This window comes from Hibiscus syriacus, unplaced genomic scaffold (genome assembly GCF_006381635.1).
Source record: "Hibiscus syriacus cultivar Baekdansim isolate YM2019G1 unplaced genomic scaffold, ASM638163v2 tig00110388_pilon, whole genome shotgun sequence".
NCBI classification, from domain to species: Eukaryota; Viridiplantae; Streptophyta; class Magnoliopsida; order Malvales; family Malvaceae; genus Hibiscus; species Hibiscus syriacus.
The window spans coordinates 584340-654035 of NW_024062718.1; the positions used below are offsets into that span (position 1 = coordinate 584340).

General features: G+C 34.8%; 6 protein-coding genes and 3 pseudogenes across 10 annotated transcripts; 6 read left to right on the forward strand and 3 right to left on the reverse strand.

The window, feature by feature from the left end:
• Window positions 1-10770: 10770 nt before the first annotated feature.
• Window positions 10771-14834, forward strand: LOC120122991 (ankyrin repeat domain-containing protein EMB506, chloroplastic-like). Of its 2 annotated transcripts, XR_005516147.1 has the most exons (9): window positions 10771-11147; window positions 11719-11899; window positions 12970-13049; window positions 13156-13254; window positions 13345-13443; window positions 13535-13633; window positions 13721-13819; window positions 14538-14722; window positions 14812-14834. XR_005516147.1 is itself a non-coding variant. In XM_039142013.1 (8 exons), exons 1-8 carry the CDS (start codon window positions 10833-10835, stop codon window positions 14640-14642), a joined length of 1077 nt encoding a protein of 358 aa, XP_038997944.1. In that variant the 5' UTR covers window positions 10771-10832; the 3' UTR covers window positions 14643-14747. The 2 variants fall into 2 exon arrangements, 1 of the variants encoding a protein (XP_038997944.1); XM_039142013.1 differs by lacking the exon at window positions 14812-14834 and having other exon boundaries at window positions 14538-14747.
• Window positions 14835-15477: 643 nt separating this feature from the next.
• On the forward strand, window positions 15478-17364 carry LOC120123110. The gene is made up of 4 exons (XM_039142095.1): window positions 15478-15882; window positions 16434-16487; window positions 16857-16916; window positions 17216-17364. The coding sequence occupies exons 1-4, from the start codon at window positions 15580-15582 to the stop codon at window positions 17342-17344; spliced, it is 546 nt and encodes a 181-aa protein (XP_038998026.1). The 5' UTR covers window positions 15478-15579; the 3' UTR covers window positions 17345-17364.
• Window positions 17365-18843: 1479 nt separating this feature from the next.
• Window positions 18844-20521, forward strand: LOC120123051 (annotated as a pseudogene).
• A 326-nt stretch (window positions 20522-20847) lies between these two features.
• LOC120123052 lies at window positions 20848-24555 on the forward strand (annotated as a pseudogene).
• A 3765-nt stretch (window positions 24556-28320) lies between these two features.
• LOC120122963 (peroxidase 31-like) lies at window positions 28321-29521 on the forward strand. Its single transcript, XM_039141988.1, has one exon. It carries the CDS (start codon window positions 28402-28404, stop codon window positions 29380-29382), a length of 981 nt encoding a protein of 326 aa, XP_038997919.1. The 5' UTR covers window positions 28321-28401; the 3' UTR covers window positions 29383-29521.
• An 8313-nt stretch (window positions 29522-37834) lies between these two features.
• Window positions 37835-38676, forward strand: LOC120122990 (zinc finger AN1 domain-containing stress-associated protein 12-like). The gene is made up of 2 exons (XM_039142012.1): window positions 37835-37989; window positions 38145-38676. The coding sequence occupies exons 1-2, from the start codon at window positions 37885-37887 to the stop codon at window positions 38595-38597; spliced, it is 558 nt and encodes a 185-aa protein (XP_038997943.1). The 5' UTR covers window positions 37835-37884; the 3' UTR covers window positions 38598-38676.
• Window positions 38677-38986: 310 nt separating this feature from the next.
• LOC120123053 (ferredoxin-thioredoxin reductase catalytic chain, chloroplastic-like) lies at window positions 38987-40412 on the reverse strand (the record flags this gene model as incomplete). The annotated part of the gene is made up of 4 exons (XM_039142060.1): window positions 38987-39099; window positions 39410-39470; window positions 40157-40228; window positions 40360-40412. Coding segments are annotated over 4 exons (231 nt in total), but the record flags the coding sequence as incomplete, so codon positions are not given.
• Window positions 40413-50936: 10524 nt separating this feature from the next.
• LOC120123010 (protein CREG2-like) lies at window positions 50937-53104 on the reverse strand. 4 transcript variants are annotated; one of them, XM_039142030.1, is made up of 6 exons: window positions 52827-53104; window positions 52380-52415; window positions 51553-51754; window positions 51407-51485; window positions 51144-51261; window positions 50937-51032 (listed from the first exon to the last, which is right to left on the reverse strand). In XM_039142030.1, exons 1-6 carry the CDS (start codon window positions 52985-52987, stop codon window positions 51008-51010), a joined length of 621 nt encoding a protein of 206 aa, XP_038997961.1. In that variant the 5' UTR covers window positions 52988-53104; the 3' UTR covers window positions 50937-51007. The 4 variants fall into 4 exon arrangements, with proteins under 4 accessions (XP_038997961.1, XP_038997962.1, XP_038997963.1 ...); XM_039142031.1 differs by having other exon boundaries at window positions 50993-51026; XM_039142032.1 differs by lacking the exon at window positions 50937-51032 and having other exon boundaries at window positions 51140-51261.
• Window positions 53105-54016: 912 nt separating this feature from the next.
• On the reverse strand, window positions 54017-55310 carry LOC120123054 (annotated as a pseudogene).
• Window positions 55311-69696: the final 14386 nt, after the last annotated feature.

The following is a 69696-nucleotide window of genomic DNA, read 5'->3' on the forward strand; positions in this document are numbered from 1 at the left end:
ATTAAACAATAAAAAAATAAGCAATAATTATTAGAGAAAATAATACTTCTACTATTGAATCAACTTTTGCAGCCATACATCATTTTCACGCAGCTCACTTCTGAGATTAACCTGCATAAACCAAACATTTGCTCAAACAACACTTTCTACACATCTAAAACCTACAAACAACAAATTATTGAATTCTAGATACTTAACCAAACATTTTCAAACCGCAAGCCTATAAACATACCAATTGTTTATGGACATTTTTATAACACGGATGCAGGTAGGCAGCGTCTCGTATATATCGATCTAGCCATATAATGTCGAAACCACAAGCCTACTGCAGCTCTATCTATATCGGTGGGAGGTAGATACTTTATACTTCCTGTGATCAAACGGTCCAACGCCAAGCATACGAGCTGTAATATTGAGCTTCTTTGGCTTCTTGTTTCCAGAACGAATCCAATAATTTATCGCATCCAAGAATTTAGCCAAATAAGAGCTCCATCCCTTAATAATATCTCTTAAATCAGCCAATGATATGTAATTTATCATGCTGTCATATACTATTGCCTTAAGGGATGGGATCTGAAGCTCGACGAGAAGCCAATGGTTACATTCTAAAACAGGGATAAACACCTGCAATCATAAGTAATAATTCATTCATTTGTGCACTTATTTATGAATACCTTTAAACTCAATCTAAAATAAACACTAACCTTATCGACCTCCCACCATGCAGGATAAAGTTTAGTTTGTCCATTGCCCAACGCAAATGATTCATCTCGTTGATTCTTCAAGTGAACGGCGTTAAAAGACATCGGCATAATTGTATATCGTGTATTTCTTTTATTTTCCTTAAGTTTCCTAATTATTAGAAGATGTGACACCCACGAATCGATATGTTGTTTTACAAAAAAAGACATATATTAGTAACTTACATAAATTTACAAAAAAATAATCAAATTAAAATATAAGAAAAATATAAGACTTACCCCTCCATCGAAATAGCCATTGTCTTCGACCCCTAATAATATGCCCCACCAAGACCGATCAAGCAACAAATAGATATCATCGTTGAGCTTGCATATGTCAGTGAAACACCCCTGGCTTCGCTCATGTAGATAAAAATCAACTGCGGTCTTAGCCCAAAGGGTGTTATCCAGAATTGTGTCCGGTAGTTGTTTCCTATCCACTTAAGATACCGGTATGGTACTAGCCGGTAACTCATACGAGAGCCAACTTGAATCCATCATGTCCGGCACGTCAGAGGGTTTCTCAAGAATCCTACATATGACGCCATGTGAATCGGGCTCTTGAATGGTGGGAGGGACCTCTTCAACGATGACAGTGGCCTCTTGAACGGTGGGAGGGAACTCTCGAGGAATGATAGGGGCCTCTTCAATGATAGGAGTGGACTCTTGAGGGATGACAGTGGCCTCTTGAACGGTGGGAGGGGACTCTCGAGGAATGATAGGGGCCTCTTCAACGATAAGAGTGGACTCTTGAGGGATGACATGCGAGTTGGGCTTCTTCTTGCAGTGTCTTCGCACTATTGGGGTATACGGAGACTTAATAGCACGTGCACGCCGTCTGATGCGTGAACTCTGTCGTGCAAGAAAAACCTGACGTAAAGCATCCACCTTATCGGTCCGCTAAATAATTAAATACAAATATCAGTAAATAAACAGACATGATATTTAAACAGTGAAAACAAGGACAAATATATTTCAAACTTTCAACCAAAAGACAAAACAAAGACAAATACTAACTTCACAGTGTTAAAGAATACACAGTTTAGTAGAATTGGCAGTAACCGAATAAATTTACTTCAACCAAAAGACAAAACAAAAAGACAAATACTAACTTCACAGTGTTAATAAATAGTTTAGCAGTATTGGCAGCAACTGAATAAATTTACTAAGCAATCTAAGTGAAATGGTTAATTTAAGTGAAATTACGAGTAAATTTGTCATCAAGTTAAATATAGAAAATCTTAAACTTACCTCGTTGCGTAGAGTATGAACCTCATTCTACAATGATACTACCATCTCACGTAGAGCGGCAACCTCACCACGTAAAGTAGACACCTCCACACGCCATGCACCATCGTTATCGAGTAGAGTACCGATCTCCTCACGCAAGGCATTGACCTCATCACGTAACTCCCTTGACTCATCCCGTGGAGGTGGAGAACAGGGAGATAGAAGTCGTGGCATCTTTGCCGGTCGCCTATCATGAGGTGATGGTGGAGAAGAGGCTCGATGATGTGACGGGATAGGTGATGGCTCTCGTTGTAGAGGTGTATAGTTTGGGTCGATCAGGTGATGGCTCTGGGTGAGGTGATGGCTCTCGAAGTGGAGGAAGTGGAGGCTGTTCATCGTTCGTGCCATCAAGAAAACGTTGACTAGCTTGCCACCAATCAGTGGCAAGCTCAGCCTCCGTGGGTGTCAGTCTAATTAATGGAATGTTGGCCCCCTAAAAATATAAAAACTCAAACAAAGTTAAACGTCTACTATTAATAACTTGTTTATATATGATAGTATTTGTGTTAACTTACATTATTTATTGTCGCATATGGTATTAAGTCTTCCCAATCCAACAGACGTTTCCTCTTCCAGGAAATAGCCCTGGGAATATCATTTGAAGTTTTTATTGCATATGTCTTCATGGCGGGAAAGGCCTCGAATATCCAAATCTACAAACAATATAATAACAAACATTAGTAATTGTTAAATAATTAATTATAATTTTGAAAACATTATATAGAAATTCTTACCTTAAAGGCCCAAACAAAGCCTGACAAAGTGTATTTCGACCCATCGCCCCGCAAACTTTTGCGGTCATCAAAGGCAGACGACAACTTAGTCCAGGTAGCTTTCCATATATACGAACCCCTCGGAAATAGATTCCATGCATTTAGTTCCTCTACCAATAATATTAGCTCTTGAGGAATAGGTTGTCTGGCCTCTCTGCCTAAAAAGTCGGCATACAAAAGTAGTAGAAGGCATACTCGGACAACATCGACGTTCATTCATCCGAGTAAAACCATCTTTCTTATTAAACAATTTCTTCATGTCGTCGACGTGTAAGTTCGGCTTCTCTATTGACTCATCAGGAAAAACCCTGGATAACCATGATGGGCGGGTGATATGACGAGTGTACCGGCCTACATCATCGTGTCCGAATCGTAGACCAGTGATTAAGCAGAACTCCTTCCGCCCAAAACAAGTATACGCCGGTGGAAAATGAAACCATATCTCTTCCTCACCACGTTGTATACTGTCGGGTAGATCGCTAGTCATGGTCTGAAGCCACAAATGGGTCAAATTAGCATCTCCACCCGGATGTTGTACTCTCAGCCATAGCCCGAAGCAGGTTTCTTCAAACAATTTTCTTTGTGCAGGTAAAAGCTTCGAAGCAATTGTAATGGCTAGATAACTTTATTCCTTAATGTCAATGAAGCCGAAAAAAATTTCTACAAAAACAATAAACATACCAAGTTATATATACCAAAAACTACACTGTCAAGATATACCAAAAACAAAGACAAATACTAACTTCACAGGCTAAACAGTTTAGCAGTATTGGCAGCAATCGAATGAATTTAATAAGAAATCTAAGTGAAATGGTTAATCTATTATTGAAATTACCAGTAAACTTATCATCAATCTCAATATGAAAAACCTAAAATAATGCAAAAATTTCAAAATAAAAAAACTAACCCTCGGAGGTTGATTTTCCATTTCTGAATGATTGTGAGGGATTTTTGACTGTGAATGGTTGTGAGGGATTTCGCCGGCGATGGGGACGGAAATCTTCGGAGATGGGGACGGATTTCGCCGTAGAGAGTGAGAGATGGAGATATGACTGAGTGTTGTGATTTTGGGTTTGAGGTTATGAGTTGCGATTACTATGGACGGTTCAGTTTCCGATTTATTAAGAAAAAATTTGTGTTTAGAATTTGAAAAAAAAAATACGCGTTAATACGAATGGCGCTATGTAAATCGCGTTGCGAAAGTCAGTATCTCGTTGCGATTTTGTATTATCGCATTGCGATAGTAAGTATCGCATTGCGATAGTCAGTATCGCATTGCGATTTACCCAATTCGCGTTGCGATTTACTTATTCGCATTGCGAATTGGGAAAATCGCAACGACACTGTAGACCATCGCAACGCGATTTCCAACTATCACAACGCGAAATGCAACGCGAATTTGCGATAATGGAGATCGCGTTGCGAATTAGCGATCGCATTGCGATTTTGTTGGTCATTTTGGCAAATCCAAAAAAGTTGGTTAAAATCGTATATTATAAGGCATTTTTGGTCACTGAGGCGATTTTCTCTTCAAATTAACTCGAACCGAGTCAATCCGAACCAGTTTGAGTACTCAAACCGGTCTGACCCGTTAATTTTAACCCGATTCGTTAATTTTGACTTGACCATTGGCCAAACATATCGACTTTGATCCGAACTGTTGACTTTGACCTAATCGTTGATCAAACCAATTGACTATGAATTTGACCAAATTTGACTGTTGACTTTGACCTAAAAAGTTAAAATTTCTGAAAATCATATTTTATGTTTTTTGACATCATGAGTCTGAATCAAAAGCTCGTTGCGTAAAATTCAAACTCAATAAGTTGTTTATAACTATTTACCTTTCTATCCGATCCGATTTTTACGTTTAAGTTCAATTTCTGACGCAAGTTGTTTTCCTATGTACCCAATATACTATGGAACGTTGAATTCAAGTTCAAGAGCGATCAAATTATGTTAAATGGTTGAGCGTTGTGGCTAAAAAATCGAGGTAATATATTACTACTTTTTGCATGTTTTATGGAACATGTTGGTATTGGTTAATGTATAGATGAATAAATGTTGTCACCTTACATGGTTAATCATCTCTAAACTCGATCCAAATATAGTAAAATGTATGTAAACTAAATAAGACTCAGATTACTATATCATAAATTAGAAGTCTAGTAATAAATAATTCCAAGTTTAGTGATTAATCAGTGCATCGATTAACCACATAAACCTTAAATTCTGATTATTCTCGTTAAAAGTTGTAATACCGAAAATACACGGATAAGAAATTACGGAATTACCCCTAAGATGTAAAAATGACATGAAATTGCTCTTGTTAGTGGGTTTGACATGAGAATTCGTTTTTGACCTGATAAAATTACTAATTCACTTGTTAATTTCATGATTTGTTCAAAAATCATTGATAATCAGTTCATAACCTCCGTAAAGACTCAAGACCTAGAATTATCGATTTATAAGCAAGTACTTAAAGACTAACACCATGAAAATACTTTTTATGTGTGATTTTTTTTGAAATGGCCGAAATAAATGAACTGATTGAATTTAATGGAAAGACTAGATTGAATGAAAAGACCAAAATACCCCTAAACTCCAAAATGATTAGAATACCCATGAACTTCAACTTGATTAAAATATTCTGAGCTCTGATATAACCGGAGTACCCTTGAGCTCCTTAATAACTAAGATACCCTTGATATTCTAAATTATTTAAATACCATCACAACTTGGAATAAGGGAGTATATTTAGATAATTCTAGAAATACTGATAAAATTAAAGGTTGTATCGTTCCTAAAGTTTGAAGCACGACCTAAGCTTATCGGCCATGCTTGTTACTGTTAAGATTCGAGAGTTAGAATAATTATCGCATGAATATATTTATGCCTCACCAGGATCTGTGAATGTTTGTGAAGGTGGATTTGTTCGGTCACATAGTGCAGTTAGTATGAAAAAATCAATATCCATAAAGTGTTCCTACCAGAGTCTTGCTAAGTATTTAAATGATGAGAATGTTTAGCTTGATTAGACTCATAAGCCGATAATTTGTTACAAATTTGGAATATTGCAAATCATCGTTTTACTTTTATTGAGTTAAATACTAAAATATTTCATAGATCTAAAATGACTAAAATGCCCTTGTGAATCTGATTAACGGAATCACCCCTGGAATATCCGAATCTTAAGTAATTCTGATACAACAATTCTTGAATACCCTTCAGATATATTTGAATACTAAATGATCCTGATGTATTGCTTTATGAATGACTGATTAATCTATTAGCTATCGAATTCTTTTTAATAGGGATCTTGTTTATGAAATTATATTAATTTATAGAAGTTTCATGATTTCTTACCTGATAAATACCAGATACCTCTGGAAAATAATTGGACCCTCTAGTGTGTTCCATATGTGCTATATGATTATTTTATTTGTTCTGAAATATGATTTTTATTGAATCTTTTAACTGTTCGATATTAATGATTTAGTGATATACTGTTTATGAGCTATGGCTACATGATATGTGTTATTTGGTTACTTGTTTTCACTGAAAAATATAATCATGCATGATTTATGGATCATGGAATCTATTGTTTATTGTATGGACCGATTTATTGGGATATTGTCTAGGTAGGATTCTGGAGTATGAAGGTTCATCTCTGATCAAGCTGGCAAATCCTTACGGACCTAAGGTGACACTTGGGTAGGCTTTGAGGTCCCAAGGTATTTCCTTAAGTAGGCTCTAAGGCCCCAAGGTACTCCCTCGGGTAGACTCTTAGGCACTAGGTAACACTCTTGGGTAGACTCTCAGGCCCCAAAATACTCTCTTAGGTTGGCTCCTACGCCCAATGAGCCTAGGGTAAGTCCTTATAGATGTAGTTATGGGGAACTGCATATCGGTGTTCGGTTGGAGAGTATTATTATAGTCTTAAAATATGCTTTAAACTGTTACTGTTTTAAAAGATCATGTAATACCCCAAAAAATTAGATAATGACCAAAATGTAAAATTTGAAAGTTTGATGGTCAAAGTAGAAAATTTGGGAAAAGTTTAAGGAATTAAGTGGTAATTTTCTCAAAAAGAATGTTATTCCATAAATGGATTTATTAAGTGATGAAATTATACTTTTGGTAAAGTTTGGTGATCAAAGTATAAACTTTGAAAAGTTCAAGGACCAAAATGTGATTTTGGAAAAATTACAAATGGGTCACGAAAATAAGAAATAAAAATATTATTTTCACATTTTTAAAATGTTGAAAAATAATATTTTATGTTTAATTTCATGTTTAAGTTGAACTGGTTGATTCAAGTGACTGAATTGTAAATTTTTGAAATTTCAACGGCAAAATGGTAAAGTGAAAAATTAATTTATTCATCTTTGAATATTGAAAGATGACAAGGCTGATATTTATGTGATTTTGAAGATGATAAGGATATGTATCTTGGTTTAATGGTGATTATAAAGTTTTATTAAGGGTAAATTGGTATTTTCTAAGTTAATGATTAAATATTTTTTCTTAAAGGATGATAAGCATGATATCAATCAAACATATCATGCCAAAGTGTTCTTCTCTTCTCCATGGACGTGAGAAAGCTTTCAAGGTAAGAAAATATTTTATTTTCCATTTTTGAGCTAATTCCTTTGGAATTGGAGTTATGTTGTGAGATAGGAAAGTGATCTAAGTGAAAAATGCTATCATTTGGTACAATATTGCTTTCTAATCTTGTTGAAATTCAAAGATCCCAAATCTAAGGGTTTATGTTCATGATAGGATTCATGAAATTGATGATAAATCTTGATGACTTATATGTTGTAGATTCATATTCAAGTATTCTACAAGCTTTACAAAATTTGGTGACTATTTAGTATTTTTTGAAAAATTGGAGATCAATTCGTAAATTCTAGAAATTGAGGGGTTTTTGTATAAGTGTTGTATAATCGATGTACTATGCTGGAAATTGTTGAATGGGAATTTAATTGAATGTATATGATAAAATGGTGAAGGACCATTTTAGGTAATTGGAAAAGTTAGTTCAAATGTTAAAAGAAATTATTAAGTGTTTAAATACTGGTAGAAAATGAGTTCCAAGTATATTATGGAATTTTTTGGGATGTGTTTATGTTAGTACAATACTAACATAAGAATTGATATGAATTTGTAATTTAATACAGATTGTGATTGATTTGTGATCAAAGCAAGTCAAATAGAAAAGGAATTATTGTGGACAATTAGTGAGGATCATATTGTGGACTATATAAAGTGTCAAGGTGAGTGCAATACATGCATAAAATTATACATGGATGTTTTATACATCATCAGGAAGACTTGCGATAAGTCGACCTTATTTATATCGGCATGATTTTATATCATTTTTATAAATTGACATTGATATGTGAGAGTATGAAATTAAAATGCATTGATCATGAAAATGAGATATTTTTACCATGAATGTTATTTCGGGTATGAACTGCCCCATTGTTAAATATTGATAATATACTTTGCCATAGATTGATCAAATAAAATAGACTGTATGCCCAAGTAAGTCATTGAGGGACATGGTATAGTTGGCATGCCATAGAGTCCAGCAGAAGGCTGCATACGTGATACACTAAAGGATACCTAGTGTATATGGTGGGTACGACCTTATGTGCCATACGAGACTGTACTTAAGGATACCTAGTACATATGGTGGACACGACCTTATGTGTCATACGGGATAACACTACGGTGCTTATAGTTGACTCGTGTACCCATGGTCCTCGGGGTTTTATACTGGGCTATTGTCTACGATTTATGGTTTATTAGTTAATAAATGGTAATTTATGAAAATAAGCTTACGAGTTTATGGAATGAATGGCAAGTATATTGGAAAGAATATTTTTATATTCAATTATGATATTTTGATCATGGTAAAATATTTGATATGCTATTAGCATGGTTTTATGGCATTTGATTTGAAATTGAAATTCATACAAGAATGATATTGCACTGTTTATTGTTATAATTGCCTCACTAAGTATATACTTAGCGTGTGATGATTTTCACGCGTAGGTAAAAAGCCAGTAGTTAAATAAGGAGTACAAAGCGAAATCAAGTATCAAGAAATATATTTCTATATCAGTAAGACATCCTAAGATGTAATGTAACTTAATTAGTGGCATGTAATTATTATGTTTTATTTGTTTTGTTGAACAAAATTGGAAACAAAATGGAATTTTATAAATTTATATGTATTTTCGAAAATACTGTAGCAGTTATTGTAGCTCACGGTAGCAGTTACTGTAGCAATGAACAATAACCACGAATTAGCAAAAAACTTTCAGTATGTAAAAAGGGAACCGATTCCCCCACTGTTCATTGTTCACGGGTACTGTTCACTATTCATAAAAAAATCTTTTGAATTGAATTGGTTACAACAAAACATGATTTATATTATGTGATATTTTTTTTATAATATCATTTACCATTTTAAGAAAATAAATTGCAAATTGCTTTTGAATTGGAAAATGCTTTTAAAAAAATCGTATAACATCTATAATCTGTATAGGTATAATTATACGGGTTATGGGTGTTACAGATCAATACACTTTCTTTGGTTTTGTTGGAACACATTAGACTCATCCTCTTAGTCTCCTGAATATGTTTCTTTAAACGTTCCCTTCACACTATAAATTTCTCGACTGTTACCTAGAAAACTAATTAATGAATTTGAACTCACCGCTAGAACCTGATGATGTTTGTATCGTTAAGAAAATTTATGAGTTACCTTATACCCGATGGCCTATTGCATTCATCTGGTAGTTCTGTATTACTGAACTTCCAAAGCTCACTTTGTTACTTATCATTTCAGGTTAAAGAGATTGATCATGTGCTTTTATCGACATCAGTAAAGGAGTTCCACCGGTGTTCCTTGCGGAGTACGTTGCATGCGAAGTACGTTGCATATAATTAGGGGGCATATAGGTTGTATTCTGTTTTTATATTCGAGTCTGAAACTTGTTTTATTATTAGATATTATTGAATTATATTTTCAATATATAAATAATTTTTTGAATTTGTATTTTATTTGTAAATTATTTTACAGTTTTAAATGAATTAACAAAAAATTTAAAATTTTTAGGATTTTCAGTCAGGGTCGCTCCGATGGCCCTAATGTGATACCTTAGATCGGATCAGATCGCCCGTATCGATATGAGGGTGTTACATGATATTTATTGTATTATTTATTGATAACATTTTTTCATTTCTTAGAATTGTGTAAGTTCATCCATTCCTAAAATTTTGAAAGTCTGTCCTCCTAATATAAAATAATATACCCATATTTGTTTGAACTTTAAAGTAGATATTATTTGAAAGAAAAAAATTAGAACATAAATTCTAATTTTATATAGTTAGATAAACATTATATTTCATTAATTAAAGTTGTGAGTTAGAGTATATTGAAAATCACATTATCATTTAATTTATAAAAGAATATAAATCTAAATAATTATATATACATTGTATTTTAAAACATGTATTCTATTAATAGTTTATAGAGCATGTAGTTAAAAGTTTTTAGTTGAAACATCATTTATCTTCTAGTTCAATACTCATTAATATTTTTGTTATGGAACCAAATTAAAATCTAAACTAATCGTTAAATATGATTTAAAAAAAATAAATACTAAAAAAATTGTGTAGATACTAAACATATAATTTACCTTAATATTAATAGCGAACAACGATGTATGATACTTAAATCCTTCTTATACAAATGCATCAAAAATATTATCTAACGGTTTATAAAGAAAGAACGGCGCTTGTCCAATTCATACCGAAAGTCTAGTCCAAACATGGACATAATAAACCCCTTTCTCAAATGGATACGGAAGAAGAGGGAGCCCAACAAAGAAAGAAACATAACCTAAAGAAGAACCCATCTTCTTCAAAACTCGGATTCGGATAATACAATAAACTGTCCTTCCTGTTCCACTTCACAGTGCTTCTCATCCAAAAGCAGAAATTTGAAGAACAAATGAAAGAAATGGCAACAGTCTCTGCACTTTCAACTCCTTTACGTTTAATCTCCAAAACCCATTTTAAATCTCCCGAATATCTCTCCTTTTATCCTAATTCCATTCTTTTTCAGACGAAAGTTTGCTCCTTTTCTTCCAACAGCTTATCGTTATCATCCATAAAGACCAAAACTCTTTATGGGGCTTGGAAACTCAAGTCTGCTGAAGAAGGAGAAACGGTTGTTTCCGAACAAGAGGAACCTGCTGTTGCTGAGCAACAAGACTCGGTTTCTGTTCCTCTCTCTCATTCAGACACTCACATAACGTACTTCCAGGTATCGGTTTTCCTTTTATATATATATCATTTCTGTATTTTTATGCTATTTTGGTCTGCGAAAAAGGAAATTGAACTATGGTGATTCAGAGCTGGCTTCTTTTATATGTGAACTATCAAAGTCCTTCTGTTCATGCAATGGAATTTTATCGGTTGAGTGAATTAAGTTGAGGTTCTAAGTTTTAATTTGTTAATCATGTAAAAGTTCACTTTTGTTTTTTAGTTTTTTGTCAAGTAATTGGGAGTTGTTATTATATTTGTCAAAAGGTTGATTTAGATAATGCTAGATTTTGAACTTCTTTCTCAGTTATGCTTAAATGTTTAACTAGTTATTACTGAATTCTGGAAAAAATGTATAATGTTTTGTGATATATAAAGAATCTCTAATAGGGGAGCATCTTTCTATTACTTAATGCATAGAGTTTGAATTCTTGAAATTAAGAAGAAATTGGTTTCATTGACTAGTCTTGCTTGAAATTGTCTATATGGTTATATGTATAGTTCTCTGCAAATTTCTTCCCTTGGAACTATTCATTCATAGGTCACTATTAATCAGTCTTGATTGTTTGAAGGCAGATGGAATGTGGGAAGACCCAGATGATGGAAGTGCAAGTGAATATGAAGATGATGACGATAATTATGTAGAAGAAGAAATGGAGAAAGAGGATTATGGGTCTGGTTTTCAACAAGGAAATCCTGTTGGGGTTATTGATAACTATACAACGAATCAGTATGAGGAAGATCTGATCAAAGGTGGGTTTATTTCCTCTATTGGAAATGAACATACTTCTGTAAACAATTGTTTTGTTTTATTAGACCTTATATTGGAATTTTGTTTGTTTTTATTATTTAATTTGGTATTCTGAGCAGTTGTTTAGTAACTACCTAGATTCCATGATGATTCCCTAAGTAATTTGGGTTCTCTAACCAGGCTTGAGGTCATATTTAGTGATTCTGCACGTTATATTCGATCCTTGTGTAAAAGATATGTACATACCTTGTTATTTCATATGCCCCCAAAATCTGAAATTAGAATGTGGCGATTTGAGCGAGACTTGACAACGATTCTTGTGGTGATAGTCATTAAAATTCCAGTTTAAATGAGTGGCCATGAAGGGGATTCATTGAATTGTAATCTACATTGCTTTTACTCTTTTCTTTTTTTTTTGCCCTCATCTGACATCGGTGTCCAATGCATATTTGGACCTATATCAGAAAGTGATCTTCTGAAATTCTCCAAATAAATGGAAAACTTAGAAAAATAATTTAACTTTCTTGTGTCAGATTCATACACCTATTTGATACTTATAGTCGAGTCCAAATAAAATAGGTAAAGATGTTGCTTTTATTGATTCAAAACCTCTTATGATTTAATTCTTTTCGAGTAAATCACGAGGAAAAAAAATTCCTATCCTTTTTGTGTTGGGTAGGGAGATTTACAGTTTTATCATCTTTTACGAATCTGAAAACAACTGGTGCAAAATTATATATTTATTCTGATCCATAATATAATTTCCTCTTTGTGTATGAAGATGTAATCTTTGTTTAATTAATAGTCTCCATTTAGACCCAGCTGGTATCTAGTTGGTTGATGACTGATATTGCAGCGTGATTCTTAATCCTTCAAACTATTATAATTGACCATAATCCGATTTCTGGTTTTTTCCGGGAAAGCTTGGAGTTGTATCTTTAATTCATTTGCACTGGTTGACTTCTTCGATGTACTTGTCAGATATCCTTGTGATATAACTACTTTTTATGTGTTCTCCTATATATCATCTTTACCAAATATGAACTGTATAAGGATGTTTGATCATTTGCAGAGGTTGAGCAGCTTTTGGGACCTGAAGAAAAAGCAATTCTTCAGCAGAATGCCTCTCCTAACCTGAGGAAAATATTGACCGTAATTTTGAATACTTTCTTGTTTCTTTATATAACAGTTTTATTTTCAAGTCTCCATAACATTTTTATGGACTGATCATTTAATTTCTTGTGACCCGAATTTGCAGGCCAAATGGAAGCCACTTCAAACTCTTGCACTATCATTGCAGATACATTCTATGGATAAGCTACTTGAAGATGGGCTAAACATAGATGAGGTGGATAAGGTAGATCTTATTCATACCAAAATTTAATATCTAAACTCTCGGTTAGCCAGTTTCTAGCATACAACACCTAATTGCGGTATGATGAGACAGGATGGTCACACTGCTCTTCATAAGGCAATTATTGGTAAAAAGGAGGCTGTGATCAGTCATCTTTTACGAAAAGGTGCAAATCCGCATGTCAAAGATAAGGTGAGGTAACATTTTGTTATAATAAACTCGTTGCTGCTTCTTGTTCTGTTCTTACAAATATTAAACTTGAATCTCTTTATCCCAATAACAGGATGGTGCTACCCCACTTCATTATGCAGTTCATGTTGGTGCTTTGCAAACTGTGAAATTATTGCTGAAATACGATGTTGATGTCAATGTTGCCGATAGAGTGAGTTGCTCATAAACTTTCTTGACACTTATATTGTATCTTGCTTGTCGCTTTGCTTCTAAGTTCTTTAGCAACCCCTTCTTACAGGATGGATGGACACCATTGCACATTGCTGTGCAAAGTAGAAATAGAGATATAGCAAAAGTTTTGTTGATCAATGGTGCAGATAAGACCAGAAAAAACAAGGTAACCAATATAGTGACAATCTCATGTATTTTTTCTCTTCCGTGTTCAATGTTGTTGAATATTTGTTCGAGGATGTAGGGAGCTCCTATGTTCTTCCAACTTCTCATTTTGTTTTTTAATGCCCATGTCTGTCTGACACATATTTGGTAAAAAGTAAGTGGAAATAACCTTCTAAAGAACTCTCAAATACATTGAAAATACCCATGTTGGGCACATGCGCATATCAGATACACCTAAGTCCAAATAACATTGAGAAGCCCTATTCGGATATATAATGCCTAGTTTTCTTTATAACTAGTAGCTATAAACTCCGTACAAGGGGCTGCTTAGTTCTAAACTTTTCCTTACGGTTCACATTTATGTTAATTTCTGATTTGTATAATGAATAAATGTTCTTACTTTGTTTTCTGTTTTCTTGTATATCTCAGCACTATTTTTTTCCACTTGTTGATAAATAATGTATCATTGTCCTGCTATTTTGCCATCAAATGGTGATGGTCATGGCAATGAAACATGAATCATGCAGTTTTCCTTTATACCTTTGTTACCCCGACTCTTTGTTTTTCTAGAAGTATTTATGCTTGAAACTCATGATGCATTCTCTAAAAAAAAATGAAAGCATATTCGTCTCGAACACCGATGTACTGAACCTGAGTAACATATAGCTTTCTTCTATTGATGAATGTAAATTTGATGGTCTAGAGTTGCCGCATTTCAGGATGGGAAAACTGCCTTGGATATAAGCTTGTGCTATGGGAAGGACTTCAAGTCTTATGACCTTGCCAAGTTACTGAAGATATTGCCAGCGGAGAGTTATCTATGACGACTAAAAAGCATGCCTAAACTTTGAGACGAAACTTACAATCAGAAACGATTATTTTACAACATCTAGAGGACTTATTGGTGGGCTAATTCATCTTAAAATTTTTATCTAACCAAAAATTCTTGAATGTTTTAGTTTAATATCGCGTACATAACTCTAGTTTATTCAGAAATTGCAGTGATGAGATGCAATGGTTTTACATGGAGAATAGGAGCTGTTGGAGACTCAAAATTCCTCGTACTGCATGCTTGCTTTCAAGGATGATCATTGTGTGATAAAGACATACAATTGGATCCATCGCTTATTGTTGCATTAACTGATAATAGAAGATAATTGCTTAGAAGTTTCCCTTTTGATTGATGTGCGTGTCGATACGTTCCACTGTTCTCTACATTATTGTTATTGGGAGTTCTTTCTTTATGTTTCGCTCGAAGCACACGTATTTCCAAATACCCTCAATTACACGAGGAAAAATAGCCCTCAACATTTTAATGGCCAATATATATTTTAATTTGACAGTCATATTCAAGTTGAAATAACTTGGTTATCTTTTTATATTGTGTTTGTATGGTTGGTTTATTTTCATCCAAACATCAATATGAGTTGAGAAATAAACAAATAAAGATAATAATAATAAATATGAAAAATATCAAAATTTATATCGATTTGTATGAATGCATCTAAAACATCTAAGGTTCTATAAAGAAAGAATGGCCCTTGTCCAATTCATACCGAAAGTCTGGGCCAAACATGGACAGAATAATAAACCCTTTTCCCGATGGATATGGAAGAGAAGAGAGAGCCCAAAACATAACCAAAAGAAGAGCTACTCTTCTTCAGTACTCGGATTCGGATAAAAAAACTCAATCCTTTCTGTTCCACGTCACAGTTCTTACATCTCATCCAAAAGCAGAAATTTGAAGAACAAAGGAAAGATATGGCAACAGTCTCTGCATTTTCAACCCCTTTACGTTTAATCCCCAAAACCCATTTTAAATCTCCAGAAAATCTCTCCTTTTATCCTAATTCCATCCTTTTTCAGAAGAAAGTCTGCCCTTTTTCTTCCAACAGCTTATCCTTATACTCCATAAAGGCCAAAACTCTTTATGGGATTTGGAAACTCAAGTCTGCTGAAGAAGAAACAGCTGTTTCCGAACAAGAGGAACCTGCTGTTGCTGAGCAACAAGACTCGGTTTCTGTTCCCGTCTCTCCTTCAGACACTCTCAGAATGTACTTCCAGGTATTGGATTTTCATATATATATATATATATATATACTATTTCTGTATTTTTATGCTATTTTGGTCTCCGAAAAAGAAAATTGAACAATGGTGATTCAGAGCTGGCTTGTTTTTTTTTTATAAAAAGAGCTGGCTTCTTTTATATGTGAACTATCACAGTCCCTCTGTTCATGCAATGGAATTTTGTCGGTTGAGTGAATTAAGTTGGGGTTCTAAGTTTTATTTTGATACTTAATTGTGTAAAAGTTCATTTTTTTTTTAGTTTTTTATTAATTGTAATTGTATTTGTCAAAAGGTTGCTTTAGATGATGCTGGATTTTGAACTTCTTAGTTACGCTTAAATGTTTAACTATTTGTTGCTGGTTCAGAGCTGGTACCTTTTTATTACTTAATGCATAGAGTTTGAATTCTTGAAATTAAGCAGAAATTTGTTCCATTGACTACTTTTGGTTGAAATTGTATACATGGTTATATGTATATTTCTCTGCAAATTTCTTCCCTTGGAACCATTCATTCATAGGTCACTATTAATCAATCTTGATTGTTTGAAGGCAGATGGAATGTTGAATGAAGCTGAAATTCCAAAGGTTACCAAGGCACTAGAGGTACAATTGGCCTTTTAATTTCCAAGCAACTTACAGCAACAACATTTATCTTTTGCAAGCGAAATTGATCGTTTTCGATAGGCAGCTTGATAGATTTATCTTCAAATTGAATGACGGGGAGGAATCTAACTTCTTATTTCATCCGGAATGACCGGAACCCCGATCTTAGTCTAGTGTCTATCACTCAATCCCTTAGAAAATGGTTTCTTCTAGAGGAAAAGATTTCACATAATTGCCATGTATTATCTCTCACTGAAAAGAAAACAGGAAAAACTAATTATGTCTGTTTAATTGTACAGCTAATTATGACTTTGTTTGGAGTCTTAATTATAATTGAATCTGATGGGATGATTTATTTGTTTCTTGTAGGGAGCTGAAGGCGTTTCCAACTTGAAGGTTCAAGTCCTTGAGGGTATCGGCACTGTTGAGGTTAGTGTTCTTGTCATTGGTGCTTGACACATGTATTGTATTTAAGATTTCAGATCACTTCCCATGAGCACCTTTGATCTACGGGGTCATAAAGCTCAAGTTCATAGTCAAATAAACAAAAATTATAACAAAATGATCACTTTTCCTGTATTCATGATGAGACCCTTTGCTCCCAACTTAGTATCAAGGGTCATACACTTTCTTTTCCCCATCCCGGTCATTCATCGAGTTTGGTTCATTCCGATTTTAAGTGTCAGTATTTATGACATAGAAAATGACCCTTTTAATCTCTTTCTCAGTTAGTGAAACAGACAACAGTCCAAGCCACCGGAGTGGCATCCAATTTGGTCGAGCTCATACAGGGTGCAGGATTCAAGTTACAAACATTGAATCTGAGTTTCGATGATGAAGAAGACATTCTTGTGTAGATCTCGTATTTAGATTTTGATTCAACTATTCAGGAATGGTAACATGAAAAAAGATGATATTCTTGATGGAGAAAAAATATTCAAAATGATATATAAGCCTTTGCTTTATTACCGAGTTGAGTTCAATAAACTTGAGCTGCATTCATGATTTAAAGTGAGAGCCTTTCTAATTTCCATTCTTGATGGAGGAAATGGAAATGTAGGCGGTGATGTTCTTAGCAACAGCTATTCTTTTACCTAATCTAATCAGAAATACAAAGTCACATTCTGATCACATGGATGACTCGAGACTTCAAATTTAAAATTAAACGTTTTAAAGTAATACAGAAATGAAATAGACAACGTCGGAGGCGCGTGGGAGGTCGGTCAAGAAACAGACAACGTAGATACAATACGACCTTAATCTTGCGCATGACATGTAGAAATGATGGTAGCAGTACACATTTGTCTTATTGCCTGTCTCAATAAATACCATTCCCTACGGTTTGAGGTAATGTATTTTATCATCATTCACATTGCTCAAAAAAAGTATGGATCTTAATACCAACCATAACCAAAACCATAACGTATGTAATGAAATTTTTGTTTCTTCCTACTTGTTATTATTTAGGGTAATTCATTTCAACATTCAATTAAGTCATGTTCGATGTCCCTAATGGATTGCTTTAGTGATAATAAAAAAGCATTCAGTAGATGATACTTTGAGTAGAAATACATGTGTGCATGGATACATACATTGTTCTAGTGATATGCAGTACTCGGTCATCGAGACTGTGTACATAAAATAAGACGTAAAGTTAGGATCCACATGGCAAGTTCTGAGAAAAGGGACCTCAGCCATGAAGAAGATTTGATAGATTTTTTGTCGCATTACCAAACAATTTTCATTCATTATCTCCTTCCTTCCTTTCCCAAAATAAGCATCCCATGTCACCGTTTTCCATGTTTTAAAAATCAAATCACCCCTATGGATTGTAGTTTAATACTCAAGGATAGAGTCAAGCCTTGGGTTTCTTTTTTGACCTGGTTTAGACTAGTGTTGCTTCAATATTCTGTTCTTTTAGGGATTGGATGAATGAAATGAGTCTCCTAAATCTGTATAGTTATTACATATGTAATAATAACATATTCAATTTATGTGGTGTTTTTTTTTTACATATGTAGTTTTGTCGTATCATATTAGCAATTTTAGATCTGACCCAAAGTCTTAAATTGTCAGACCTCGTGTATGAATATGGCACTCTCTTGGGAAAAGTGGGGTTGAACCTTCCTCTTTCAAACTTTTATATCAACACAAAGGAGCATAATTATTTGATTAATAATAACATAAACATGATACCAATATCATATAATGATGGATCAAGGCCTTTATCGGTGAAAAGCTGGGAAGCAGCGGCATTTATCAAACCAAACTAATTTTACAGCTGCAAACTCTATTTCAACCACCACTGAGTGTCCAACCATTGCACTCGAGGATAGTGTGAGCATTTTTCTCACCGATGGCTTTCAAAGCTCTGCTGCTGTTTCTATTGGCAAATTCTCTGCTAGTTTCAGCAACTGTACGTCCACCTCCTTACTGCATTTACTTAACTGACACCTTTTGTCTGTAATACTTTTAGTTTAACATTCGTTGACAATATTTTCGAAGTAGCACCATTTGGCTGACGTGGCGCAAAGACGCATCTTCGGGGATGCGCTTTCCCGGGATTCTGATGACTTGGATATCACGTGTGGAATGCGCATCCCCGGGGACGCGTCTTTGCGCCATCCGTTTTTCCCCAACTACCCCTCCTCCTCCCCTATATAAACCCCCTCAACCTTTCCTATTCTTCACACCAAATCATTTCTCCTCTCTTATATACTCAAATTCTCCAACAAATTAAAAGTAAGACTAAATTGATAAAATATGTAACTATTGAAGATTAAATGTGTAATTATACTAATTTTATTAACTTATGCATCAATATTTTCTTTAAATATTGATAACAAATGACTAGATTGATAACATTTAAATAATTTCATACATTTAAAAAATACATTTAATAATTCTTAAATTATAATCGAAACACTTTACATAACATATTAATTATTTATAATAATAATAAAAATAAAATCTTTATTATTAAAAGAAATATCATCGTGGCATCTGACTCAGTAGAACCCAAATGAAAGACGCGTCTCCGGAGATCGTCTTCCACACGAAGCATCCGAGTCAGCAGAATTCCGTAAAAACACATCTCCGAAGATATGCCTTTACGTCACGTCAATTGAAAGAGTGTTATTCAAAAAATATTAATCAATATTAAAAAAATATTACAGATAAAATGTGTCAGTTAAGTAAATGCGCCCTCATCTTCACTCCCACAAATTGCTTTTTTACATTTTAGTTTTGTTGCTGATATTTTTCATTTTGTAGGTTGCTTCCAATGAGGTGGGGGAGAAGATTGAGGTGATTTTATAAACATTTTTCTACTGCTTATGCTCTGTTTTGTCTTGTCTAGTTTGTAAGAAACTTAAATGAAGTTGGTAGATGTTTTCATTGTTTTCTAAAATTGTTGCATATCACGCTTCAGATTAAGGCTGCTGTTCCGGTGAAGCCTCCCACTCTAGCACCACCAACCAGGCCCCTACTCCACCATATAAGCTTCCAACTCCAGCACCGCCAACCAAGACCCCATCACTCCCATATAAGCTCCCAACTCCAGCACCACCAACCAGGGCCCATCTCCAGCACCACCAGTCAAGGCCCCAACACCACCGTATAAGTCCCCGTCTCCAGCACCACCAGTCAAGTCCCCTACACCCCCACATAAGCCCCCAACTCCTTCACCACCAGTCAAGCCTCCTACTTCCCCATATAAGCCCCCAACTCCACCACCAGTCAAGCCTCCTACTTCCCCATATAAGCCCCCAACTCCACCACCAGTCAAGCCTCCTACTTCCCCATATAAGCCCCCAACTCCACCACTAGTCAAGCCTCCTACTTCCCCATATAATCCCCCAACTCCTTCACCACCAGTCAAGCCTCCTACTTCCCCATATAAGCCTCCAACTCCTTCACCACCAGCCTCCTACTTCCCATATAAGCATCCTACTCCTACCCAGCTTCCACCAGGGACATATGGCAACAGAGAAATGTGTGGCAAATGTTACACCGACATGAGAACCCACCTATGAACTTATCAAAATAGTTTTTGTTAGTGTAATTTGTGTCATCGATAAATTTTGTTGGTGTTCGATGAATCATCGAAATCAGAAGTTAAAAAACTTCATCTGATCAGAATTTAATTTTTTGTGATAAAATGCTTAGTTAATATTAGATTTTATCCAAAACTTAATTTTCACATAATTAACTTCACCATTAGTTAACTTAATACTCATTTGTTAACTTGAATAACTGATTCATTCAACCAATAACATTATAAAATCGAAAACTAAATTATACCACATTAAAAAACAGATAAAATAAAAAATACAATATACTAGTGGGAACATAGGATCAAATGAAAGAGAGAAGAAAAATCAAATTACTGACTTTTAAGAATGCATTAGCTATTTTTCTGAGCCGAGACCAAGTAATTTTGGGTTTACAACAGAGAAACCAAAGTTAATGAAAAAAGATGGAAACTTACAGTAGCCCTGATATTGTTCCAAAATTTTGTGGTGCTTTGCCGCAGAGCACTTGGGCTACATATCCTCACGAGTTTGAAGACTTTGCTACTGGTCTGCTTAAAATTATGTAAAAGGCAAATTTCTCTTATAAATTATGTGAAAGGCGAATTTCTCTTATAAATTATGAAACCGTTCTAAAAGCAAAGAAGGAAACTTAAAGTGAAAAAATAAAAATAAAAAAGGGTTCAGATCATACTAATCTCTTTTGAACTTTTAATTAAATACATCTGCTAATGATTTCGGATATTGTTTCTTTGCTTCTTTCTAATCATGCCTACTTTGTTTCTATTTCTATTAGACTACATTGATATGAACAAACTATATATGTTGAGACCTTGGAAGGTTTAAACTAAATTGTATCAGCACTCTTATATACTTGGTTTTCTTGAAATCCTTAGATTGCAATGTTAACTAATGTTTGTATTTCTCTTTTGTGATTGTCTCTCTTGTTTGATGCTTTACGCCAATTGATGTAAATGCAGATGCATCCTTTTTAGACGAATGGTCTTTTGATCAATTTCATAACCTTCTGAATAAGTCCAATGAAGACCCGAAGTTGAAAAGGTTAATTGAGCAAGATAATCTTGTCGTATTTCTGCATCTACTTGGTTGTGAAGATTGTTGATCATATTGCTGAACGCATTTATAATCTTCTTGAGAATTACTACAAGGACAATCATACATCTTATATCTTCACGGCTGATCATGGAATGAGTGAAAAAGGTTGGTGAACTCATTTATATACTTCACCTAATTTCTTGAGTTATCTTGCTCTAGGCTGAATGACTGAAAATATTTTGATATGATACCTAAGCTTGGGATCTTCTTCAAGGTAAGGTACTAGGTGTGTCTACGAATAGGCTATCCCATGGCAACTTGTAACTTCTTACTAGACCTCATCTAGTTTGCCACTCCTTAATCTTTCTTTCTTCTAGAATTTTTTTTATTTGATGTTTCTAATTAAAATTTCTGACATGATTAGCTTTTGATTACTAGGAAGTCATGGGAATGGGCAGCCTTCTAACACCGATATCCCTCTAGTTGTTTGGGGAGCAGGCGTAAAACATCCCAGGCCAGTTTCTGAAAAGATCTCTCTGATCATGTTCTTCGTATTATGGATCAACATGTGCATGACTCGCCAACACCTAAAGAATGGGGTCTTGATAGCATTGAAAGAGTTGATGTCAATCAAGCTGATATCTCACCCCTCATGGTTGTCTAATCTTGATGAAAAAAATTCTGTTTCGAAGTGCTTCTTTGAAACATGTTTAACCCACATTGAACTAACACACTCCTCAATATTTGTGGCAGTCAACTCTTCTTGGTTTGCCTTGTCCAGTCAATTCAGTCGGTTATTTACCTCTTGATTATGTTGACATGAAAAAGGTGAGTTCAAATACTTATCATTAGAACACTTCTATTCAGATTTGTTGTGGACTTAGGACGGGTTTTTTTACCCTCTCAAAGATGGACCAATGGTTTTTCAATGCAACAAATCTCATTATAATAAATGTGTAGAGAAGTAATGAAACTTTTCCGTCATTTTATGTTCAGGAAGACGAAGTAGAAGCTGTGCTAGCTAACACAAAACAGATTCTGAACCAGTTTCTGCGCAAATCACGTATCCTCTTCCTATACTAATTTTAGTTCAATGCAATATGATACTTAATTTATGCTTGGTTTTGTTGGCTCAAACTTTGTAACTTATTAAAACATTTACCTGATTTTGGCCAATTAAAATCTTATTACTTCTTATCTACATGTTTCTTATTCAATTATCTGATACTCCATTTGATTCTGGAGTTAACATGTGGAAGGTGTTCCTGAATTATGGATTGACTTCTTGTAATTCTTTTCTTTGACAAACTTAGAAATAAAGAGTTCACATTCGCTATATTTCACGCCTTTCAAGCCACTTGCGCATTATTCCTCCATGTTGAATCAAATTGAGGATTTGCTAAGTGCTCGAGACTATAAAGCTGCCATGCAGCTATCAGAAAATCTAAGAAGCTTGCCACTGCAGGGACTTTACAATCACAGAGGAAAATTCAAATAAAATAAATGAAGATACTCCCCCCCCCAGTTTTAAGAAGTTTGAAGCCAAAAGGCATTATGGTAATTTAGTTTCTTAAGTTCCTTATATCTCAAAGCTGATGAGAACTAAATTGTGCTCCTATTTTCTTTGTGCACCCCAACTTTTTACAGTTATGCTTAGTTTACAATATTTATATCATGATTGGTTGATTTCCTTGCTCCTGTTTTTATTATTTGTCTTCAAACATGTATTTTCTAGGGACTTGAAAAATGTTCACTTTTTCCAATTAGTTGTTGTATTCTCACTTATATCATCCTTTACCGCTGGCTCAGCTACACGGGTGTCTGTTTACGGCAGTCGTCAGTCTTCTACTATTTCTGGAGCATTCCCCTCCACTTTATCATGCATACTTTGCCATGACGGTATTTCTCTGGACATGAATACTAATGAATATAAGTTTATAAAAGCACTTCGGAGACACTTAAGTGGGAAGAAATTTTACTATGTCATTAAACTTCTGGCCACTGGCGTGGTCTCAGTGGTCATTCTTGAGCTCCTGGTATGTTAGTAGAACATCCTTCTGTTTTTTTTATTATCAAGTGAAAGTTTTGTGTTCTAAACCACGTTTTATGCTACATTGTGCAGGTGCATAGCTTCACTGAGAGAAAACTCTACACTTGGTGCTTCCTCGTAGTTGGAATTTAGCTTCTATATATCTTTACAAGTTAATTCCTTGGAGATCCGGAATTCCAGTTTTTGCTTGTCTCGCTTGTTGGTTCTTGTCTCTATTTACTTTAATGCCTGCAGAAATTCCTGATAATAATAAGTTGGTGTGAGTTGCTTTCCTTGTTCCACCTTTATCATGATTTTTTCTTTTCTTTAAAGAAGTATGAATTGGTTTGCCGAAAGAAAGTTTTCTGGAAGATTAACCATCGTGATTTCTCGATGATGGTCTAGGAAGTAGATCGCACTAGATGAAAACATTCTAATCTCAATAATTCCTAGAGTGTGTTTCTTGGGAGTTAGTGTTTAGTTGTAAATGTAACAGTGTCATTGAATCGAAGTATGATTTTATAACCATCATTTCCAAGCGAATTAATTTCATCAAATCTGTATGCCAAAAGTTAAGATTTCTTAAAATTATTATTTGTTGATAAAGATTAATTCCTGAGAATGACAAAATAGTAATATCGGTTCTTTTTTCATGATTCTATTAGTTATTACAATTTAAATGATAATACTTGTGCCTTATAAAAATGTGTAGATATTCGGAATAGGATTAACTGCAAAATGGTTTGACCTGCATGCTGCTGGGAATAAATGTTGGTTCGGCATCTGTAATCATGAAAAGAGACAACCCGGGTTGTCGATGCTCTTTCAATTACAGGCAGATAAAGTAGGAGCACAAACACAACATGAGTTCCACCAATTGGGTGTTGAAGACGTGAAGAACATGGGAGCTGGATGGAAATTGGTAATAGCATCAGCCATTTCGGGATCATGAGTGCCCAAGTTGTGTTTGTGCTCCTACTTTTTGCTCTCACAAATATATACACAAAAGACAAGGAAATCAAATCAGGTACACGAGATCCTTGAAAAGTAAAGTGATGAGCCTTGGCATTATATTAGCTAACCAAATTGATTTGCAAGGTGAGCACTTAGATTTTCAGATCCTATGGCCATGGCTTTGAATTTTGTTTCTTCCATTTCAAAATGCTTTGTATTAACACACCCCAGAAACTAAGATTAATGAGATTTTTAAAAAAAGTAATAATAACAATAATAATTGAAGTAGTTTTCCTTTGAAGCTTGAAAGCATGTAGAATTGTTGTCATGTAACCTCAAAGATAGGTTTTAGGCATGGAATATATCATTAAAATGAGCACCTAGGTTTTAGGCTTGTAACCTCACGTTCGGAATACCTCTCCTCGGTGATAAAGGGTTTCAACAAGCTGTTTCAGAACAACTTGCATGGAATTCATGTTTCTTCCATGTTGCTGCTACAAGCAAAGACTCCATCTCTACTCTTCATTGATTCATACCGTTATCTTAAGTCCACAATTGAAGCTTCAAAATTTGATCATTACAACCCTTTTGGCACCTTCGTGAAAATTGATCACAATTGCTGTATTCGGGTATGACTAGTTGGAGAATGATCGAGCGCCTCGATATAGCTGACTACTGCATTAATGATGGAATTAACTATGCGACTAATGACAGACTATACTATTGCATCCGAGCAATGGTTCAAAGAATACGAGAAACAGTGTGGGGTTTATGTCGATGCCAAGAAGAAACAGAATGTGGATGTTATTCTAATACTTGCTTTTGGGCTCATACCGAAAAGGCTCGAATATCCTGCAAGTCAATGCAGACTGCAAATATCGAGATCGAAGAAAGGGTGTCCGTGAAGGAAAAAATGAATGAGTTTGAGGCTTATGTTATGGAACAGCTCAAGAAAGCTGCAGTATCTTGTGAAATTTTCTTGAAGGGAAGCAGTTTCATGAAATGGTGGACAGAGTAAGAAGATAATCGAGTCTTGCTACAATTCACCATCGACATATTTCATGAAGAAGTGTAAATTTTCGTTAAGGGAAACACCCAAGCTGCATCTTATCCTCTAATTAAGTAAAAGCTTATGGTTGTTTTGCCATAGTAATATCATTGAATCACAAGATTAAAAGTTAGATGAAGTGGAACGCTTTTGTTCAGAATTTTTATTAGTAATGTGCAGATATTTTAAAATCTATATTCTTTAAGGAAATCAACATTTTTTTTATTATTGAAATATTTAATAAATTCCTATATTTAATTTCATAATAATTTTAATAAAAAGTTATTGTGTCATTAAATAAATTGATATATTTGACTAATGACATTACTCGATGATGAGATACCAAAATAATTTCCAACGAAAAGGGGACACCTCGACATTGTTGTTAAATGAAACAATTCGTTAAAAAAATATATACGATTAAAATATATTAGAGGAATAATTTATATAGAAAGCCTTGAAGCTTTGTTAAAAGAGAAAATAACCTTATTGACAAAAAATGTCTTATAATATACGATTTTAATCAAATTTTTTTGGATTTGCTAAAATGATCAACTAAATCGCAATGCGATCGATAATTCGCAACGCGATCTCCGGTATCGCAAATCAGTTTCCAGATTCGCAACGCGAACTTGGACTATCGCAATGCGAATATGTAAATCGCAACGACTGGTGGTATTGCATTTGTTTCTTAAGAATTTTCTCTAAAAAGATAGTATTCGCGCGGACGTGTCGAAGACACGTATTACCACGACCACGACCACGACCACGACCACGACCACGACCACGACCACGACCACGACCACGACCACGACCCGAGACGAGACGGACGGACGGCGGCGCGCGAGAGTCCCCCTTGTTCTCTATCACTCAACAAGGAAGTGGGAAAGCCAAGCCTTAAATATCATTCCCAATAGTATTTCCAATACTATGTGGGATTGAGCATTACCAACACTTGTTTCCAATACAATGTGATTATTCAGGAAACAATTAACAATCATGCACCTTAAAACAACTGAATCAGCAACCAATTGCATTAGTATTATACGATTAAATATGTCATAATTAAAAGTCAATCTACAATTAATCGCGATTATTGCAATTTTAAGCAAAACATTAAAAAATAATATCAATATTTAAGGCTCAATCCCACATAGTATTGGGAACAAGTGTTGGTAATGCTCAATCCCACATAGTATTAGAAACACTATTGGGAATGGTATTTAAGGCTTGGCTTTCCCACTTCCTTGTTGAGTGATAGAGAACAAGGGAGACTCTCGCGCGCCGTCGCCGTCGCCGTCCGTCTCGTCTCGTCTCGGGTCGGGTCGTGGTCGTGGTAATACGTGTATCGCAACGAACTTGGAATAAATCGCAACGCGAACTTGGACTATCGCAACGAATTTGGAATAAATCGCAACGCGAACTTCGACAATCGCAACGCGAACTTGGACTATCGCAACGAATTTGGAATAAATCGCAATGCGAACTTCGACTATCGCAACGAACTTGGAATAAATCGCAAAGCGAACTTAGACTATCGCAACGAATTTGGAATAAATCGCAACACGAACTTGGAATAAATCGCAACGCGAACTTGGACTATCGCAATGTGAATATGTAAATCGCAATGCGATAGTCGAAGTTCGCGTTGCGAATCTGGAAACTGATTTGCGATAGCGGAGATCGCGTTGCGAATTATCGATCGCATTGCGATTTAGTTGGTCATTTTGGCAAATCCAAAAAAAAATTGGTTAAAACCGTATATTATTAGGCATTTTTGGTCATTGAGATTATTTTCTCTTGTTTAAAATAGAAAAAATATATACTATTATTTTATTACCTAAAACTTTGAAAGATGAAACAACGAGATGCCACCAAAATGAATGGTGATAGATGGGGTCCAAGATCTAGCTGTGTTTTGAATGTCAGAAATGTGAATATGAGCTGTTTTAGTATAACCCAGCTTCCGGTAGCGACCAATAAGCACATGCACGCTTGACAATGAAATTTCTGGTCCTTTATTTGCCAAATTAACATGTTTTTAGACATTTTTATATTAAAAACGAATCGAGTATCTTTCTTAATAATCTATAATAATTATTATAGGGAAAAGTATACAAATGGTTTCTCATTGTAGGTTGATGTTTTATTGAGTTCGATTATTAAAAATTATAAAATGATCATTCGATTATAAGGTGTTGCTTTGTTGAGTCTCTCGACTATTAAAAGTTACAAAATGGTTACCCGACTATTTAGTATGTTCTAAACTCGTCATTTTCCGTCAAAAAATTAACTACAGTCTAAATTAGATTTAACCTGATGACTAAGATATAATAAAATTTAATTTTATAATCTAAAAAAACTATCAACGGACAGTTTAGAACGCCATATCACAGAATGAAAGGGGACAATGTTGGATTTAACCGTTTGGCTGTCCCTTTTCCAAAAAATTAATTCTTCAGTACACACTTCGAAGACAATGTTAAACGCTTCTAACTCTTCGCTTTCAAACCGCTATATCACAGAATAACATATTTATCAACGGACGAGATTTCACGTGCATAAAACTAAGTGGACCCCCTTCCTTCGTATTCCACACGCCACGCGTCCACATCTTATATCCCGTGACTACTGCCGTGCTCCACCATTTCCCCGGTAAGAGAAGCCTGTACGCAGTAAAAACAACTGCAGTTAAAATAAATAAGAAAAACGAAAAGTCTACTCCACAGCTCAAAAGCTTAAAAGTGGCATTTCCCATCGCTCTCCTCCTTTACTCTTTCTCAAATTTCAGCTAAAATGGCACCGTCATCTCTGACACCAACGCCGCCATCTGCGATGGTTATTGTTCTCCTCTTTCTCTCATCCGCCGCATTGCTTTGTGAATCGAGGTTAAGCTTAGATTACTACTCCAAAACCTGCCCCAGTTTCAACAAAATCATGCAGGAAACTATAACCAGCAAGCAAATCACCAGCCCCACAACCGCCGCCGGAACGCTCCGCCTCATGTTCCACGACTGTCTCCCCAACGGATGCGACGCTTCCATCCTCATTTCCTCCACCGCATTCAACAAAGCCGAACGTGACGCCGACATTAACCTGTCTCTCCCCGGAGATCCTTTCGACCTCATTGTCCGAGCCAAAACAGCCCTCGAGCTCGCCTGTCCGAACACCGTCTCATGTTCCGACATCCTCGCCGTTGCCACCCGTGACCTCGTGACCATGCTCGGTGGACCCTACTACAACGTCTACCTGGGCCGTAAAGATTCCCGGTTATCATCGGCTTCTTCGATAGAAGGGAAGTTGCCGAAACCCACCATGGGTATGTCACAACTCATCAATATCTTCGCTTCGAGTGGGTTCACTGTTCAAGAAATGGTGGCCTTAAGCGGCGCACATACGATCGGATTCTCTCATTGCAAAGAATTCAGCTCAAATATCGGCAATGATACCCATTACAATCCCAGATTCGCTCAAGCATTGAAACAAGCTTGTGCAGATTATCCAAAGAACCCAACACTCTCTGTTTTCAATGATATTATGACCCCCAACAAGTTTGATAACTTGTATTATCAGAATTTGCCAAAGGGTTTGGGGCTTTTGGAATCAGATCATGGATTGTACAATGATCCAAGAACAAGGCCGTTCGTGGAATTGTATGCAAACAATCAAAACAAGTTCTTTCTAGATTTTGCTAAAGCTATGCAGAAGCTAAGTGTTTATGGGATCAAGACTGGGAGGAGAGGAGAGATTAGGCGCAGGTGTGATGCTGTTAACTGATCTTTTTTTAGCTTGTTAATTTAAATTTTGGGTTGGTTTGAAATCATTTGAGAAATATATATACTTGTATTGCTTTGTATCAATTGTCATATCATCAGGCTTAAATTTAATTACTTCATTCTGTCTTCTGGGTTTCAAAGTTCAAATCTTCAAGTGTTTGTGGTTTTTAATTAGAAAGTTTCAGTCTAGTGGATTGTAGTAATGGAAACATGGGGATAAAACAACAATGAAATCAGCTGGAAATGTGCATTTTTTAAGAGGGTTTTGGAATTGATGATGTTTGATTGTTCAAGTTACTTGAAGCAACACGGTTTCAATTTCCCAAGATCTGCCGCATGTGGGGTTGTTCGTTTTTTAAATGCAGAGTTTGAAAACTTTTTTATATGTATATTTTTTATGTATGCTCTCAGAATTCAACCACTTTTTCCTGCTATTAAAAAATCATTTTTCCCTGGAAATCAACCTGATTTTAGACGTAGATTTGATTTGTTACTGGAGTTTTGAGGATTGGAACTTGATTGAAATTGGATATGCCTTATCATAGGTTTAAAATAAATAAATCACTTAAAGCGTTGAAATCCTGCCTCTTTTTCTTTTTTAACTTTAGGTGCTTAATTTTTTGGGGTCAAAATAGAAGTCTAACATTTTTAAAATTATCATTTTAAGATTATTTTTTTCATGACTGTTATAATCACTTAAAACATGACATGTGACACATTTATAATTTTTAAAAAAAAATTATTTTAAACAAAAAAAAACTTAAAATAAGTAGTAATATTTTTAAAAAAAAAGAAAGCTCAAACTTCTCTAAAATCTTTAAAAAAACTAAAAAAAATCTCTATTTGTTATCATTGTCGACCGTCACTATTATCGTTGAACATCTATCAATTCATAGTCAAGTCCCTACTTTCAATCATCATCTTTATCATTACCCCAATCTCCTACATTACTAAATCTCTCTAATCCTTACATCACTAATTTCTTTCTCATCCGGACGCCCCTTCCCTCCTCCGACTATGAGTTTCCAAGGGAAGGGGAAAGAGGCGGTTAGAGAAATTGTGGACTAGAGATTTATGTATTAGAGATTTAAAGGTTTAAGGAGATTTAGGGATTTAAGTTTAGGGGATTGAAGCAACAGTAATGGGATGGTCGATAGTGGAAACTCGATAACGGATGGGTGGGCATTCAAAAATGATGATATTGACGACAATAATGGATTTTGAGATTAAGAATTTTAAGGGTATTTAGGGTTCTTATGAATTTTGAGATATTTAAAAAATGTAAGAAGTTTGGGTTTTTGAAAAAGGAAATTATGAATTTTATGTTAAATAAAATTAGGTTAGATGTTAAATATTTATATTAATTTTTAATATTTTTTAACGATAGTGACAATATTGATCTTAAAATAATAATTTTAAAAATGTTAAACATTTAATTTAATAAAAAATTAAATAATTAAATAAAAAATATAACCTAAACACTAATTTTTATATTAAGTAAAAATAAAATTATTGTGGAATAGACAGATAACCTAGATGTTTGGATATCAATAAATTGGCTGTTCCTTCTATTTTATTTTATTTTATTTTTTGAAATAATAAATTGGCTGTTCCTTGATAAATTTGTAAAAGGCAAAATAGGACTGACACTGCACCAACAACCAATTAAAACACTATAATGGAGCAGACAACTGTGTCTTGTATACAGGAAGTGAAAAACTTGGCTGCAATTCCTTTTGAATATGCTAATGCTAGTGGCTATCATACACTTGCCGACGACATATAATTCTACAGAAGTTCATTTTCTTAATTTCAAAGGGTCAAACTAAATAACCATCACTCGGTCTCAGTGTATCACAATACCTGAGATCTGTACCATCTTGTACTAGGATGCTCATACTCTACTTGTTTGATATTGGTATTAATATATATATTATGAATTTACCTGTGAGCCTGTGACAATAGATTTTTATCAGGTATTTATTGCATTTTTTTAAAAATAGGGAAATGTTTATGTAAAAAAAAATTATTTAGGAGCTTTAGATGACTTTTATAAGAATACTAAAGTCATATTCATGTAAGTTAAAAAAAATTGAGCCCAAAGTCATCAATGGTTGATAATATTATTGGAGTCGGTGATAGATGATTTGAATTTGGTTCTAATTTCATTTTCTTTTATGATAATAACTAAAATGAAAGAAAATTAAAATTATACAGATTAAGTAAAAAAATTAAATTTTTTTATCTAAGGATAAATGCACATAGTAGGTGTCATAAATACATGTTAACATCAACAAATAATAACTAAGATGAAATAGTCAATCTATGTCTCATGGTCATCAATGAAGATTCAATGGTAACTTCGAACTCTAGTGAATTAAATTCTTATTCGTTTAATGAGATACAAATTGCCTATGATGAGTTGTATTTGGAGTTTGAGACCATTAATTTTAAATATAAGAAATTGATTTCACAATTTAAATTTGAAAATGATTTGATTTTGAAAGCAAAAGTTGATTTTGAAAGCAAAAGTTGATTTTAAAAAATGATTTAGAAATTTCAAAAATCAAAATTAATGGTTTAGAAAAAGAAAATTTTGATTTGAAAGTTAAGTTTGAAAGCTTAACAAAAGAAAGAGAATTATTTTTTTTTCATGTTTGACCTATAAAGAAAAGAAAATCTTTTAAAATTAGACAAGTATGAGTTCCAAAAGGAACAAGGGGCTTTGAAACTAACGTTCAAGGATCCAAAGCAATTTGGATACCAAAATTTACTTAAATGTCTCTTGTGGGTGTGCGGGAGCAATGATGACAAAGTGAAGAATTGAGTTGCTCTAGCCACACTTGAAAATGAATGGGTAACCTCTAACCTTAATGTTGTTGCTTTGATTAATTAGTTGCTCATTTGATTTAAGCATGTATGAGTTTTTGATTTTAAATTGTTTTATGTTTTCTATCTCATGTATGTTGAAAAGTGTATTATGATGAATATTTTAATGTTTTAATGATTTCTCATAATGTTTAGTTCATCATAATGAATTTTGGTCAAAATTAGTTTTAAATGCAAATGATATCTCTCTAACAATTTATATCAATTTTTCAAATGCATAACATTTTTGGACAACTTTATGCACATGTACTTAAATTAACAATTGTTACTGCGTAAATTATATTAGACTTGGATATATTGAATTTCATGTGCTACTAACATGTTTGTTATTCTTTGTTGAAATTCAATGTCTTTTAAGTGTCGTGCTTTTAAAGTCAAATTTTTGTTTGGAATGCTATTTTTGAGGGGGAACTTTGATTTTTCAAATGATTTTATACTAAAATTTACCACTCACTCTCCATTCTTATTTTTGAATTGCATAAAGTTGAATTATTTTTTATATAACAAAAAGGGGGAGAAGTATGGTTTGAAAAATTCAATTTCAAGAATGAAAAATGAGGAGTTTTAATGTTTTTGCAAAATATGTATCTTTTTCATTAAATGTTTTATTAAGGTGGTTTTGCCAAAAACAATTTTTCAAATGTTTTGTTATATCAAAAAGGGGGAGATTGTTGAACTATGTTTTATAATATTTTGATATAACAAATTAAGGCAAAATGTTTTTGGACTTAATTGAATTTGTTCAAAGTTTTCAAAAATAATTCAAATCCCAATAAACTAGAATTTGAGCAAAAACAAGTTTTTCACATACTAAATATCGATATTGTTCTTACAATATTGATACTATATGAACAATATCGATATTGTTCATGTGGTACCAATACTCTAGGTAAGAGAAGTAACGATACTCTCAAGGTAGTATCGATACTACCAGCTTGTTCAAATTCCAGAATGCAGAATAGATACTGATACCTAAAGGGGTATTGATACTACTTTACATAGTAGTATCGATACCATGGTCACAGTATCGATACCGTCAGGCCCAACGACTAGTAACGATTAGTTTTATTTAAATATATTAAAGAAAGTATCGATACTCCCTGTCCTGGACAGTTTATTTTTGCAAAGAAAACATCCCCAAACGGCTAGAAATCATCCCCAATATCTAGAAACAACCACAACGTTATTCCAACATATAAATACAAGTTCAAGACACTTGAAGAAGGGTTCGAACACATATCCAAACAATCAAACACAAGATAAGAGTTTTTCACTCTTTATTTCTATTCTCTTGTAAATAGTTGTGTTTTGTGAGCGTTAATTTGTAAGCACATTACTTTTAGAGATTTCTTTGTTTATATCTTTTTCCTTTTGTAAAAGGGGTTTTGGGTTCTATCTTATCCAATTGAAAATATAGGGAGTTGTAAAGGTTACTCTTGATCCTTGAAAAATAAAGAACATATTAGTGGATTTGTTGGAAAATTCTAAGTGAGGACCTTAGGTAGTGGATGTAGACTTCATTGAGGGAGTTTAACCACTATAAATCCTTGTGCATCATTTTTCGTATCCATTAAATTTCCTTACTACCTAAAATTCTTAAAAAGTCAATTCACCCCCTCTTGGCTAATTATTTCGGTTGTCAATTTTGAGCTTCATAAATCCTAACAAAATTTATTGGTGATTATTTAAAAGGATGAAGTGTGTTGTATTGGGAAAGTTGATTTAAAAAAATTCAACATATGCAATATATTATCATTACATTCAATATCATGAAATCGTACGTTAATTGAGTATTAACTTTTGTGAGTGTTTAAATGTTCTTTCCTCTTTTTCCTATCTATAAATGTTCTTTCTAAGCTCTTGAACTTGGTTGCTACTAAAGGTTTGATTAGTTATCATCCCAAATGCAAATGTATTGGTCTTACTCACCTACCATTTGCTGATAATCTTTTAATTTTCTGCAAAGGCACTGTGGATTATGTTATTGGGGTCACTTCTGTCCTTGATTTATTTTATGAAATGTCTGGTCTTAAATTAAATGCTTCCAAATGTGACCTCTTTTCTGCTGGTGTTTCTTATTCCACTCTTGAATAATTGGAATTGATCACTGGATTCAAACTAGGTTATCTTTCTATAAGATATTTGGGCAGCCCTTTGGTCACAAGGAAATTTTCTGAAAAGGATTGCTCTGCCTTATTGTCAACATTAAAGCTCGGTTGAATCATTAGTTTGGAAAGGCTTTAAGTTATGCTGGAATATTGGAGCTTGTTCGAGCTGTATTATTTAGCATTTCAATTTTTTGGTATATGCAACTTTTCTTTCCCTACTTTGTTATTAAAAAGATTGAACAGTTATGTTCAAGATTCTTTTAGAAAGGGGCTAATAAGCCAGCTGCTGGTGCTTAGAGTGAGCTGGCAGAAAATCTGCCAACCTAAATCAGAGGGAGGTCTTGGCCTTAAAGACATGAAAACATGGAACAAAGCTTGCATGATGATTCTCATTAAGAAGATCTTGGTTAGTGAAGGATCTTTGTGGGTGGCTTGGCTAAGGAATTACATGTTCAATGCTAATGATTTCTGGACAGTTGCTGTAAAACCTAACATGAGCTGGAGCTTAAAACAGATTCTGAAATTAAGAACTGAAGCCTCCTCAATTTTTCCCTCTGATGCTACGAAAGTTGGTGATATCTGGAATGAGATTAGGGTGAAGAGTCCTAAAGTTTAATGGCACTCTCTGCTTTGGTTATCTCTTCTCATTCCTAAACATAGTCTTATTGCCTGGATGGCATTCCTTGACAGACTCCCTACTAAAGAAAGGCTACACCGAAGGGGATTATTAATGATAGCCACTGCATTTTCTGTGTTGTTGAAATGGAAACTAGGAATCACTTATTCTTCGAGTGCCCGGTTACTTTTTCATTATGGTCTGAACTTTTCTCACTCAATGGTCTACGGTTTAGGCAACCTTCTTGGGATGCTCTTTATGGATGGGTTGCTGTTTTTTGGAAGGGTAAATCCCTTCTTACTTTTATTATGAAAATTTCTTCGAATGCCTTAATCTACACCATATGAAAGGAAAGAAACAAGACGTTATTCCAAGATCATTCCTCAACTGTTGAAGATATGTTCAATGCTATCAAGGAAATTGTTGGATTTCATCTAAGGGGTAGACCTATTAGTAGATTAGACAATGTTAATATTACTCTTTGTAACCGATGGGGTATATTTAATGGGTTGATTGCCATTTTCTGTTTTAAGGCGATCTTTGTAAATCCGAACTTTAATTGTTTTTGTAGCAGTCATCTGCTTTTTCGGTAATAAAATTAAATTATCCAAAAAAAATATAACCATCATATTGTTCCTTGTAGAGTAATTGAGGCTTAGGCTTACATGCATATGCCACTTTTGTCGATTTTGTTCATGTGTATGGTAACATATGTCTATATCGCGTACCATGAATGCTTCTTTTTAGATAATTTTTTTAATTTTTTATTGTTTTGATCGTACGTTATAATAACTAAAATTGAAACTAAATTAAAATCGTCAATAATTATCACCGACTCCGATAATATAGCCGATATTTTTCCACGATTTTGAGCTTAAATTTTATTTTTACTAGAATCGAAGGATGACTTTTCCCAAGTCATCAACACCCAAAGATAACCTTGACAATTACTATATAAATCATTCCAAATCCTTAAGGGTGTGTTTGATTGGGGGAATGTGAGATTCCCATGGAATGAAATCCACATTCCTCCGTTTGGTTGGCCGAGAATGTTATTCCCGATAATCTTACATTACCAATAGTATATTTTTTGGGGTATATTACCGGGAATGTCATTACCTCCATTTTCTTAGGTATTATTGAATTACCGACGTTTTGGACTAAAATGCCCTTAAAAAAAATTCTTTTCAAAAATATCCTTATTCTGTCATTGAATAATAAAAATTCTATAAATGTTAAATTACAAATTTATCCTTAAACTATTTTAGATTTACAAAAAAAGTCTATAATTAAAATTTTATATGAAGTTCAAGGGTTAAAATAAAATTTTACCCTTTCATTAAACTTTTTTATATTTTCAATTTTGTAAAAAAATTATATAAATTTTATGAATTTAAATTTTTTAAAGAAAATATATAAATATTTTCCATCTTGTTAATAAAACAAATATATAATAAAGACAATTTGGTCAAATATACATTCAAATAATTTTTTATTCCTTTAACCAAACACGGTAATCTTACATTCCTGCTAAAACAACCAAACACAAAATACAACATTCCCAGTAATCCTATTCCCTGGTAATCTTTTATTCCCACTGGTAATTTTACATTCCGTGAACCAAACACACCCTAAATAGTGTCCTCACATAAATAATATTTTATATTTTTGAAATACAATAAATCACTAAAAAGACATGATAATATTTTCAAAAAATTAAAAAGAAAACACTTACACCTGATTTTAATTATGGTAAACTACTCTAATCATCACTAAATTTTATGGCTCATGTCGATTTTACCATTAAACTTTAAAACTCTCCAATTTGTACACCAAACTTTAGTTTTGCTTTCTTTATAAGCACTTAGTTGCTAAATCTTTAACAACGTGATGACATGACCATTTTATTTTCCCATGAGTTTTAATTTGTGTAGTGATTTTGTCACTAAATTTTAAAACAATTCATTTTAGGCATTTAACTATTATTTATGTGTCATTTTGGTCCACATAGACAATTGTAAACTCATTTAATTGTCGTTGTCAATCAAAACTACAATTGATTTTCATCCGTGATAAGATTGATACTAAAATATTTACATTTCACTCATTTTTTTCTTCTTAAAAATACACTCAAAATTGACAAAAATTCATCTAAAGATTTAATGTCCTAATACTCAAATCTTCTCTGAATGTCATCTGATGAGATTAATTTTGAAGTATATTGTTCGACTTCTTGAAGGAGTGTTTCTCGCATTTATAATTTGTGAACAAGCATTCAAACCCCTCTATTTCAAGTTGGGCTCTAACCAAAAAATTGATGGATTTTATTTTATATTTAATTTTGCGAACTTTGAATAGATTTTGAGAAGCATATAATTATTAATATATATTTTATTATAACTGTCAATATTTGACTCAATAATTGCCTATTTTATATTAAGTATTATAAAAATTTATTATAAAATAATAATTTCAACTCAAATTATTTTGAAATTGAACATATATGTGATTATTATTTGTTCACTGTGTAAGCAAGCAATTCCCAGAGGTGGGGTGAAATAGGCTATAGATTCCTAAATATCATCACACAGGCTTGGGCTCTAGTAGGAAGCGCTGGTCAATTCATAGGCAGCCCATTTTCCTAAAAGGAACGTGGCGTATTTCAATTGGAACCCATTCAAATATAGGCAAAAACTAATAAGCCGACACGCTGGATCCCCACCATTCCGTAGAAGTTTCCCCAAAAGTATAAAGTTGGCTTTCAACACGGAATTGGTTACCCGACAGGCCTTGGCTTACTCCCCAAGACAACCCCTTTTCAGTTTTCTTTATATATCATCTCCCCTCCGGCCTCTCCCTACAATAACACATTCTGATAAAATCTTTGTCAATGGCCGGAGGGACAGAAGCTTTTCCTGATCTCGGAAAACATTGCCAATTCTCAGGTTGTCATCAATTAGATTTTCTTCCTTTCAAATGCCAAGCTTGTCATAAGGTACCCCTTACTTATCCTTCATTCTTTTTCCTCTTGTTTGATCGGGATGATTGCATGAAGCATGCAACTAAGTTAAACCCCAGATTCATTTGTATGTTTACATTTATATTTCTAATGTTTGTATTAACTTTTGTATTAAAAACAAATCCGTGTAGGTGTTCTGTTTGGAACATAAATCGTGTAAGTCTCACGAATGTCCGAAACCGGAACATAACAGCAGGAGGGTGATTATATGTGAAATCTGTTCGACATCGATCGAGATAACAGGCAAAGAAGATCAAGAGAAGATTATATTGGAGATACATGTGAAATCTGGGAATTGTGATCCAAGGAAGAAGAAGAAACCAACTTGCCCTGTTAGAAGGTGTAAAGAGACGTTGACATTCTCTAACAGAACCGTTTGCAAGGCTTGTGGATTGGAGGTTTGTTTAAAACACAGGTTTCCAGCCGATCATGCTTGCAAACAGGCTTCTTCCTCTGTGCCGGCAGCGGCTAGAGCAGGTTGGAATGACAAGTTCTTGGCTGCTTTTCACTTGAGGAATGGTAAAGATTGTGGCAAGAGCGGACGGCCTTCATCACCAACTACTCCATCTTTAAAGGCCTATTAGGACTTTCAATGCTTTTCTCTCTATTTTCTTTTTAATGTAAATTTAATGAAAATCTCCATAGCTTTAATCTTCTTTCTGATATTTATAAATGAGATTTTAGAAATACTAAACATACCCGTTCCACATAAATTGGAAGAAAGATTCAAGTTACGGATGCAGAAGCATCCTTCCATGCTTTAAGCGAACACGAATCTCCTCCCTTCGAAGTTGAACCTGTCTCAACAATTGCATTGTATGACTCAAGTTTATAACCAAAAGAATTCCAAAATCAATGGCAGCAAATAAAATCATGATTGATACAAAGAGTTAAGAACTATAATAAAAAAAATTAAAAGAATTTATCCCCTATGGACATACAAATATACAAAGATTCGACCTCGGTTTCATTCTTCTTCTCTTTAGGGGGGGCAAAACCAAGTTATGACTGTTTAAGAAGTAAATTTTGAAGTGTCAAGCGTTACATGTTGGCTGTTGTTTCCTTGATTTCTTCCAATGTGATTGTCTGCATATAATGAAGAAAAATATTCACGTTGTTAGAGCAAACACCACAAGAAAATTCTGCTATATACACGATGCTCATCAACTATGTTGCTCCGACTCCTCACTTTTCTTTAAGCATCCGTATTTGACATCCGTGTATGAAGTATATCTATACACGGGTACAAGATATAACCCTCCAGATGCATGGAAAAATTTCAAAGGAATTGAAAATATCCATGTTAGACACCTACTTGTATTCAGCATTCACAACCAAGTCTAAGTAACATAGCTTGTAAGCACAGACAAAAGGAATTAGTAGCCACAATATAAACCTGATCCTGGCAAGCAAAGTCATTATCTGGAGTGAGAAAGAGCATGTAGTGACATTCTTTCCTGCCAAATAGTTTTGGAAATTGAATAAGAGAGCATAGATTAAATTAAAGTGATTGACTTATTAGCTGTAGATTCATGAAAACTGAAAATATCTGAGAGCCAGCGGTGATATCATTGTTCTCAAGCTGCATTCAAGCAACCAGCTTTTGTATCATATAAGGCAGCAGCCTCGAACAAAGACATGTTTCAACAATTAACCTTTATATAAGCAAACCCTGAACTTTCAAGGTTCAACCCATTAAACAATTTGCTTGCTAAAGAAAATGCATAAACTAGGACATGGCCCCTTGAAGAAGAGAATTATAGCTTGAATTTTTCATTGCAAGACCAAAAATTCAAGAAACGCTAGTGTGCTGAAAGTCCTTAGGATCAATCTCAATCACAAGTTTAAAGTTATGCTCGTAATTTCAAATAATAGCCATTTAGTTCTTCAGGACAGTGTTATCAGTTCAGAAGTTTTCACTAAGTCCATAATCAGCATAACAATGCAACTAATATTTATAAGGGATCTCAGAAGGTTTTATACCATATAACAATGGCCATAGACTGCTCAATTTAGATAGGCACTTATTGTCTATGCTTTTCTAGGATGAATCAAAAGATCTTTCTACTTCCCATACTACTTTTGCAGTTAGACAGAGTTGCGTGAGGAATATTTATAAAGTATGTTGCAACAATATATTTACCTCTCCCTCATCGGAACACATGGACAATTCCAAAAGCCCTGACTGACCTCGGCAGCTTTGTCGTCATAATGCCTGTAATATATTGGAATTACACTTCAATGCTTACTAAATCTGATATAGCTATAAATACCAAAAAGATATGTGAGAATAATAGGATTAAATATTCCGAACAAGATTCAGAGATAATGGAGGGAAATGTTTACCTACAAGGGCAAAGTGGCGCACCCGATGAATCTTTACGCTCAGTCAATCCATGTTAAAATATCCAAGACAAGCTTTTTTTAAATCCCATTTTTCAGATTTTTTTGTGTATAATATTTTGAACAGATGGCAAACCAGATAGATTAAATAAGAAACAAGCACCAGACATGATTTGCACTCTTCTCAAGCATGAGTTAGATTTCATAAGAAAAAACATGATCTCAATCAAGGCATGGATAGTTGGAAAAGTTGTATATAGCAATGTAGTAATTTTGTTGTTGTTCATAAGTGCACGTGTTCTGATCATTCCATCCATTCTTTGCAGTTTGCATGCAAACAATTGAAAACTTTTTAACTCAAATTCTCAAGTAGAACAACTACTAAATATGTTGAGCTCTAAAATATCAGATATAACAACTCAATTTGACGGAGTTGAACTGAAGATTTGCTTACTAGTTTAACCTTAGAAGGAAACATTCAATTCCTTCCGGTGACAACCTAGACTCCAAATGAGGTTCTGCTAGGAAAGGCCTAGGATAAAATACTAAAGAATGGAGGACCTTTTTCTAATTACCCCTCCCAAGACCTCACTTAAACAAAGCCATAACCAGGTACATAAACAATTTCTTTGCTCAAAGAAATTTTCAAGAGACATGCTGAAATGATCTACTGAAAAACTTCATGTATATATGCCTGAACTTAACTATAAAAGAAGTGCTTAGCAAAAAACTAAAGATGATAAAAAAAACCCAATTAAAACCATAGTGTTAATCAAATTTATAAATTAAATTAGAGACCATAGTACAATATTAATTAAATTTAAATTCCTACAAGTTAATTAAGATTAATTAAAGCATTAATAATTTGGAGACAATCGGACTCAATAATAATATTATCAAAATCTTAAACCAAAACAAAACTTGAGGGAGGACAAAGCTTCTGTCAACCGAGGTTCCAAGACTAATCTGGAGAAACCTGACATGCACCGTATCTCATTACCTTCTGCATTGCTCATAATTCCTACACACTGAATTGCACCCTCACCACCACATTATGCTTTTCTTTTTCACAATGATTGGCGGATGTTGGCTTTGACGTTGTTTACTGCTTTTCTTATTTTTCTTCTGTTTTTTTTTTAATGTTAGAGTTTGTGATCTGAAACATTCTTAATTTATGATGCGGGTGAAAGGGTATCTCCCTTCCATTACCAAAAAGGTGTATCCATATTCCCTCATTTCATAATTCGCATTTCCATCCCTTTGTTATACCCCATACTGGGTCATCATATTTCATTTCATTTCATTTAATACAAAATATTGGTGCTTTATAAAATGGCAAATATTATTGACAACTTTAAAGGTAAATAAATCTAGAACTCTCTTTGGGACTTGGTCACTTTAGTTATATCTCCTCAAAAGTTTCAAAACTGATGCCCATGTCAAATCAATTACACCCAGTTATGTTCCCAATTCACTTGAATTTACCTATAAATTTGCTAAAAAAGTAGACATCAATATATAAAAATAAATGCACTCGTTTTGGTTTAATCTCTCTTTCTCCGATGAAAACCAAGTAAATAGCATACAAATGGATAGAATTAGCTATAGATGCTGTAAAATTATTTGTAAGTGTTAAAGTTTCTTAGTATATATTTCTTCTTTACATTCCATCGAGCTGGAAGAAAAAAATAAATGTATCCAAGATCGATTGATCAAGTTTATTATAATCACAAGGATCAAAGATCAAGATAGATATTTTTGAAAGAATTAACACTTTTATTTAAAGGATGATTGATCTGGATGCAAGTTATAAAACTGAAATGAAAAACCCTAATATATATACACAACAAAAGCTACGGTTTCAGCTATAGATGATGATGAACACGGTAGATCTGCTTGATTAAAGCCATTACCATGGCTTTTCTATGTTTCTTGTTATATCTTAAAACATAAGAACAGTACAATATGCATCAGATGAGCATGGAAGAATTGCAGAAATTAAAAGACTATATGAGGTTTGAAAATATTATGACAAAAATTTATTGATTTTAAATTATTAATAATAATTTCTTTATATCACCGTTTTGAAACTGATTAAAGAAATTGTAATGTTTTTGCTTAAAATTATCAAGTATTATATTATATGATATTTAAAAAATAAAAATTATAAGATAATATTTTGAACAAATCTTTCATAGTTATTTAAAATTGCATATACTGCAATTGTTTGTACACAAAATCTTTAAAGATATCAATTTTCTATATTACCACTAAAATAGCTTAACGAGTTTAATTTTTGATTATTTTTATTCTCATTTTTAAAATTTAAAAAGTCCTAATATTAATTTATTAATCCAATAACAAATATAATAATATTTCTTTATATATATACATTTCATGACCCTAGTAAAAAGAAAAATAGAAACTATAGTTCAACAAATGCAGTTAATTAGTTTCACCTGCATTGCTAGTCTTAAGTTTGGGATTTCAATGTAACAACCCGGAAAAACGAAATATATATATTAATTTGGTGAAATTTGGTGACTAAATTAAAAGTTTTAAAAACTTGAAGTCCATTTTAAAAGTTGAAGGAAATTCAGTGACCAAACTCTGAATTATACGTTTGAGTGTTTTTCTTTCAAAGGAAATGAATTGGTTTCTGCGTGAACACACAGAAAACCAATTCATAAAATTCCCCTTCCAACAACCTTCTTTTAAGCTCGATTCCGACGTCGTCTGACCTCCGATCGTCAAATTAAAACCACCATCGTGTTCATCTTCGACCCGTGAACAAAACCCAGAAAACCAATTATAGCGAAACGCTGCCAAACGTCGGGAATTTTGAGTCAGAGAAAATATTAAATTCATTGCCGAACGTTGCTCAGTTTTCGACACCTCCCGCACCCTCTGTTTTGAAAATCGGACCGGACCGGCCGGTTCAACCGGTTCAATCGGGAACCGTTGCTTAGTCCGGTTCAATCTAAACCGGTTGAACCGCTATTAGTTAACCGGCCAGAACCGCTGAACCGTTCGAACGGACCGGCTGAAAACCGAAAAAAATCGGGAAAAACCGGGATTTTTTTTTAAAAAAAAATTTAACCAAACAACGTCGTTTGTTAAACGAGCTAAGTCGAACTCGAGTATTGCTGAGCTCGACTCGAACTTGAAAACTTTAAAAGTAAGATCAACTCAACTCAAACTCACAAGCTAAAAATTATCAAGTTCAACTCAAACTCGAAATATAATATTGAAACTTGAACTCAAAAAGGCTTGAACTCAAAAAAAATTTAGAAGCTCGATTGAAGCCTAAAATTCGAGCTTGATTGAAGTGAAAGAATAGTTTACTCAATGCTCACCAAAAGGCTCCATGATTTTGAATGTCAAATTACCTCTATTATTTATAGAAGTTAGTTGAGATGCTCTTCTATGTTTCTTAGCAATGTGAGATTGTTTTGTTCTCATATTTTTACTCTTTAGACTTTTGGGATGCTCTTCTATGTTTCTTAACCATGTGGGATTGTTTAAAAAAAATTAAACCAAACAATATCATTTTGTTATAATTTTTTTAACCCAAATTTTTTTTTAATTATAGTTATATAATTATATTTATTATTTAATATGTTTTACCTTAAATATTATGTTGTAGTAAATTTGAATTATTTTGTTTCACTTGATTTTATGGTTTTTAACTTATATATGTTATGACTTGCTTTGAATATGACTTGCGATATAAAAAATTATTTTTTATTAAATAATTTTGGTATTTTTATTTAATTTTTTAAATAATTATGACGTCGTCCGGTTCTTTCGACCAGTCGGAGCGGTTCGACCGGTTGAACCAGTGAACCAGTAGCATGACCGGTTCGCTAACCGGTCCGGTTCTGAAAACCATGCCCGCACCATCGTGTTCCTTGTGTCGTTCCGAGTTCGACGATGTCCTCATTGTCTCCGTTGGCAGCAGCGCGTGAGGAAGGTAAAGCAGTCAAAGTTTTTCGATTTGTTGAAATCGAGCTCTCCACCATTCAAAAATTTGAACCGAGCTTGGTAAGTGTATTGAAATTGATTAAAAGAATTTTAGGAATTTTTTTCAGGAATTTTTGGAAACTGGAGGAGGCCTCACGCGCCGCCCCTGCGCGTGGGGGAGCTACGAAAGGAAGATAAGCATTGTTTGACCGGCTTGACCGGTCTAAACCGATATGAACTGGCTTGACCAGTCAGAACAGGTTTGACCGGTCTGACCCGACCCGACCCGGGTGCTATTTTTGTAAATATTTTTAAAAGGGTGTTAATTTTGTAAATATTTTTAAAAGGGTGTTAGTTTCATAAGTATTTTTAAAAGGGTGTTAGTTTCGTAATTAATTTATGTTAAGGTGCTATTTTTGTAAAAGTTGACTGTTGATTGTGAGCACAGTTGACCAGAACTTTGACCGACATTGATCGGCTAGCAAACGTTCATTGACTTTTTCCGGGTATACTTATTTTAACATTTTTCGACGTCTCGAATCCGTTTTCGAAGTCTGTTTCACCAAATTCGAACCCGAAGGCCTCCAAATCGTCAGTCAAAGTAGTTGACTTTGACTTTGACCAAAAATTTGAATTTTTGAAAAGTCATATTTTTTGTTTTCGACGTCCTGATTCCGCAATCCGTTTGGTAAAATTTAGACTCGAAAGCCTCCAAATTGATAGTCAAACCCGGAAAATGTATATATACTTAAGAGTAGCTTTGAATAATTAAGACTGGGGACTGATAAATTATTATTGTTTGAAGGTACAAAGAGACTCTTCTGATCGCTCGACAGCTCGACCCAGCTCCTCTAGATAAGTTAAACCACGTGTGCCAATATTCATCCATATGACCCGTAAATTTTATGATTTCAGAAATTAATTATGTTACCCATTAGTAATATAGTGTTATTATGAATTAGGTTCGAAAACTGTAGTAGAGCGTGGCGAGGCCAGCAATAACTAGATCTACTATTTGAACCTATTATCGAGGCGTGTTCCCTATTTTATTACTGAATTGTTTTAATTGTTTTAACATATGGTACACTGAATTCTATGGTTATTGTTTTATTGATGCACCGATTTATTGCGATGGTTTATGGTTTATGACTGCTATATGATTTTTTGTTTGAACTGATATATGATTACCATGTTTATGGATTTATGGAATTTATGTTACGGTGCAATTGTATTTTTGAGATACGAATTTATAAAGTACAAGTCTGATTAAGCTGGAAAATTTTACGGACCTAATGTGACTCTTAGGTAGGCTCTACGGCCCTGAGATCATTCTTGGGTAGGCCTTGCAGCCCTAAGATGTGTTCTTAAGTAGGCCTCGTGGCCCCGAAATCTATCTTGGGTAGGCTCTCAGGCCCTAAGATGTTCCCTTAGGGTAACTCTTTTATGGGATTTACTGTAGTATGATTGTAACACCCTCAACCCGTATCCGACCTGAATACGAGTCTGGGGTGTCACATTGACTTTTCAAACTTTGACTCTTGACAAAATTCAAAGAAAATTTAAAACTTTCATTAAAATAAAAACTGTTTATTTACATAAATTGACCAAAATAAGCAAAATCGATCAGATCATATTCAGCTCAATCAATTAGTACATGCCAACTATGTTCAGATTAACCAAACACATTTAAATTATTTATTTTCTGATCTGAAACTTTGTAAGGAAAAATGCTGACCTGTCTTGCTCCTCTAAACTTCTCTTTTTGTTTTCCAAAACCTACGTGTGAAACACTCACACGCTAAGTCTATGACTTAGTGAGGCATTAAACACAATAAAGTAACTTTAATTACTTAATCATGTATGAACATATCATATCATGCTATTACACAAAACAATATAGCATTTCATGTAATCAAATGTACACATATACACATCATCATATCAATCATATAATACAATTCATATCACAAAAGCATATACTTTACATGTAATATATATGTTTATTATTATCTCTCTTTGTTAGCCCATGTACATCTGTGAGAACTGTATATATGTGAGTCTATTGAGGTTGTGCACTATGCTGTCACGACAGCTCGTATGGGGTCCCACTAGGGGCTATGAGATTTGTCCCGAAGGACCTATGTACTGTATTTGTCCCGAAGGACCACTCTTTAAGAACCATATACATATTTCAATGGATCACATATGTGTCTCATAAGACCTTGTAAATGTTCCAAAGAATACATATATGTCCCGAAGGACCACGTAGAACCCTCGACTCTTGGCATGCCAACTATACCTCTAGCTCTCTTTACACATAACATGGGCATTATCAATCTATCATGTCACATATTCACATGTACACTTTCATATCACGTCATATAAGCTCATAGCTTCTTCCACATATATATGTAGTCACATAGCTTCTTTTCATATTCTCATAAGATTACATAGCTTATATCTTATACTTTGTTTTCTCATGTTCACATATATCCTATCATATGGCTCATATATATACATCACATAGCACATACTTCTCATATCATTACATTCAAAAGCATGTTAACACATATAATCATGCATACATATAATTTATGTCATGCATATACGTACAATCATATATTCATGCATTCAACATAGGAAATAGACTTGTCACAAGTCTTGTTTCCATTTAGCACCATAAACGAATTAATATGCACTCACCTGAGCCTCACTAAGTTTCAATCAACTTTTATGATTTTTCCTTTCTTTCGATCGAATCTTAACTTGATGATCGTTCCGGAACTTGTTCGTGTTCGATATCTACATAATCACATATTGATACATATCAGTATCCAATTGATATACTCTAATCTATCATTTCTTAGACTAAAAGAAATGTCTATTTCCATTTCCCCTTGAAGTGCATCGATGCATTCTACAGTGCATCGATGCATTCTTTAACATGTGCATCGATGCACTACCCATGCATCGATACACTACCCATGCATCGATACACAAATTACCCTCGATGTTTCCATTTTAAGGGGATGCATCGATGCACTCCTTATGCATCGATGCACCAATTGCATTCGATGTTTCTTCTTTAAAGAGTGCATCGATGCACATTAAATATGCATTGATACACCTTGCCCAGAATTTGCATTTTAGCACGAAAATCATCAACTCTTCCCTTAATTCTTCTATTTTAAACCTCTAATATGTCATTAAACTCAACTACCATTACTTAAACCAACTTATATCCATATAAATCATCTTTAACCTCAAAATTCTATCTTCCCTAAGAAATTCAAGAATCATACTCAATTTCTAACATGTTCCAAATTCCATTCAATTGCTTCTAACTTCTTAATTAGACCATTGACAAGTCAAATTCAGCTTTAGAACTTCAAAAACCTTTCTATAACAAAAGTCCATTTCTACACCCTTCATATATTTCCTTTTTAATTCTCTATTATTGATGTTTAAAGCTTATATAAGCTTTCCTTAAGCTTATATAATACTCAAAGAATCAAAATCAACTTATAAATCCAAGAATTAAACAGCTGAAATTAAACTCACCTTTGCTCAACACGTTGGAGAAGAAGAAAGCAAGAAGAATAAGAGTTTTCCAGATACTCCTTCCCCTCCCACGTGTTTCTCTTCTTAAAGAGATAAAAAAATATCTTTTATGATAAATGACCACTTTGCCCTTAATTCATTTAATAATTACTAACAACTTTCTGAAAATATTCCCAAATAAATCATTGAACTATTTCATTCTTCTACTTTAATCACCAATTTCTGAAACTTTACAATTTGGTCACTAACCTAGTATTGAGGATGTTACAATGATTTTATGAGATTTACTGGACTATGCCTTGTTTAGTGTACCTATCATAATTTTATAGTAATGTTGGGACACACTGAGCCTAGCTCACTTTTCGAAATGTTTTCCCCTTTCAGATACTGTTGGTTAGATACCCCTGATCGAGCACTTGGAGGATCAACATATCTCTTGAAGTATATCTGAATGTAATGTTTTATCTTTTAAGTTGACTTTATTTTGATAACATGGACCTTATTTTAAAGTATTGGATTTTATAATGATTATTCTTTTGCTATTTATATTCGGTTTATCGTAATTTGGATTTTTAAAACATGTTTTAAATTAATTTGTTTCTTTTTAATATTATATTTATGAATTGGGGTTTTATAATATAATCTATTATAATTTCATAAATGTCATTTATAATGTGATTTTTCATTGATTGAATAATGGTTTTAGAAAATGTCTTTAAGAATAATGAATGTGATCCATTAGATTTAATCGAAACGCATAGGCTGGATCTAGGGGGTTACATTCAATGTTGAGAAAAGTTGCACATATTTTAAGTAGATTTTATTTATATGATGTTGACGGAATTTTTGGCTTGTTAGTGTTGTTGTATCGAAACTCTATTAATTTGGGAGTTTATTTCTCGTACTCATAATCTATGATGGATTCGTATTGTTAAGAGTATCTCAGATACTTGAAGAGATGAGCTCCTGCAAAAAAATGTAAGCATTTGCATACAAAGAATTGAGCCAAGAGTTCCACATTGACTCTCGTTAAAGTACACAACTTATACAGGCTGAGGTTCACAAAGTACTTCCAGAATAATGCGAGCAGGGATTGACTGAGGAGAGATTGTCGTTCTTAAAAATTTCATATATATTTTAAATATTTTAAATATTTTTTATTTAAAATTATTTTTATAAATCCAAAGATGCATGCTTGGTGATTAACCTTTGTGCTTAGAGACTCATGTTGTTGCGGCAACCGGAGCTCCAAGCTTCCAAGCGATCGAGGAACTGGTTGGACCCCATTTCGAATGCTTGGTTAGCTGATTAGCAGAGTTGACAGTTGGACTCGAATTTGAGTGGCAGTGGATTGATTAAAGGATAAAATGTTGTCGTTTGCAGATATGTAGCCTTAGTTAAAAGTGGACTGACATTCTTGAAAATATATGATAATCGTTATTATTCCTGACAATGTTAAAATCATATGTAATTAATATTTTTCATTTTCAGCCTTAGCTGTAAAGTCTAGTTTTGGGCAGCAGTGCAGGAACCAAGAATTCCTTTTTATTGTTGTTTTGACACACACTGAATTCCAAAGATTATAATAATTTACTCACCACCAAATGCGAATGTCGTCAGACTCAATTGCTTTAGCTTTGATTTTTGGTTATTTTATTATAGTTGAAATTAGTATTGTAGATGAGATAAGAAAAATAAAAATTAGTGGAGTTTATTTTGATGAAAACTTGATTAATATTTAATTAGATAAATTTGATTTAAATTTAAATTAAATTTTTAACGAATTAAAATAATTGTTTTACACTTAACATTAAAAAAAGTTACGAATAGATTAAAAATTTTATATTATTAATAATTTTAACATTGAAATTTTCATATATTTAATATTAAGATTTGAATTTAAGTTTCGGGTCGAGTTTAAAACGTCATATTATCCAATTATCTTTTTGAAAGATATCATTTCATTCAAACTGTCTTCTTTAGCACAATGTAAAAAAATCATTTGGAAAAATAAACTCTAAGACTTTTATTTCGATATTTTTCTAGGTTTAATATAAAAATAAATGTCTAAAATATATCTTTTTTTATATATATAGGTGTCTAAATTTTTTTGTCAATCCATGTGTCTAACGTTACAAGCTTTACCGTTTTAGGTATCTATGTCATGACCATCGTTAAAAAATTCTATTAAGTGTTATGTGACACGTTCTAGTAATTTTAAAAATTTTATTTTAAAAAACTTAAAATTATTATTATATATTAAAAAAAACTCTAATTTTTCTATATATAAAAAATAAAATCCTTAAAATCATCAACAAATCCTTAATCCTTAATCCTAACCCTAATTTCTCCATTCTAACCACAACTATCAACATCGTTGTCGTCATGCCGTCTCCATTGTCAATCGTCATTGCCCTACCGTTGTGGCTGCAACGAAGTCATTGGGTAGCTTCAATTTTGAGATTCTAGGATTATTTTTGTCTGTTTAAATCGTCAATTAGGGATTCTTTGGGTGACTGTGTCATTAGTGACGATTGGGATGAGTGGAGGTTCATTGATGCCAACAGTGGCGAATAGGAGTAGTCAGCGTGAATATAGAGATTGGAATAATGGTTTTTAAAATTTTAAGTTTTTTTTAAAGAATTTCAAAAGTTTTGAATTTTTTTTAAATAAAATTATATTTTTAAATTTTTTATTTTAAATATATATATTAAAATTACATTAACGTAATACGTGCCACTTAATGAAATTTTTTAACAACGATTACGGCTCAAACACCTAAAGTAATATCATTTGCACGTTAAAACACCTAGATTAATCGAAAAAAGATTTAAACACCTATTTAGAAAAAAAAAACGATATGATTTGATCATTTATTGTTATATTAAGCGATTGTTCTACTTTGCTGATTTTGCCAAATTAACTGAATGGTTCAGTTAACTTGATTTTAACCAACGCATACTCTATTACTCTCCCAGAAGTATTGTGACGATGCCAAATCTACAGTGAAACGTAAACAACACATACACAATAACAACTGCGTTTGATTTATTCACAAGTTATCATTAATCACAGTTTACAATTATAACCATGTATGGGAATGGAGTTGGGCATTGCATTCACCCTTTCACTTATTAACGGCAAATCTGTTCCTGTAGATGGCAAAGACCCATACCAATGGGACGAAAACTTAAATAGCATAAAGTAAAATAAGCTAAGGCCTGTAATCATTTGACTGTAAAAAGAAAAGCTTTGATACTCACGTTTGGTATTTGAGGTATTGATCAACTGTGAGAGATTTTGGTCCACCAAACCAGTTAATCATAAAGATGTCTTCGATCCCCAATTTGAAAACCCGGAAATCATGACCCTTAGGCCACCCTGTACACTCCAACCATTGCAAAATCGGTAAGTAGATTACTCGGACTCCAGTGTATTCATATCTAGATATTGCCGGATATGGGCACCCCAAAGTTAAATGAAATAATGGCAAACAACAGCAACAATTGTTTGGGATAAGATTTACCCTTCATCTCAGGATGCTTTGTGAACAATGCAGTTTGAGCAAATTCGGCCTCTTTAGAGTTTGCTTCAACTAGTACCAACTAAAAACACCATATGTGACATGATAAGCTCAATGGGGATGAAAGAAAACTGGATTTAGCAACGTACCTTTCCCGTGAGTGTGAGTTTTGCGCATGTAGGGCTTTCTGGGTCGGCATTGCCGCAAGTTCCGAGCGGATACTCACTGATTGTAAGTGAGGACCGCTGGTCTTTTAATGCATTTCTTGCTGTTGGATCAAGGGTTGTCAAATAGAAATACGGGACACCGGTACTTTTGCTGGGTACCCCATCACTAAACGAAACAACATTCCTGCAGGCACAAGCTAACGTTCTTGACATGTTCATACAAGTAGCTTTGAATACCAAATGTCTATCATGAAAATGAGATACCCACTGCATAATTTTGAGTCATGAATATTATCAGACGATTGCATGCAGGAGAATTGTAAACAAAAGCTCCAAAAAATATGAAAAACAGTGATCAGATCTCATTAAAATCTAATCCATACCAGTAAAACCACAGATTTGAAATAAGATTCAGATTATCCATGATCGTTTTTTTTTTTCTCTCTAGTTAATTTTGTTAATCTTGAAAACAATCCAAAATAATCAATGCCTCTGTTATTCCGACTCTTCCCTTCCCCTGAAGTACTTCGTCCAACATATATTTGACACCGGTAATGTATGTACAATCCTCCAAATATACGAAAAACTGCGGATATACACCTATATACGACACTTGCCCCAAGTTCAGATAACACAAATTACCACCAAATATCCCAAATACAATCATAAGTCAAAGAAAGAAACAATGTATTGAGCTTAAACATGAGGATTATCTTCATTGCATTACCAATACATAAATAAACATATTCAATATATATATATATATATATATATATATATATATATATATATATATGAGAAAAACTTACCCAAATGGTGACCCTTCCAATTCAATTGATATTGTGCTGCAAAATCAAAATGACAAATAAGGCAAACCCAAAACACCAATGTTTTCTTAGATTAAAGAATAATAATTCAACAACAGATATTATCAATGGAACAACATAAGTTCTGCTTCTTTTTTTAATTAATTTTTTAAATATATCTTTAAAACATGTATTATTTGGCCGTGGTTTAGATAATTATTCAACGATTAATCTTTGAGAAAAAGAAAGAAGCCAAAGCTTCATCTGCAGATACTTGAAATCATAACTTCAACAGTATCAATCAACTGGGTAATCTAATCAGACAATTGAAGAACAAGAAAACAAAACACAGAATCCAAATTACAAATTACAATCCCAAACCAAGCAGCAATTGCTTTTGTATAATAATGAAAAGTAAAAAAAATCAAAAGAGAAAGAAAAAATATTTACTTTAAAATCCCCCAAGAATTCTGAGACACCAACCAACGAGCATAGGCAGCAGCAGCATCTCTATCAGGTTTGGGTTCAGCTAATAACCTTCCATCAACGCATCCTTGAAAAAACAGGAAAATCAAGACCAAAACACAGTAAAAAAAGCCTTTGGTTTCCATTTTTTTTTGTATTTCTTTATGACTGTTTTTCTACAGAAGTAGATGAATATGAAGTCGACTCGACAGTATCCGTATTTATATAGAAAGTTTGGGACTTTGAAGACGAGTATGGGCAAAGGCAACGAATTTATCGCTGGAAGATAGGGGGTGTTTTAATCCTATGCTGTCGAGCACACGATATGAAACAATGCTATTGCTTGTTGTGATTGTACCTTTTGTCAAAGTCGTCAACTTTGCCCAATATTTACATTGCCTAATGCATCTACATGACTACGTCTATGGTAGAACATAATAATACAGTGCACTGATTTTACAAGATTGGGCACTTCAACTCGAGATAGATTTCAGGGTCCCAACAAAGCAATCAACATTGATCAACTTCAAAAGTTCAAAAAAAAAAAAACATTGATGAACTTCAACCCCACCGATCTTGAAAGGCATAATACAAATAAATACCTAATATATGTAATTTTTGTCTCTATTTTTTTAACATTTAACCCCCTCAAAATTCATTTTAGGTCAAAAAGTATCATCGTTTGATAAAAATTGTTAGTCAACTGACGGCCAACGTTTGAAATTAACTTAGCTAAAACATGTCGAAGGAAATACTGATGTGACATGCTCATATAATAGTAGATGATGACGTGATAAATTCACGTAGACTAAATGTTGATGTAGTATGTCCACGTGTGATGCCTGCATTAACAATTTTTTAAAATTAATTAATAATTATTTTTTATTAAATTAATAGCAACCAATCAGATGTTATCACGTGGTTGATGGATTTATTATTAAATTAAAAAAGGACCTCCACAAAATTTTACAACTCATGGGATTTGAACCTAGGTCTAAAGGTTAAAACCTTGATGCCTAACCACCAAACTAAGTCATTTGGTTATTATTAAATGGCTAATAATATCATTTAAAGTATATTGTTGTCATCAAAACCACCACTAACACAAGTATTATTTTTTAATTTTAATTAATTTTAAATTTATAAACTTTAAAAAAAATAAAAAATAAAATGATTTAATCTTTTAACACAAGCACTCCAAAAGCCACAGCAACACTCACACCGACTATAGCACCAACTTTATTCTTTGAACTTGAACGAGGAGTACTCGCATTTCCCGAGCCAGTAAGGTTGCCATCAGAATTGTTCAATTTCATGATTTCACGCCCATTTAGTATGGCATCAGGGGTAAACATCATGTAAATTCGATGGACCGCTGCTTAGTCGAAGCTTATTCGTCATGGCTGAATCTGTAACATAATCCATATAATATGCAGCAGCCAAAACATTAACCGAGTAAGTACTGAGATCAAGTTCCCGAACAACCATTGAGGAGTCGATGAAAACATTGAAATACAGCTGATTAAGAGAAGTGCTGACAATATCACAAAAATGAAACCTAACAAGGTACTGAAATCCCTGATCCACGTTGAATTCCCAGGTCACATTGAAGTTGCTATTAGGGTCGCCTAATAGGGTCGCCTAAGGAGTTCATCTTGGTGCAGGTACCATAAACAGAAGCTGGAGCAATCTCTGGTGTTGATCCACCATCAACATACTTAACAGATCTAATATTCGATACAGTTGAGGCAAGATTCTTTTCAATAAGAGAACTCTGATCAGGGACCCATGTCCGAGAAAGTGTATCGTTGTCGAAGGAGGCCATCGGTCCTCCCATATTCACCCTAGCAACAGTCCCTAGTGCCTGCCACATCAAGCCTTGGAACCCCATTGATGATTTAACGGTACGTACATCGTCCGGAATGAGCCGATCAGGGGCCGAAACAACTTCTAAAGCATTTATAAAAGTAAATGAATTCTCTGAAGGAGTGAATATGATGGTGAGGCTGTTGGTGGTTACATTAACAGAGAATTCTTTGACAAGAGGAACTCCAACACTGAGACTGCTGAGAAGGACATGGTTTTCAGTGGAAACATCGAACCTTGCCAAGCTCAAATCTTAACTAGCATAAACATATGGATAGAAATAAAGGCGAATCCAATGTCTTCCTTGCTGGCTGATAGAAAACGTATACTCAGATACACCGGTAAAGATCTTCGCTGTTCGATAGAGCCGTGAAACAGCTGAAGGGGTAATAGATTTTGAAGTGTTCCCAACAACACTTCATGTGCAGAAAGGAATTTAGAGGCTAAGTCATCAGCCATGAAAACTCGACCACTTACTGTGTTATTAGTAACTGATCCACAATCAATAAGCTAGTTGTCTGCAGGTTTAAACCCTATAGCAGAGCATGCCAAACACAAGACTGAAGAAACCCAGAAAAGCAATTCAAACATCTTACAATCCATCTTTGCAAAATCCAAGGAACTAACAGAACGCTAAAGTTTGAATCTTTTTTGTGCTTAACAGGCACCAAAATCCTGGGTTCTTAGAGAAACAACTGGTAAATAGCAAACAATAATAGAAATAAAAAAAACCAACCAAGAGATCTTAATAAGGGAAGACAATACCCGGGAAAAATAGCAGAGGAACTGAATCAAAGAAATGAAAGATGGAACCTTTGAAGTTCAGAGAAGATGAGAGGAGCCCCCTGACTCAAAAATGTAATCTTTTACGCAGTTATTTGGGAATTTAGCAGAGTTTCCATTGATACACGCCTAGTTTTTTTTCTTTTCTTTTCCATTTTTGTTCATATGTTCTTAAATAAACAGGAAACAAATAGTCTAAAGGTGGTGAAAGAAATATATAAATAAGCAGCACAAATAATAATGTCACGCCCCCAGAACTTCGACGCCTCACACCGTCGGAATATCAGAGTCAAGGTCTGACGGGTCGTGCGGCCTTAGACGCTTTAGACGCTCCTCGGTCTTCTCGGCGACTAAGTAAGCCTTACCCAAGCTAAGTGAGTGTGCAAACTCACAAAGGTTGGAACCAAGCCCTCAAGGCTTCGGATTGCGGAAGCTTTAGAATGCCGACAAGGTCGGACTATCGTGTGGAAGTGCTAACACGAAGGTGGCTACTCCTGGCCACCAAGCTAGGCAACAAGAACAAAGAAACTAAAGAACTCAGAAAGAATAGAGCAAATGCCTCAGAGCTTTATTACTCTCTCACAAAGAGAAGAATGGAATTGGGTGATTACAAATGAGGAGGAGAGCTCTCTATTTATAGTGGAGCTCCCTCTCAATCGATGGCTAAGATCGTTTTACATCAACGGCTATGATTTGCCCAATTAATGACAAATCCCCTAAATCAAGGAATTACAACCAAATCCTTCCTAATTACATCCATTAGTAGGATTCTTTCCTTGGATAGGTGTTCACACTGGATATGGTAAGATTTTCCCACAATATCTTCCTGATTTTGTTGCCTCTTGCCATATTTACCGAGCTTCTGTGATCATCTTCAGATATGATGCCACTTTCCTTTTCTGTACGGCCAATGTGAACGGACTCCATAGCATTCTCCAAGTGATGGGCCAAGTCTGGTGGCTTTGGCAAGCCCGATAACTATCTTGAGATTCCCTTTCGGACTCTTGCACCAATGTCTTAGCAAGCCCGATCTTCTGTCTTGAACCTCTCTGTCGGACACTTGCACCAGTGTCTCGGACCCAAGTTCCTAGCCCGTGACACTCTCCCCCACTGAACTTAGCGACGCCCTCGTCGCTGCACTCAACGATCCTGGGCAACACCACTTTGGATACTTTTCCTTGCCTTGGCTTGTTGCGGTCCTCCCATACGAACTGCTTGCCTTGGCTTCTGCCGCATGTAACTTCACGATCCCTCGCGCCATATTTCAAATCAACTTGGTTGCCTTTCGACGCCTTCGCTTGCTCATGTCCCCCCATAAGGACTCAGCCTCCCATAATGGCTGTGCTCGCTTCGGCTCTTGCCGCCATGTGATGAAACGGGCTAACACGCCCATAAGTGCATCTCTTCCGTAGGAACTCCTTCCTACAAGTCTTGATTTGCCTCGACTTGGACCTCCTTGTCCCTTGCGGCAAAGTCTTGGATCCCATCCAAACTTTGTTCCTTCCGCGTTAAGAGTTAGGTCTTGCCCGACCTACACTCACTTAAAATTGCAAATCAAGCTCACAAGAACACAAGAATAGTGTTGAGATGTACCTTCCCCTCTGATTTAGTTGGCATTTGCTCAAATTTTTGCGTCAGCCCTTCTTGCTCAATGAAGTCTGACACTCCCCGCATTGAACCCTTGTCATTGGAGTTCTTTGCGCCATCCTGCATCGGCACTTTCTCGCGGAAAAGTCCGATGCCCTTCCTCGCATCCTCCCTTCTAACATGAAGGGTGGAGTTCGCTTCCCACCTTTGAAATGGGTGGTGTTTCCACGGTTGCCTTGTCCCTCAACGTCTTGGCCTCCTTCGACTCTTGTCTACGAGTCTTTGAAGGATTGTTCCTCTCTTGAACATCCTCGGCAAGCCCTTGCTTCGACTCCTTGGACATGGACAACTTGGTCTGCCCTTGGCCTCTACTCGCTTTGGCAGAAATGAACCGTATTGAGCCAATCCTCAGTGCCCCTTCGATCCTTGGTTCGTCCTCTTCTCTGGACAACTCGATCCTGGGCTCATCCGTTACCTTGGATGACTCGGTTCCCCTTGGGTAATCTTGCAATCCTGCTGGCACCTCAAGTTTGCGCCCCCTTGTTTGCTCGGCTCTTACCCTCGGCTTAACATCTGTGTCACTTGAACTAGTGCACACATCATCCCCAGATTCCCCATCTGGTTCATCATTGAGTGGACTTTCCCTACCACTCGAGGAACAACATTCATCATCCTTCGACTTGCCTTCATTGCGGGATCGCTTGCCGCTACCTTCGGCTCTCGGCTTTGGTTTGGAAGTCTTGTTCTTCTTGACTCCAAACTCTTTGATGGACTCCACGGTTGTCAAGGCTTCAGATAGCTCCTTGACTTCCCTTTGCTCCAACGCCCTCTTTGCCCACGGCTTTAATCCGAACATGAAGGTGAAGAATCCTTCTTCGTCAGTCAAACTTGGGACTTTGAGCATGAGTCTTCTGAATCGGCTCACATACTCCTTCAGTGTCCCCTTATGCCTGAGGCGCCTCAACTTGGACCACGCCTCCATCCTGGCATGTTGTGAGCGAACCTGCTCACTTTGTACCCTCGGCTTGACAACTTTATCATTCGCTATCGCACCGGGTCCTTTCCTGTGCTCGACTACTTTGACACCCGCAGTCTCGGCACGTCTCGATCCTGGCTTGACTACTTGAGAACTTGTAGTCGCACCATGCTTTCCCCTTGATTCGACTACTTTGGAACATGTAGCCTCGTCAAGTCTTGCCCCTGACTTGATTGCTCGATCATTCGCAATCGCATCCGGCTTCTTTCTTGGCTTGACCGCCTCATCTTTGACAGCCTTGCCTCGTCTTGATCCTTGCTTGGCCGCATTGATCCCATCAATCGGACCAAGTCTTTTCCTTGACTTGGCAGCTTGAACTCTTCTGCCTCCGCCAATGCTTGCTACTCCTCCTTCTCCCATCCTCTCCATGATGGTTGTAAGGCGACGCTTCTCGGGACATCCTCTAATCAAGTGAGGACCATCACAGAAGTAGCACTTGAGCTTTTCCTTGCTCGCCTTCTTCTTTTCCCCGGACTTGGCCTTGCCATTCTTACCCGATGGCTTTCCTTGGCCGCGAACAGTCGATGGCTCAACTTGGCCACTCGAAGAGCTTTCTATACCATCTCCCCGCTGCACCATTTCCCGGTCTCCCCCATTGTTGCCACTATCCCTGGGCATGGGCCTGGACGACACATTGCTACTTGGCTTGACATCAGCAAGCTCAGTTAACGTTCCGGCTACAGCTATGGCTCACGAAAGTCTCTGGGCATCACCTTGCTCTTCCCCGAGCATCGCCCCTGGTCTAAGTCCTTCCAAGAAGATCTTGAGCGCACCCCATTCACTCATTGCTCCCTTGCATATGAGTAGCTCCCTCTTGAGCTCATCCACCTCGCTTCTCAAAGCCGCTACCTCGGCTTCTTGGGCATTTCTCCCTCGAACCATCTCCAACTCGTCAAGAACTCGTTGCGTCTCGACCTTGAATCTGCCCTCCATGGACTCTAATCGATCAAGGCGGGATTCCACAACACCTTGGGTCTGCTTGGCCTCATCCTCGGCTTGTTCAAGTCTACCGACCCTTTGTTCCCACGAAGTTGAGATATGCTCTAGATTAATGAGCTTCTCGGTATGGTCAGCAATAACTTCCATCCAATAAACCCACTTCTCGTCGATCGTCAGTTCTTCTTGTTCCTCGTGAAGACTCTCCTCGTCTTCATGAGAGAACGTGTCTCGCTCGGACATGCCTTCGGCGTCACCCTTGAGCCTCTCTACCTCGAGAACCGGCTCCTCTTGGTGTGTTATCGTTGCCTCGAGCATTCCTTGCGAACTCATCACGGCATCCTCATGCTTGGACACCGACGATGCTCTCGAGCCCAACGGACTCTCTTCCCGTTTCCCACCATGGCACTCCTTGCCTTTGCGTGCGGAAACTCCTCTTTTCTTGTGCCCCATTCAATTATCAAAGTAAATTGATTGAAAGTAAGTAAAACAAACTTACCCGACTCGCACCTTCCACCAAAACACGGTTGAAACGATCGTTGCTTGCCCACAACGACTCGCTCTGATACCTCTTGTCACGCCCCCAGAACTTCGACGCCTCACACCGTCGGAATATCAGAGTCAAGGTCTGACGGGTCGTGCGGCCTTAGACGCTTTAGACGCTCCTCGGTCTTCTCGGCGACTAAGTAAGCCTTACCCAAGCTAAGTGAGTGTGCAAACTCACAAAGGTTGGAACCAAGCCCTCAAGGCTTCGGATTGCGGAAGCTTTAGAATGCCGACAAGGTCGGACTATCGTGTGGAAGTGCTAACACGAAGGTGGCTACTCCTGGCCACCAAGCTAGGCAACAAGAACAAAGAAACTAAAGAACTCAGAAAGAATAGAGCAAATGCCTCAGAGCTTTATTACTCTCTCACAAAGAGAAGAATGGAATTGGGTGATTACAAATGAGGAGGAGAGCTCTCTATTTATAGTGGAGCTCCCTCTCAATCGATGGCTAAGATCGTTTTACATCAACGGCTATGATTTGCCCAATTAATGACAAATCCCCTAAATCAAGGAATTACAACCAAATCCTTCCTAATTACATCCATTAGTAGGATTCTTTCCTTGGATAGGTGTTCACACTGGATATGGTAAGATTTTCCCACAATATCTTCCTGATTTTGTTGCCTCTTGCCATATTTACCGAGCTTCTGTGATCATCTTCAGATATGATGCCACTTTCCTTTTCTGTACGGCCAATGTGAACGGACTCCATAGCATTCTCCAAGTGATGGGCCAAGTCTGGTGGCTTTGGCAAGCCCGATAACTATCTTGAGATTCCCTTTTGGACTCTTGCACCAATGTCTTAGCAAGCCCGATCTTCTGTCTTGAACCTCTCTGTCGGACACTTGCACCAGTGTCTCGGACCCAAGTTCCTAGCCCGTGACAATAACAACACACTCAAAAAAATAACTGTTTAAATGAAAATTTCTGGAATGGTAAACTGCTTAAAGTTTATAAATTTAAAATTAGTTAAAATTTAAAGAAAAATGTTTGTGTTAGTGGTGGTTTTTAGTGATTTTGATGGCAACAATATACTTTAAATGATGTTATTAACCATTTAATAACAATTAAGTGATTTGGCCTTGTGGTTGGACATCAAGGCTTTTAACACTTAGACCAAAGTTCAAATCCAATGGGTTGCAAAATTCTGTGGAGGTTTAATCTCTCATTTTTTAATTTAATAAAAAATTCATGTGCCACGTGACATCACACATGGACATGCTATGTCAGCATTTAATTTATGTGGATCTTCCACGTCAACATCTATTATGATATGGACATTCTATTCCAACACGGAACCAAAAGGACAACATACAGGATGGGTAGAAGAAGTTGTGATGCTTGGCTCGATCCATGATCCGAAACTGTGGGATATAGGATAGAAAAGAATACACCAATCCTAAGGATCCATACACATACATAAGATTAATTATGGACCTCGGCGAAAATTTGAGTTGTCTTTAGTCTTTTATTTTTGTATTTAAGATTTTGTATTTAAGATATACGTTAGTATTTTCCTCTAACGATGGTGTTTTTTGACCCAAAATAAAATTTGGGGGTAAAATATTCAAGAAAAAAGGAGCAAAATTGCATATATTATCAAAAGTTTGAGGTATTTGTTTGCATTATGCCATATTGAAATTGAGTTTTCAATCTTTAATTTCTTTAATTTTTTTAATGGGTCTAAAATTTTAATATTAGCATAAGCATCTAAGGTTTTGATAGGAGATCGTCTTTGTCGTAACCTGTTTTCGTCCGGGCACGAAATATTTATTTGGCGGGAAAAGTGATGTGAATAAATGGTTTTGAAAATAATTTGAGAGTCGCCATCGGCCTTTTTGGGTCAGGTAGGTCGAATACCTAAAAAATATCTTTTAAAAGAGTTTTTAAGAAAACATCAATTAAAAGATAATCTGATATGCGTTTTAACCAAAAATTCGTTCTTTTTAATAATAAAAAGGGATTCGTGGTCGGTTACGTTTAGGGAAGGATTAGCACCCCTACAACGCCCAAAATTGGTACTTTTTAATTATAAATTGTCTCTATTATTAAAATTTAAAAATTCAAAATATATTTAATTTAAATTTATTACTATAATTTTAAGTAAATTTATTAATTTATATAAATATATATAATATTTATTTATTTATTCTATTTGTTTATTAAATAAAAATCCTATTTATAAATTTAATTTTATAAATTACTTTTAAGAAAAATAAAACATATTTTGATATATATTTATTTTTTAATATCTAAGAAAAGAGCTGTCTTAAAATACCTAGAAGTCCTTTTCTGATATTCTTAAATAAATACTGTAGACATCATTTTTTTCATTTAAATTTTATTATTATTATTAAATTTATTATTACTAAATATTATTATTATTATTATTATTATTAATATATATATATATATTACAAGCCCAAAGGACCCGGAGGCCCGTTTTACAAATATGGAGGCCCGGTTATCAAATCCCAAACCCAAATGGAAACCCTGAATTGATTTGGGGTTTCAGCTAAGGTTTTCAAACCCTAGCCCCCAGCCGCCTCCAAGATTCCAGAAGGCCAGCCGCCGTCAACATCATCAGCCGTTGGATCTGGCAAGATCCAACGGCCCAAAAGGGTTCCAGATTGAAAACCCTAGGGTTTCTAACCCTAGCAGCCAGCCGTTTCCAGATGCTTCCAGTCGCCTCTGATGATTCCAGGTGGTCCAACAGCTGCTGCCGACACTTCAGAACGTCACGAAGCAACCCACGTCGAGCCTTATGGTGAGTCACCACCATAGCTATGGTGACTCACCGGGCCTTTTATCCTTTGGACCGGTCTGAAGCCATCACCGGTGGTGGCTATAAAAGCCACCGTCCCCTGCAAGAAAAAGAGGAGGACAGCCAGAAAACGGGAGACAACAACACCAACAGCAAGCAATCCAACCACCGTCAAACACCAAAATAACGAGATAAAAATCGAAAGAAATCTTACCGAGGAAAGCCACACCACCACCGGAGTAACCACGCGTATCCACGCTCCACAACAAACCTTCGAAAACCGAAGGTATTTTTATAGATTTGCTCCGATTGAGAGCTTTTTAAGGTAAACAAATACCGGAATCGTCATTAGGACGATCCGATCTACGTTGTGGTATAAAGTTTTATTTTTCGGCCACCGGAGGCGGTGGCCGGCGGTGAGGTTGGCGGTGGCTATCGGCGCCAGAATTCCCTCCGGTGAGGGAATTAAGAGAGAAGGAAGAGAGAGCTTCTTCTCTCGTTTTTGAGAGAAGAAGAAGAAGAGAACAATGAGGCTGCTGGCCCTTCGGGCCAGCTATGAAGGGGTATATATACCCCTTCCCGAACGACGTCGTTTTGGGAAGGGGTATATGCGTAATTTACATGTATGGCTAAACCCCTTCCGTAGCCATCTAAGTTTTGTAATTATTCATTTTAGTCACTAAAACTAATTTCTGAATGTTCTAATTCAGTATTCGAATTTTATTTTATTATGTTTTAGTCCTTACCAGTATTAAATAATATATTTAGGATAAATATCACATTTAGTCCCTAATAATTTTAATAATTCTATTTTAATCACCTATTAAATAATTAATGCCTAATTATACTACTAGTATTTATATTTTATGATAATTCTAACCATGTCTCTTAAATATTTATATTTTATAATTTGATCACTAAATTTTATATAATCTTAATTTTAACTATAAGTCTTATTATTTTTACATTTTAGGTTCATATATTTATGAATATAATCCAATAGTTTTAATATTATTACTTTTGTTTTCTTTCATTTTAATTATTATTATTTTATTTTATTATTACTTTTGATATATGTTTAAATTATTATCTTCATGATTATTTTATTATTATTATTAAGTTATATAAATATATATAATATTTATTTATTTATTCTATTTGTTTATTAAATAAAAATCCTATTTATAAATTTAATTTTATAAATTACTTTTAAGAAAAATAAAACATATTTTGATATATATTTATTTTTTAATATCAAAGGAAAGAACTGTCTTAAAACACCTAGAAGCTCTTTTCTGATATTTCAAAATAAATAAATATCTTATTTATATAAATTAATAAATTTACTTAAAATTATAGTAATAAATTTAAATTAAATATATTTTGAATTTTTGAATTTCTAATAATAGAGACAATTTTAATTAAAAAGTACCAATTTTGGGCGTTGTAGGGGTGCTAATCCTTCCCTAAATGTAACCGACCACGAATCCCTTTTTATTATTAAAAAGAACGAATTTTTGGTTAAAACGCAGATCAGTTTATCTTTTAATTGATGTTTTCTTAAAAACTCTTTTAAAAGATATTTTTTAGGTATTCGACCTACCTGACCCAAAAGGCCGATGGCGACTCCCAAATTATTTTCAAAATCATTTATTCACATCACTTTTCCCGTCAAGTAAATATTTCGTGCCCGGACGAAAACAGGTTACAACAGCTTGGCGACTCCGCTGGGGATCGGTCAAACTTTAAAATCAATTATAAATTGTCTCTATTAATTAAAAATTAAAAGTTCATATATTTAATTTTTAATTCTTTCTTTTCAAAATTTTTATATTTACTTATTATTTTCATAATATTTATATGTTTCATTTTACTTATAAGTATTTTATTTCGTTATTTATTTTTCTGTCAAAGGTTTGAACATTTCTCCTCACACACAACACTTGCATAACATAAAGCTCTATAATTGAGTTTGTCCTTTTAAGTTGAAGTGAAAGCGACGTCTTCGTGAGAATTTATTCTCCGTGTCAGACCTAGCAAGTAACTTTCGGGGTTCATATGCTCTATGTCTCCGTGAGAATTTATTCTCCGTGTCAGGTATAGAGAAATGTGTCCCCTCGAATTGAACTTGATCTGTTTAAAGTCTGTAATGGACTAGGATTGAGGGTTGACAGCCCAAGGGGGCATCAACAAGGACAATTCGAGTACCTTTACTCCTAGAACTGAAACTCTGCATATAATAAACCCTAGAAATTCACCTAATCTAAGACAGTACTGAACCTCTGTTCATAGGTGTACACAAAGGAGAAATAAGCTCTAGCTTTTAATTTTTTAATTTATTATTTTTCTGAATAAATGCCTGCGAACTAGTAATCATGCGGTTAGGTTAATTTTCCAAACAATGCATGGAACTAGAAAGCATGAGGTTAGGATTTATACCTTGATAGATAAAATCTTTTCTTGGTACTAACTAATTTATTTTTCCTTTCTCATTTTTTCATACATTTTGTTTTGCTTTAATTTGTTTTCTTTTGTTTGCATTGCATGATCATGACATGACTAAAAGGTGTTGACTTGAAAGACTGTTCATCAAATTGGAAAGACTTCATAAATGGACAAAAAGTTTTATGATCAAACAAAATATGACGCAACCATGTAATGGCATCCTAAGGAAACTCTGAAGATAGAGGAGAGTTATGCACCCAAAGATCATGTGTCCATTGAGGAGCAAGAAGAGATACGAGAAATAAGAGAGCAGATGTTCAAGAGGATGGATAGAATATCTGTTTTGGCCAAAGGAAAAGAGATTACTGCACAGAAAGAGAGAGAGCTCAATGAACCTAACCCTGCAATTTCAGATACGCAAGGGACTTCAATTCTTAATCAATTTGAGAAATTACCAACAGTCATCATTCGTATTCACAAATCGTCTGGAGATACCAAAGAAATGGTGACCATTGTAAAAGCTCCCAGAGATGAAAAGAAATCATGTAATCTGAAATTATCGAAGTTTAGTCGGCTTCCGACATCTAAAACTCAGGATCAATCCAAAACAAAAGGCGGTTCTCATTTTGATGCTATCCCTATATCGTATAAAGAATTATATGATAAGCTACTTGAAGCACGAGAAGTGGCCCCGTACTACATAAAACCATTCCAACCCCCGTATCCGAAGTGGTATAACATCAACGCTTATTGTGAATATCATGCCGGAGCTCAAGGACATACCATTGAGAATTGCCTTGCTTTCGAACGTCGAGTTCAAAGTCTTTTGGATCAGGGAATCTTGTAGTTTATGATAAATGATCAACCTAGTTTGGCAACTGAAGATCCTGCCAGATCAACACCAAATGTATTCAAAGGTAAGAGCATCAGTAGGGGCGTCCAAAAGGAAGAAGATTTGCTTAGATTCGAAATTCAAATACGTCATTTGAAAGAGCAAAACAATGAATTGAGCACCAAAATGGAAACCATGCAGGAAGATTTCCAGAAGGTCAGTCAAACCTTTCAAAATGCTGGCATAGGAAACACCCCAGAAGAGTGGATCAAATGGGTCACCAAACTGAAAAAGAATTGTAATATACATGAAGGTCGAGCAAATAAGTTTTATCATAATTTACGAGTTGCAGAAGAAATACGCAATACGTCTGTCAGTGAATTGAAAAGATGTCAAGTCGAAAATCAAAGGTTGAATAGTGCTATGACTAATATGGAAGCATCATATCAGATCTATCAGCATGAGGTTAATACTGAATTAAAAGCCATTATCGAAAAGAACAAGACATTGAAAAAATATTTAGATGATTATGGAGATATTGTACGAGAACTCTGTAACCACGAAGATTTTCTCAAAAAAATGAACAACATTGTTTACAACTCCGAGAATCGACACGAAGGATAAAGGAAAAAGACAATATCATGAATAAAGCTGCTGCTCAAGCAAACAATGTGGCTCATAAGCTGGTGGACTTTGCTGGCTTCACGAGAGAATTAAAGCAGATGGATAATTCCACACCTGAGTATGAGTGGAAGTTAGTTTGGCTTTTAAGTGAAATAGAGAAATTAGGAGTGAAAGTTATTCCCTATATGTAAAGTTTTGTTAGGACTGAAAGTTGTCCCCCATGTAAGAGTTTTGTTTGATGTACCAAAACTTTTGTGTTCAATGAAATCTGTTCTAAGATGATCACTCTTAAGTAACACCTTTTCATACATGCATTTACATTTTGTATCTGTGCATTTTCATTTTGTATTTTTACTTTTTATATCTTTGAATTGCACATTTTGCATTCTTATTTTTCCATTTATGCATTTTTCACATTTTTATTTAAGTGCTGTCATGTACTTTAATTATAAAAACATGTTAATAATTAATGAAAGGTTTTGTAACAGTAAAACCAAGGTCATTCATTCATATTACTTTACTGTCATCATGAAAACAATGGAGCAATCTTATAAGGGACTACAAGACCAGTGGCCAGAACAATTGACAGGGTTACCTCCGGATATAAGGAAAGAAACATCAGATTCAGTACCAGATGGATACTTGAGAACAAAACTCTCCGGGGCATCCCAATTGAACCCAAAGAATAGCCTTGTTCATTATTCGCAATATGAGGAAAGATTCAAGAAGATGGATGAAGCAATCAAAAATATGAAATGTGTTGATACTTCCCACAAAGAATTAGAAGCAAGAGAGCTTAGCTTGGTTCCAGATTTGATTATTCCCCATGAATTCAAAATGCATGATTTTGAGAAATATGATGGCACAAGTTGTCCCCTAATCCACCTGAGAATGTTTTGCAGAAAAATGGGAGGATATTTAAATTCTGATGACCTGTTAATTCACTCTTTTCATGATAGTCTTGTTAACCCAGCAGTAGTTTGGTACAATCAGTTGACCCAAAAACAGATCAAGAAATGGGTAGATTTAGCTGATGCATTTTTGGGACAATATCGGTATGTTAAAGGCTTAGCTCCAACACGTATGGATCTTCGAAGAGTAAAAAGGAAAACCAATGAAAGATTTCAAGAATATGCCTTAAGATGGAGAAGAGTGGCAGCACAAGTTCAACCTCCCATGTTAGAAGAAAAGATATCACGTATGTTTCGTGATTCCCTTCCAGCGCCTTTCTTCGAATTAATGCAGGCAAATCCGACAAACGAATTCGAAAATCTTGTGACAAGTGGAGATTTAATTGAGAATGTAATCAGTGAAGAAAACTCAAAAGTCACATCCAAGAGCCCGAGGGATCAAAAAGCAAAAGCCGATCATGTGAATGAATGTTGCATCCAGAGTCCTAGTAATTACAAAAGAAAAAGAGCAAGTAACTATTCGGATCGACCAAAGAAAGTCATGCGATCAAGAAAAACTTTGGAAGTATTCCAAACGTCCATTTCAGACTTATATCCTCATTTGGTTAAAGGTCAATACATCACACCAAGACCAACTAAAGTGACATCAAACCCTTATGCTCATAGCTATGATCAAGATAGTGTTTGTAATTTCCACTTGGGGGTAAAGGGGCATTCTACAGGCGATTGTAGGCCACTGTTAAAAGAAATTGAGATGCTTGTTGACAAAGGGGTTTTGACACAAGAAATGATCAAGAAATGGGGGGCAAATGAAGAAAAGAACCCTGATCCTATTACATACCATTATAGGAGTAATGAGGCATAATAAAATAAATAAGTGGAAGTGTTATCTACCACTGTAGTACTTTTCTATTTTCAGCATCTTGTTTGAACTTGTTTTTTGTTCCTTTCTCCGCTTTTTGTGCAATAAATAAATGTGTGTTGCTTATTAAGGTTATGAGCAAGGAATCAAATTTTAATCTTGAAATTATTGAGTATCAAGTAGATTAAATATTCTTTTAATTTTTCAAGAGTTATAGATCTATTGGCAAGTGGTAAAATTATATCTTCAATATCCCATCCAATGCCAATTATTCAGACTAAATCTTGACACTACAAAGTTTCCGAAGTAATGTCTCCACCTGTTTTTGAGACACCTACTCCAGATGTTTCCCTTTTCGGGTAGAGTTGATTGATGATACTACATTCCACCATATACATGACTTCAAAAGTCACACATTTGTCTTTTCGAACACAAAACCATCATAAACCAAAAGACCTCAAAAGAACCAAACTTTCAATTATTCCTGAATTTTACTACAAGAAGAGACGAGATGAGGCATCATGGACCAACTCATTGATGATAATTTCGAGTGATTAGGGCATACTCAAAGAAGAAGGGAAAAGTGATTGATTGAAATAATTATATCATGCATTAATTACATTTTTTTTCATGTAAATAAAGTTAATCTTGAATATTCATCCCCCTGTGGATACCTATTTTTACAAAGGTTTCTGTGTATGAGATGATGAATGGCATTGTTTCATTTATCCTTTAATATATATATATCCTTTGTTGTCCCCATTTGAGCCTGAATAATTTTTCTTCTAATTCAACCCTAACCAAGGATCACCCTCTACATTGGGGGGCAAGGTAAAGGATATTGGCTCACAGGAATAAAGATTGTCAATACAGTTTTATTACGAAGACAAGTTTCCATGAAGTCATGAAAGTTTTGAACTATAAAGTATGTCAAATACAGAGTGCTTGAAGATCCATCCAATCAAGAATAATGGAAAACCTCCAAAATGCAAAAGGAAAAGGAGGTGCTCAAAGCAATTGAAGTATTATACTCATCCAGCAAAGAAAGAAGAAAAAAAAAAGAAAAAAAAGAGGAAAAAAAGAAAAAAAAGAAAGAAAAAAAATTGAATCAAGATGGGTGAGCCTCAAGTTACAAGGTTGATCAAGTACAAACAAGAAAAGCAAGAAATGTTGAAGATATGAGAAAATGGAAATAAATCCAAAATTTGGCAGTCTAGAGGGATCCAGATGATGGAAAAATCCCCAACAAAGCAGATCCAAGTTAAGCAAGGTAAGGTGATGGCATCAGAATGAATTGATCCTTGGTTTGATTACCCTTAAACACTTATTTGGGCCTTTTTATTCCTTTCTTTCGTAACCATAAGCCATGGCCTACGTTACGTACCTGAAAAGTCCATTTTAATCGTACATGGATTTCTAAGTAAAAGAGAATATCTTCAGAATTCATTCCGCCTCTCAAGATTGATTTTTATTTGCAAAAATTGGTTTTTAAAATCTTTAATGCATGATATGAAAAATGATAAAAAGAGGGTTCAAGATATAATTTTTTTTTTTATAAAAAAAACATCTTTGAAACCAAAGGAGGATTCGAGTTGAAAACCTGAAAAGGCGTGCAACAACGACATAAGAGACGATCTTAAGCTCTTAATGAAGCACCACACA

What these genes read in the sequence shown, in the direction of transcription:
- LOC120122991 (XM_039142013.1), top strand. Translation starts at nt 10,833, where the DNA reads ATGAAAGAAATGGCAACAGTCTCTGCACTTTCAACTCCTTTACGTTTA. An exon ending in ACCTGAGGAAAATATTGACC is followed by an intron (nt 13,050 to 13,155) that starts GTAATTTTGAAT and finishes CCGAATTTGCAG; the next exon opens with GCCAAATGGAAGCCACTTCA. An exon ending in ATGTCAATGTTGCCGATAGA is followed by an intron (nt 13,634 to 13,720) that starts GTGAGTTGCTCA and finishes CCCTTCTTACAG; the next exon opens with GATGGATGGACACCATTGCA.
- LOC120123110 (XM_039142095.1), top strand. Translation starts at nt 15,580, where the DNA reads ATGGCAACAGTCTCTGCATTTTCAACCCCTTTACGTTTAATCCCCAAA. An exon ending in CTCTCAGAATGTACTTCCAG is followed by an intron (nt 15,883 to 16,433) that starts GTATTGGATTTT and finishes GATTGTTTGAAG; the next exon opens with GCAGATGGAATGTTGAATGA. An exon ending in AGGGTATCGGCACTGTTGAG is followed by an intron (nt 16,917 to 17,215) that starts GTTAGTGTTCTT and finishes TCTCTTTCTCAG; the next exon opens with TTAGTGAAACAGACAACAGT.
- LOC120122963 (XM_039141988.1), top strand. Translation starts at nt 28,402, where the DNA reads ATGGCACCGTCATCTCTGACACCAACGCCGCCATCTGCGATGGTTATT.
- LOC120122990 (XM_039142012.1), top strand. Translation starts at nt 37,885, where the DNA reads ATGGCCGGAGGGACAGAAGCTTTTCCTGATCTCGGAAAACATTGCCAA. An exon ending in AATGCCAAGCTTGTCATAAG is followed by an intron (nt 37,990 to 38,144) that starts GTACCCCTTACT and finishes AAATCCGTGTAG; the next exon opens with GTGTTCTGTTTGGAACATAA.
- LOC120123010 (XM_039142030.1), bottom strand. Translation starts at nt 52,987, where the DNA reads ATGGAAACCAAAGGCTTTTTTTACTGTGTTTTGGTCTTGATTTTCCTG. An exon ending in TTGGAAGGGTCACCATTTGG is followed by an intron (nt 51,755 to 52,379) that starts GTAAGTTTTTCT and finishes TTGTGCCTGCAG; the next exon opens with GAATGTTGTTTCGTTTAGTG. An exon ending in AACTCACACTCACGGGAAAG is followed by an intron (nt 51,486 to 51,552) that starts GTACGTTGCTAA and finishes TGGTGTTTTTAG; the next exon opens with TTGGTACTAGTTGAAGCAAA.